General features: G+C 38.4%; 1 protein-coding gene and 1 long non-coding RNA gene across 3 annotated transcripts; one reads left to right on the plus strand and one right to left on the minus strand.

Moving 5' to 3' along the window:
• The first annotated feature begins 29055 nt into the window (after positions 1 to 29055).
• On the plus strand, positions 29056 to 35994 carry LOC148021081 (uncharacterized). Its single transcript, XR_015694665.1, has 4 exons — positions 29056 to 29359; positions 34848 to 34964; positions 35065 to 35124; positions 35550 to 35994. It is a non-coding gene; the product is annotated as an uncharacterized LOC148021081 (long non-coding RNA).
• LOC148021082 (uncharacterized) lies at positions 32915 to 46517 on the minus strand. Of its 2 annotated transcripts, none has more exons than XM_087698934.1 (7): positions 45508 to 46517; positions 40116 to 40175; positions 39594 to 39844; positions 39171 to 39429; positions 34019 to 34198; positions 33780 to 33935; positions 32915 to 33595 (listed from the first exon to the last, which is right to left on the minus strand). In XM_087698934.1, the coding sequence occupies exons 1-7, from the start codon at positions 45562 to 45564 to the stop codon at positions 33422 to 33424; spliced, it is 1137 nt and encodes a 378-aa protein (XP_087555060.1). In that variant the 5' UTR covers positions 45565 to 46517; the 3' UTR covers positions 32915 to 33421. The 2 variants fall into 2 exon arrangements, with proteins under 2 accessions (XP_087555060.1, XP_087555061.1); XM_087698935.1 differs by lacking the exon at positions 45508 to 46517 and adding an exon at positions 45271 to 45408.
• Positions 46518 to 72089: the final 25572 nt, after the last annotated feature.

Consider the following 72089-nt stretch of genomic DNA (forward strand, 5'->3'; position numbering starts at 1 on the left):
CATTTGAGCTGCACCTATAATTCAGGAGGTGCAGTCTAGACCAAGGGGTAACAAAACTTGGTCTTATAATGACCCGAATAGAGGAGCATTCAGACCTCAGATGAAGAGAGTTCAAGGTCAGAATCAAGGACAAAGAAAGAAAGCAAGGACTAATAATGTCAACAACTTTGTTCCTACTCAAAGCAATGGCCAAAACCTCCGTTGTTTCCACTGTAACGAGCCCGGTCATTTCAAGAGGCAATGTCCCAAGCTTGGAGAAGGACATCGCCAAGCACCTTTCCAAGGAACGGGCCGTAGTCAAGGAGCCGCTATCCGAGGCAGAGGAAGAACCGCCTGCATTGCCAATAGGCAAATGTGAGAAGAAGAAGAAGATCCGACCATGGAAGCAGAATTTGAAAGGGCGACAATCCATGACGCTCTACACAAGAAAGGCCCGAATCGCCAGTTCTCGGTGATTCAAGCACCGTCTGACTATCAAGGTAAGAGTTTCAAGACCTTGATTGATTGTGGCAGTACACATTCCTTTATCTCACTAGCTTGTGCAAAAAGGTTAGGAATAGCCACAGTAGAAGCACCTATCTTGCTTGTGGAATTGGCAAATGGTCATGAGGCAAACTGCTAAGGTGGAATTCTTTCTGGGAGGAAAGACGACTTCAATCAAATTCAGAGTCATGAATCTAGGTATCCATGAGTGTCTACTGGGAATGGATTGGCTTAAACCTAATGACGCCCACATTCATTGTGGGAAGGGCCAAATTTCCTTTCGTAACTCTGAAGGGGATTTAGTCACAACTCAAGGTGAGGCTGAAATGCCAAAAATTCAATTGGCCAAAGCATCTCGGATTATAAAAGGAGTCAGAAAAGGACTACCTGTCTACTTGATTAAGATCAACAAGTTAGATCAGAAGCAAGAGTCTAGTGAAGGACCTTCATGGCTAAAGGAATACGCGGATGTATTTCCTGAAGAGTTGACAAAACTCCCACCTCAAAGAGAAGTGGATCATGAGATTAAGCTAGTACCAGGAGCTGTGCCAATTGCAAAGAGACCTTATAGGATATCTATACCGGAAGCAATTGAGCTGAAGGAACAACTCAAGCAACTGCTAGATCAGGGCTACATCTGTCCTAGTAGTTCACCATGGGGAGCTCCAGTACTGTTCCAAAAAAAGAAAGATGGAACACTTCGACTATGTATTGATTTACCGAGGGTTGAATCAATCAACTGTCAAAAACAAGTACCCTATTCCTAGAATAGATGAGCTTCTTGATCGTCTTCAGGGGGCGAAGATCTTCTCCAAGATTGATCTCAGGTTTGGTTACTATCAGATAAGGATCAAGGAAGAATATATCCCAAAGACGGCCTTCAATACAAGATATGGACACTTGTGTATGTTGTGTGTTTGGCACAGCAGCTCAAGCAATTCCCCCCACCATGCAATTCATGATATGGTATCAAAGCGGCGCTATTGAGAGAGGTTAGTTTTGAAGGCGATAGTGAAGGAGAAGAAGCAAAGATTTGAGTAAGCAGGTAACGGGCAAGAAGCTCTTCCATTCTTCCACTCTTTCTCTTGGATAGTGTCTATGGAGGCACTGAAAGCAGGGCAGAGAAAAAATCTTAACTTATTGTAAGATTTGATATGCAAGTAGAGCACGTTATATTTTGTAGATAAGCCCTTTTATACTTGTTTGTTGTTTTTTTTGCCAACTTGAGGCCGTTTTGGGTCCTGTTTTAGACTCATAAGGTTGTGAATAACAATTTCAAGGTATACTATGATTTTGGTTGTGTTGACCAAAAGTAGATGCACACGTTATTGATTTTAAATTTGTAAATTTTGAGGCATTTTGATGGAAGGAAACACAACTTTTATATGCTAATAAGTTGAAAATTACATGTATTGTTGAATAGTTAATAAAAAAGGCTACTTGGTGTGTTGTTGTGCACTTGTTATGAAAGATTACTGAAGACTTACTTACTGTCTTGTATCAATTTTGTGATAATGGCAGGAGAATAGTGGAAAACCCATCATTAAGAAGTTGGACAAGAATAATTATCCATCATGGAAGTTTCGTGTGATTAACTTTCTTATTGGAAAAGGCGTTTATGAGTTTGAGCAAAGTAATTGTACAATAATTAACTTTCTTATTGGAAAAGGCATTTATGAGTTTGAGCAAAGTAATTGTACAATAATAGAAGAATTAAAGGCGTGGAAAGAATGGAATGCAAAAGACAAAAATATGATATATTGTCTATTTACATTCATTTGATAATACTATACTGGGATACATAAAAAATGTAAAAACCTCACATGCAGCTTGGATAATTTTTGAGAATATGTTTTCAGTAAATACCAAGGCATGGAAAATTCAATTCAAGTAAGATTTGAATACTTTGAAGAAAGGGATCTGTCTATAAATGAGTATATTTTGAAAGTGAGAAGCATTGTAGATGTCTTAGTAGCTATTGATGCAATATGTCATAATGATGATTTGATTTCATCTACTTTGTGTGGCCTTAATAGTCAGAAGGTATAAAAATCGTTTGTTACTTTTATATATGTATGGAAGCTATTTCCAAAATTTGATAAGTTGGTCTCTCTCATAAATCAGTGAAAAGTCAATATGTAGGGTAAATCATTTGAAAGAAGTGGTAAACAAGTCTAAGCATTTTACTCAAGTATAGGAAGAGAATATGGTAGATCCTCTTCAAGAGGCCATGACATGGGATACGAACTAGTGATAACCAACAAAACATGTTAAATTAGCAATTTTATGAAATGTAGGTTTCAAGAGACCATGAAAACTTTAGAGGCAAGGGGAGCTCTAGATGAAGAGTTGGATGGTAAAATAGAGTTTATAGTGATTCTATTATTGTTTGTCATTATTGTGGAAAAACAAGTCATATTATAGCACAATGTTATGCTAACAAGGATAATATTTGCAAATGGCAAATTGCAACAAGAAAACAATGCATTGTCTTCATGACAGAATGAAGATAAAAATGAGCATTTATTTGCTATGTAATATATGATAAATGCTATTACAAGAAGGTTCAGAGAGATGGATAATTTACAAAATCTAGGTTATGTATACAAATGGGTGATGATTCACACTACCCTATATAATTTATTTTCATTGCATGATGGTCAAACATAAATTTTATTAGATGTATTACATGTGCTATCCATCACAAAGAATTTAGTATTTGTTGGCCAAATAGTAGAGCAAGTGTTGTAAGTAATATTTAATGTAAAAGATTGTTTTGTGGAAGACTTTAACAATTTTAAGTATAGGTTGGAATGAACTAGAGTTGGCCACATGTTCACTCTAGATGCTAAAATTATTGCTATAAATATTGCTATGTGCCCTAAAGGCAAATAAGTGGCTGTAGACATTGAAATATAACACAAATGTATTGCACATGTAAATGTACAAAGGCTAAAATTAGTGCATTTCAAAGGATTGAAAAGCATGTTAGTTTGGTAAGCATGTAAGTCAACATTTTTTGCATGATAGAGATGTGAGCAAGAATATGCTTAATGTTATGCACATAGATGTTTAGGGGCCTACAAAAAATATATCTCTTGGTGGCAACAAATATTTTATCACATTTATTAATGATTATTCAAGAAAGCTGTGGGTGTATTTTATGGAGGAAAAGAGTAATGTGCTTGAGTACTTCATAACTTTCAAGGCTACTGTTAAAATAGAAATCTGCTTCAAAGTTAAGTGCTTGAGGTCAAATGGAGGGAGAGAGTACCTCTCTAATGAGTTTAGTGACTTCTTGAGATCTCATGGGATAAACAAAAAATTTACTTGGAGCTATACCCCCTACAACAAAATGGGATTTCAGAAAGAAAAAATAGGCATATTGTGAAAGTTATGCAAGCATTGATAAGTGAAAAGAATTTACCAAATTATATATTTTTTGAAGCTATTCATACTGCTATCTATATTATGAACAAAATATCCACAGCTTTAGTTCATAGAATGACCCTCGAATAATTCTTATAAGCAAGAAGCCCAATGTGTCACACTTGAAAGTGTTTGATTATATTGCATATGTTCAAGTGCCAGATGAGTTGTGAAAGAAGTTTGATCCATAAGTTAAAAAATGTATTTTCATTGGATACTCTTTAGAGAGAAAATGGTATCACTATTATAACCCTATCACATGTGAGTTTAGAGTGAGAAAGAATATTATTTTTTATGAAATGAGTAGTTGACATGTAGCTAGTGGTGATGCATTGGATGATGATCATGATCATGATAGTTATGTGTAGACAAAAAAGTAAGAATCATAAAACCTTACTAGACCGAAAATTGCATTTGATACTACATCTATAGTTAGCCCTTAATTTGGGAGACTAAGGAGCAGTCCCACATCTTCAAGTGCATCTACAAGTATTGCAGGTTTTAAAAAAAAGAGAAGAAAAAAATGGTAGATGATAATGATGCATCTAATAGTCCTTTGGGGTTTGACAGATATTCTAAGGGTTCAAAGAATTTGGATGATGAGCTTGGTATTCCTTCAATCATGACACTAGGTGTACAAAGGCCATATGGTGATTTAAAGGCTCCATTAAGTGATCCAATGATATGCATATCTAGTAGGGTCAGATACACTACTAAAAGATTTGGTTTTGAAGGTTATGCAACTCACCATTATATTTATAAGGTAAGGGTGATTGAGGATGTTGAGCCCACTTATTTTGAGGATGTTGTTGTTTATGCTCATTGGGATGTAACAATGGATGAGGAGATGGCTGCATTAGAGGCTAATAAGACTTGTAATCTAGCATCATTGTCTAAGTATAAGAAAGCTATTGACTATAAGAATCTGACATGTGTGTGCAGGTTAAGGAATACACTCTATGGGCTGAAGCAAGCACCTAGAGCATGGTCTGACAAGATAAGAGAGTATTTTGTCAACATTGGCTTTTACATTTCTAATGTTGATCACTTACTTCATGTGAGAAAGGGAGATGCAAGTATGGTCATCATAATCGTCTATGTGGATGACTTGATTATTATAGAAAAAGGGGACAGTGATAGCATTTGTTGAAGTTAAGGAACTTTTGAAGAAGAAGTTTGAGATTAAGGATTTGGGTGAGCTAAGACATTTTCTTGGTATTGAGGTGATTAAATGCATCGTGTGGGAGCTCTCGCTCAACCGCTAAGACCCACGGACCTCTTATTGTTTCAAGCGTTCCAAGCCGAGCACTAATGCCTACCTCTCATATAGCCGACATGCTACCTGTCCATGAGTGTAGTGAGCTTACCTCCATGCTAATCGAGTTACCTCCTCTCCCACGCACTCCGGTAGCTCCATGATCCAAGTGCAAGCTTCAAGAAAGCTCCATTCTCAAGCTCCATGCTCCAAGCTCCATTGCCACGAGCAAGAGAAGAGAAGAAGAGAGGAGAAGATGGAGAGCTTCTCATCCCCGATCCCTCACCCTCACACACTCTCCCTTTATATACAAGAATGAGCCACTCACACACTCACCCTCACACACTCACACTCCTCACACACACAAGAATGAGCTTCTCATTCACTTTTCAACTTTACATACAAAACCCTAAATCCCTTTTGGGCAGTCATCCCCTTATCCCCTTTTTCACATGGCCACGGCCGTGGCCTAGGCCCTTTTTCCCATTGTCCTCCTATCTTTCTAGCTTCCTTTCCACCGCCCATCTACATTTACAAATTGCACGGGTGATAGCCTGACACTCTTAAAATAAATCATGGTACACCTTGTGCTTTTTTACAACAGTATAGACTCACGCTTTTTCTCATGCGCCTTTCTCCTTGATTTAGGACTTTTCTACAATTCTTGTGTTTTTAGATTCTTCTTGGCGCACCTTCATCTTTTGTTTCACCTTTGCCTTCCTTGTCTTCTGCTTTAGATTTTTCGACTTTTTCGCCTTATTCGTTTGAGGGTTAACATTACCCCCTCCTAGACGAGTACCAATCCCATGGCACTCACCGTCGTAGGTAGCAGGCTTTGGCATGCACCAAAGACATCTGTGGAAGGGACATCTGTGGTTTGCCGTGGAGGAGTTTTGGTGGTGGTGTGGATGAAGGTCGTTGGGGGCACGTTGTTGGTGATAGGGTTGGGAGTTGCACTCATGGGTTGGCATGGGTTGACATAGAGAGAGGGGGAAAAGAAAGGAGAGAGAGATGAGCACCTCTGTCTCCTGCCCCAAACAACCTCTGCAATAAAACAACAACAGTAAGAAACGACATCAAACCCTATTGAAAAAATAGCAAACAAGAGAAAATGCAAAGAGAGATGGGCACCTGTGTTTTGCCCAAAATCTGGAGCTACGTGGAGAAGAAAGTGCAGAGGTAAGCAAAACGCTCGAAACCCTAATTACTCTTAACATGGAGCTTTAATGGAGACGAAAATTCACAAATATAGAGAAGAGAGGGAAAGTGGTCTGTTGCTCAACTTTTGGGTCAAACTAATTTCGTGAGAGGGAAAAACACCGAAATTCAAAATTCTCCAAAAAAATGAAAAAAATACGAGGTGAGAAAAATTGACATATAACTTTTGATGCTGAGAAGTGCTTAAAAATAGCCAAAAATTACAAATTTTAGGGGAAAAATAGACTTCATCAAAGGCGACGGTTCAAATCATTACGATTTTAAGCGGTAATGCCCGGAAAGTACTTAAAAGAGCCACTAGACGACGGTCGGGGAATTTTCATAATTTTTTGGCATGACAAATGAGACCCTGGGAGATGCCCGGCAGTGGAGGACTTCAAGATGGATGGCCAAGATTTTTCAAACCACGATTCGGGTACTGGACGTGGAAGAGGGAGTACCCGGAAGACCAAATGCCAAAATGCCAAGTGGGAAAGGACTTTAGGAGAGTCCAAAGGGTGTGACCCTACCAAAAATCAAAAAATGTGAAGGGGGGGGATTATTTTTCACGAAGAGAATAAAGAAAGCGCCATGAATCCATATGGAGGAGAGATGGGTTATGGGGGCAAAGAACAACCCCCCCAACTGATCTTGGGCCTGTTCTTCTTCCTATCTTCGCTCTCCATTGCTCTAATCTACTCCTCCAATGGCTGCTCGGTTGTGGAGATGCAGATCTAGTCTTTCTCTCTCCTCCCTCTCTCTCCCCTTAAGAGGTAGTTCATGCCCATGAAGAAGATTGAAGATCTATTGAAGACCGCTTGTCCGGCATGGTACCGGATCATTCCCGGATTGGTGGAGAGATGGAGTTTGTTGTTCGGAGGTGGGTTGAGCATTGAATTAGGGCTGATTTGCAGTCCCGCATCAAATTTTAAAACCCGCAAAGAGGAAAAAAAACCAGTAATTCCATTTTACAAAGGAAATTTGCTTGTTTTTTGACATTTGATTGAGTTAATGTTGTTCTTATGGAGTGAAAATTAGTAGGCATGTTTATTACTGTTTTTTTAATGCTTTCATGATGGAAAAATCAAAAAACATAAATTCAAATTGCTGGAAATAATTTTTAGAAACCCGTAAAACACGGTTTTTATGAGAAAATTGAGGTTTTTTGGTGTTTTTGGGTGGGATAAACCAATATACATGGGATAAAATGCCAATAAAATCTATATTTTTGTTGTTCTAAGGATCAAGAGCTATAGCTCTAAAAATGTATCAATTTTTAATTGAAAAAATAGAGAAATTTAGAGAAAATAAGGAAAAAATAGGAATATACCTTGAAAAAATATATAAGTGATTGTGGATGTATGGTAGTGGCAAAGCATGAGGTTTGGCCTCATTTTTCCCTATCTTTTTGTCATAGTGCATGACTTATTACTTTTTATATATTAAACTATGACAAAACAACCTCTATACACCTATGCAATGAAGCAAAACTTAAACGGTGAGGGGGAGTAGGATTTTGTGCAACAGTTGGCGGGCTGAAATAATACGAATTCTGATTTTTTTTTCTATGCATAGCATTTAGAAATTTGCCTATTTGGAAATTAGGGATCTAGTAGCACAAGGTTTGCCTTGGTGCTAGATTCTTGTAACAAAGCATAATATGAATTCTGATTGTTTTTTCTATGCATAGCATTTAGAAAATGGCCTATTTGGAAATTAGGGATTTAGTAGCACAAGGTTTGCCTTGGTGCTAGATTCTTGTAACAAAGCATATACGTATTAGTTGGAATTCATGGAAAGACTGTTTGCGTACTAGCACATAGGCTGATTTCAAAACATAACTGTTTGTGCACAATGAGACATCCACTATTGCATTGATCATACACATGGTATCTATTCCTGGCATGCATAGCAATTGCAGTCTAAATTATAGCTGACCTACGCTTGAGAGGGTGAGATTCCCCTTGCCGTACATTAGCCATTTATTTCTTGGGAGAAATAATTGGTGATGAAACATGGTATCTCCTGGATTGCGCTAAAAAGAGTGGAGTTTGTGCATTATGTTTTATATGTTGGAGCGACACATCGAGGGGCCAGTCCTCGAGGTGTACGAGAGTCGTAGTGGAGCCGCGGCAATCAGCCGAGAGGTGCTTCCCTATGTGTGTATTACGAGACATTGTGCCTATATGTTAGCCCAATAACCATTTGGCAAACTCTTCTCATTCATCATAGCTCTTGTTGATTCCATCAGTACCCTATTTTTCCTTTCTGCTATACCATTTTGATGTGGTGTATAGCTATAAGTTAACTGTCTTCTGATCCCATATTTAGCAAGGTACCTGTCAAAGTAATTAGAGGAATATTCTCCACCTCCATCTAATCTAAAACATGAAATTTTACAGCTCAACTCATTTTCAGCATGCTTCTTAATGCATCAAATACATCATCCTTATGTTTTAGTATGTAAAGCCAAGTATACCTACTGAAATCATCAATGAAGGATACATAGTAATGAGCACCACCAAATGAAGCATTATGAGACGGACGGCATACATCTAAATGTACCAACTGCAAGGGTCATGAGCTATTCCATACATGTCTCATAAATGGAAACTATGCTTGCTTTCCAAACTGGCATGCATCACATACATGTCCAAAGTCATGATACTTGAACTTAGGCAGTCCAAGCACAATCTCCTTCTACTGCATAGATTTCAGCTTTTATACATTCACATGGCCAACCCGCTTATGCCATATCTCAACATCCCATATAATACCATCATCATGTGCAAACATGGCTGCTTTCGATTCTGGAATTGACACATCAAAAGCAAACTTTCTGCCATCTCTTCGGCCTCTAGCAAACAATTTGCAACCATTACCATATTCTTCAACAAAGCATCCATCTCTATTAAATCTCACCTGCAAATTTTGTTCTTCCATCTGTCCAACTGACAAAAGATTATTGATTATTGTAGGTACATGTAGTACATCATGCAGACTCTTTTTCTTGCCAGTAGGCATCAACAACAGAACAATTCATGTGTACTGAATGTCATGTTGGGTGTCATCCCCGATACACACATAACCATGTGAACTTGCAACCATCTCATCAAACCATTCTCCATGGGGCGTCATATGATTTGAAGCCCCTAAATCAATGTACCATCTCTCATCTCTGTTCTGCCTAGATGAATTCTTAGACACATGTTGCATGGCAAAAAACTTGTCAACCAGCTCATCATGAGCACTGCTAGAAGATGCATAGTGCCCATGATATTTGTCCTTTGCCTTCATATCTCCCTACTTCTTGTAACAATCCTTTGCAATGTGTCCATATCTGCCACAGTAATGACAGTCCTTATCTCTGTTTGACCGATCATTTGATTGCCATGAACCAGATCCACCACCTCTACCATGGGGTGATGTCCCCTTGCCTCTAAAGCCACCAGATCCATGCTAGCCATGTGTATTTGTGCCATGCCAAGCATTCTGTTGATGCTGTCCAGAAGCATTTCCAGTGTCTCCTCAACCTCAAAAAGAGCCACAGCCTCTGCCACCTTTGCCATGCTAATTAGAGTAAAGAACAATGTCTCTGCTTTGAGACGTAACAAAGCAATTAGTTCATCCCAATCGAGGGATTCAACTCTCACAAAAATAGACGTATCAAATGCTTTATACTCTTTGCCAAGTCCATTCAACGTCACTACAATCATATAATCCTCAGACACTGAAAATCCAATGGTGGCAAGTTGATCCGCTATGTTCTTGATCTCTATAGTGTAGGCCTGAATGCTTTTGTCATTCCTAGACATGTTATTAAACTATTACTTTAGATGAATCTTTCTTGTGTGTGTTACATTTCCATAATTCTTCATGAGTATGTCCCATGCATCCTTTGGAGAACTGTATCCAATAATCTATGTAACCATAGCATCTGATATACATAAGGAAAACCAATGTAACACCTTGCATGCTCTCTCAGTCCATAGCTTATGAGCCCTTTTCTGATCATTTGTCGAATTCCTTTCATGTATTTCAAGCTCAGTCTCATCACCTGTACATAAGTCTCAATAACCTCTGCCAACCAGAAATTTCTTCATACGAAACTTCCATAAAGCAAAATTTATCCAGCTTTTCTCCCACAATTTGAGTGATATTGTCAGTGCCTTGAGCATTTGCCATAGTTGCAGCCTAGTATTCAGTGATGTATACAACTTGTAAGTATCTGACTCCTTTTCCTATAGTTCGGGACCAGTTTTTTGCTATTCATGACAGTTTTCCTGACAACCTGCTTGTTGTAAATTGTATTCCAACAATGGAAAAACACAGTCAACTGAGCATAAACCAAGCTCAAATCAGTTCCAAACATTCTATGGTAGTGGCAAAACATCCCAGCAACAAACTATGTCCATACGAGTATCAATGTTTGTACTGTATGCAAGTAGCAGTACCAAATACAGCCATCCCACTACTATGACTAGAAATATTTTCTCTGTTAAAACAAGAGTATTCAAACCTCAAAATAGCCCCAAAACATCTCATTTAGTTGCCACTCTATGCACGAGTTGATATATGTCCAACCGGTCAGAATATATTGCATGCATGTGAAATGAAGATGATAGGTATCCTTCCTGCAGACAATAACCAGCCAACACCCTGGTATAACCAGCAATGAATCAGTCCAAACTTTGGACTTTCAGCACTCACAATATCCCAAAAAGCATCTACCACTCAAGTGGTATGATCCAAGCATTTGTCAGTAGCAAATAAGCATCACAGATACTTCAACCCTGTATGTATATTGTTTCCAAATTTAGGACAGCAACCAGTTTACTATTTCCAACCTACAAATAAGCTCCAAAAATGAGCATTTAACACTCCAATATCATGCTCAAATGTATGATAATAAGGGCATATACATTGCTAGGATGAAAGCCACCAGTGCCTTGGAATCACTTGATGTTTACTGTAGTAAATAGCCAATCTGCACATGTCTGTGCTGGATATCTCAAAAGCTGTGAGAAATTTTTAAAAATATTCTTCTTCAAAGTTATAGACCACATCGAAATGGTAAAAAATAGCGGGCCAATTCTCCAAAAACCATTTCTGTAGTAAGATATAGCTTCTGCAAAAAACAAGCTACAGTCATAGTCTCCTTTGATGACATTTTCTTCAGATATGATGCCTTGATGTCAAATGACCACTGCCAAGCCTTCAAGCTTCAGGCATTCAAGCTCTGATACCATGTTGGAAGAGAGGGAGAGAGACAGAGTGGAGAGGAAGATGAGTCTTAGCTCATTGTTGTTCTTCTTCCATTATTCTTCCATCATACTAACTGAAAAAGACTTACACACATAGGTATGAGGAACCAAGACTAATTGTCATTAAGTCACTAACTACACCGACTTATTGAATATCACACACATGTACAGCTCTATCCAGCTAATGTCGATCATACACATAAAGATAGACTGACTGAAGAGTAACAGGAGCTTGATATTCTAACAAGATGCTTAATGGACTATTTGTCATGACCAGAGTAGTGTCTTGAGAGTGTATTGAATCTACTTGAAGGGGATGGTATCCTAAGATATGCATAGTTGCCTTAATTTTTATTGACTCTTGAAAAGTTCCCTCGGGGAAGGTTATGCTCATATTAGGCAAGTGTTATTACATCGATAGACCATCTCCATGTTTTCATCACAAAATATAATTAAACCTAATAACACACTGTTTGATACACTAGCTAAAGATCAAGTGGTAAAAGGTTACTACGGGGGCAAGGTTTGTTCCTAGAACAATTTGAGGGCTAGGGAGACTCAAGACACTCTCATGTTGGGCCTAGGATGGAGATAGAAGCCTCCATGGACTAACATCTATGGATATCAAGAGAAATAATTCCACATATAAGTGAATTATAATATGTACGAGGCTATTACCTTGAGGCATAGGACCTTGGAGAAGGTATGGATTTACACTTATGCTTGCAACTATTTTCCAAAGGATTGTGTGATACATTTCTTGTGCCTCTCACTTAAGCTATGTAAATGGACCTACACTAAACAATTAACTAAGGAATATACTTTTAGTTGTCGACATTAATTGTGCTAGGATCCTAACTAGATAACTAAAGAATGCTTCAATGGGTGCATAAGTGTGTCTTAGACCCCATCACAACACCATTTTTAAGGGATCTATGTGAGCTCGAGGGATTCACTATATGTAAACTATCTATATCATGTGTGTTTAAGGCCTATTAAAAACTACCCTTATTTGTAAATACTTTCTACATAAAACACATCCCTTTTCTTTTCCATCTGTGAATAACCCCTTTATATGTTATCTTTCTATGTAAAAAATGTGTAAATATAGTACTTTTTAAATCCCTTATTTTGAATCCACATGATATGATTATGTATTTTTTAGTATCCCCCCCCCCCAGGGTGTGAGACTATGCCTTATGGGCAAAGGGGTTAATTTTTTACTCCCCTCCTTTCTCCCTCTCATTAAAACAAGTGTAGTGCTTGCCCACCGTCTAGAGTTTTGATCATTCACACAAAGTGGCCTTCTTAACTCGATGCTAGATTGTTATTATGAGACTATAAATGAGTCATTAGGTAGCCAAGTCAATCAACTCATGGTTTAAGTTGAGCACTTTGTCTACAAGGTAGACCCAAAAGCAATCTAATCCACTAAGCCCACACATTCCATGGGATCTGAGTGCAATCTCTTAGAACTTGCAATTGGGTGACTACCAAACATCACTCCTTGGTTATTCATGTGGACATGTCTCACTTGGTATCTAAGTGAAAAGTAGTGATTTTCAATGCATATATATTGCCCAATGTTTAGATTTCTAAATATGTGATCAACTAACGAAGAGTTTTTGTTGAGACTCAAACTTAGAGTTACCTCAATTGCCATCTGCCTCCTATGACCACCAATGTTGAGCCATAAGAGATGAAATTTCTACACTAAAACAAGTAAATCCTATCGAGTTCAATAACAAGGGTAAAGGTGGAATTTTGCACTAAAGCATGGATAAAGTCTATCAAAGACTATTTTTTAGTTCTATGGACGAGTATCCCTAATCCAGCAATGATAGCTAAACTCAATTTAATTAGAGAAAATTGCTTATGTTAGATCTAGTTGTATAAAGATAGTGATACCTCCAAAGTTGTTATTATCTAGAATGAGATTAAGAATGTCATACGAAGGAGATATCTATTCCTATATACAAATTCATGAAGATGAATGAGTTTTTTTATTTGAAGCAGCAAAACCTATCTCTTGAAGTGTATCACTCATGTTTCATTTACTCTTAAGGAATATGCGTCGATCACAATACTACAAACGATCTATCAGGACATGAATGCTCCTTTGAATGCTCAACTCATTGCAATGCGACCCATGGGCTTGAAAAATAATCTCATTTGGGCCAAACCTCTAATATCATCTTGTTGAAGACAACTATTCTTGGGAAGGTATTGGGGGGGACTACAATACCTAGAAGGACCAAGGGAGGAGATATCACAAATGCGGTGAATTAGAGTACATCTGAAAGAGATGTCCCAATTGTTGATGCTTCCATGTGATGAGCTAAGGTGTATCTAAGCTAATTTCCCTAGGATTGGTCAAGAAGATGAGGAGTTACTAAGGAAGCAGAGTTGCTTAAGTATAACAAGTGGTATACCTCAAGATCCAAATGAAGAGCTAGACCCCACATCAACTTCCCAAGATGTATAATTTTCCTTAATACTATAAGGCTTATATATGTAATGAGACTTACTCATGTAATAGCTATCGAGCTAGTAACTTGTAATAAACTTCACCTTGTATTACTTGGATTATCTTGGTATTTTGAATACTTGTATATAATCAAAGTGCACATGAAGAGCATAGTGGACCCTAATCCATAGCACCTAAAGGCTCATATATTAATATGTCTTTGAAAATAGATCATGCCCAATTTCTCTCAAGATGAGGGCATCTCAATTCCTCTAGGATGAGAGGACCTAAGCCAAACTTATTTTATCCCATAAACTTGACTCTTATTTTTAATCTATCTTAACCAATTACAATAGCCTATGATTTGGTTTTACTACTTGTATAACTTTGTTACAATCGTCTTCTACCCAAAAATTCATAGTGTTTTTGACTTGCATGACAAAAACACCCATAAAAATAATAAAATATTCCGTTACAAAAGAATATGCATTGTTGGAACCATCTCACATCCTAGTCTTAGCCCATATTCAATCCCTAACTTGCCCCCAAGCTGAAAAATACCACCCTATACTATAGGTTTGTGTAATGTGTCCATTAGGCAATAAACAATGTGAGTTTTGAAACAAATTAATCAATATGTGAAAATTTTTAAATAAGTAATTTTATCAATGCTTAACACATTTGCTAATTTACACATTGTTAAAGCAAGAGGAATTGATAAAGTTTAACCAGTAACGTTTAAAAACGCATAAACTTGCACATTTTAAAATGGTCCATTAAGCATTGAAACAAGAAAAAATTAATGGCATAAATGTACTTTCTCAAAAAAATAGCCACTATAGAATTTTATGATAGCTTAATCTAACACCGAGAATACACTAGGCCTTACTTGCAAGAAGCAGGGAGGAAAAGTGCTTTTAGAACAAAAACACAATGGAAGAAGGAAAAATAATTTAGAGTGGTAATATAAATTTGAATATTATTGTGGCAAAAATAGGAAGGCTAGGAGAAAGCCACGAACAATAAGTCTAATGGAAAAATTAGGTGCTTTTTAAAAAAGCAAGAGAGAAAAGTATAGCATGCTCTCCTTCCCCAAACATCCATTTAAACCTTCCGTATTTGGCAAAAAACCAAGCATTTCAATCAATAGAAGAGGCCTTCAGGCCTTGGAGAATCTTAATCTTCAAAATGTGAGGATTTTAGCCATGCAAGCCATTGTTCGTAAAGTGCCATGTGCTAAAAGAGATCTCCTTTGACATGTCCAAAAAATAGTGTCTATTTGCTACCCCCAAACTTCATCTCTAGTAAACAATAATTATTACATCATTTCTAGAGTCTCTTCACACTGTTAAAATTCATGTGTGTTGTTGTATTCCTACTCTATCTATAGCATGGTAGATATGTGTTTTAGAGGTTGTTTGTGTGCGTTCATGAAGGCCCCACACCAACCAAAAGCTACAGTGATTCCATCAAATGGTAGATGGCCCAGCACTAACAATCAGGTTTGGGTAAATTATGGTTATTAAAAAGATTCAAAAATCCTTCTTTACCTTTCTCACGTTTTTCTATTCAAATTTACACAATGGTCATATGTATGGTCATGAGATTTAAAGAAAAGAATTCGAAATAGAGAAAAGAGACACATAGACTTGTTGATTTGGATTTATAAATTAAATTAGTTATAAATTAATTAAATAATAAATCAATGAATATTAAAATTATTTTTAGAATCATCTTTACTTTTTAATACTGTAACACAAAAATAAGAACGGCATTTTCTATGGAGTGCATGTTTAAAAGTGTCCAAAAAATTTATTTATGGTTATGGTCGCTTTTGTATTCAAGATATGATGGATTATTTTATCTTATAGTTTTGTGCTTGTTACATGAGAATGTTGTAACCTTGACAACTTAGGTGGTACATGAATGACTTTTGGCCGCAAAATAAATCACACATGGGAATCCATTCATGTCCAAATTTCCTACTCTAATATGAGTTTTGGATGATCCATTGGATGAGCGACTTAAACTAGTCAAGTTATACCTTTTGTTTGTGCTAGTTATGATGAACGGTCTTTGGCAATTAACAACAAACTAATACCTAAAATGTTGTAGGCCTATGGCAAGTACTGCAGATAGTGCCATGTGAAAGGGTGACTATAGTATGAAGAATGTCTATGCTTGGAACTAGATGCTAGAGGTTACTCCTAAGAGCTTGTTAAATAAGCTAGTTGCTATACCCAAAAGAAATTACCATCTTACAAGAATGAAAATCCTAATTGATTCTATGAATAGATTATTTATGAACAAGTGTATTGAATGACTATAGCATGACCTTGAGGGGTTGAGATTCCTTGTGGGGACTGAGATGACATGCTAAAGTTGGGATCCTTGTAGGGATTATAAGAAAGAGAACCATTACTTCTTTTGTAAGAACTTGTGAGATGTGCTTGGATATGAATCCTCATGAAGTCTTGTATGTGAGTCCACATGAAGACATGGAAATTCACCTTGGACTATTGAAATCGCTTGAGAAACATAAGTTAGTTAGACTTTAGAAGTTTGATAATCCTTGATAGGACAACATCCAATAAGAACATTTTAGTTAGAAGTGTCCATTGGACGATTTTGATCACACTTAAAATTGATGTGGGGTATTCATAAAAGTATATAAACTGCTTGCAAATGCTTGTGACCCTCCCCCCCACATGAAGTCCCATCCGACTACCTTACTTTTGGAGCATATATCTCTCCCATACCAACTTAGATTGTGACCACGCTTGGTAGGGTTGTTTATCAAGTCCTATAATACCCTTAGGGCATGCTATATGCCATCAATGGTCCCTCATTTAGTACTAGATGTCACCCTATTAAAACTACCTTACTAAGGCCATGGGGTCAATTCTAACTCCTACAATTGTTTGTTTGTTCATAGCCCCCCTTTTTTGCAATTCATGAGGTAAGATATTTATTGCGAGGAAGGGATATATCAAGCTATAAATCTCTTTTTAAACTATCAAAGCGTCTCATAGTTTAGTACTTATCTCGTATAAGTATAAGCTAAGTTATGACATCCTTGACAAGGTACAAGTCCTCAAGTAGTTAGGTGCTTAATTCAAGATCCAAAACAAATACTCTTGTACATCATTCCCATGCTAATGCCAATCATAGCTTATCATTTTTCACAATAGCATGATTCTAGATTTCAAGCATATGCCTCATCTATGCCTTAAATCTTTTTTTGACTTATGATACATGGGCAACAGGGGGGCACAACCTTGATGGGCTCGATTATAGTTATCATGCTCCCTTGTGTCCACTAGTCGTAGACGCTTTGGTAGCTCCACATATGATAACCAATAACTCTACATATTTTTGAACACCTACCAAAACAAATTCTAGGATTATAACACTGAAACGACTCACCAATTGATTCTAATCTCACCTCTAAAACATGGCTGAAATAAAGTAGTTATTTTGGGGGGCAATATATGGGAATATACTAATAGTGGTCGAGCATGGTACTGATACGATAGAGGGGCTATTTTGGGGCTGATTTAGGGGGTATTTTCCACACTAACCTTTGTTGTAAATAGAGCAAAAATGGGTATTGAAATAGCCTAAAAAGGAGGCACCTAGCTTCCTAATAGATGGCTATCAAACCTCTATAATCGGGTGGTGTTTTTGAGCTACAAAGCAAGAAGGGCTAAATATGGGTTCAAGGAGGGTATGTGCTAGTTCTAATAGCACATACTCTTCTCTCAATGCTTATATTCATCCATGGGAGCTTCAAACCTCTTAATTAGAGGTGGCAAGTCCCCCTCTTTAGCCCTCTACATTAGTTCACATTAATTAAGATCACTCCTTTTCAACAATGGAGGGTTGTAATTGGCCCAAAGTCATAGTTTGCTACCGTAATGACTTGTTAATAGCTTGCTTTGGCATTTCACATTGCTCCAAATTAGAGTGAAGTGATCAATAATGCTTTTGATTAGTTGAAGTATACTTGGGAGTACTAGAGACACCCAAACATAGGTTGAAGAGAGAAAAAACTCTAGTAGTAGCAACCATGGGGGAAAAAGTTTGTGCCAGTTTGTGATGACTATATACTCACATCTTTTTTCATCAAATTTAGGCTCTATAAATCTTACAACACTTGTCTAATATTAGTCAATATTTTTGTCTGTATTTTACCTCTTCCTTCTCATATACTAAGGTTTCAAATGTTTTAATTTTCTTTTATAAGGTTTTGAACTTGTGTGGATTGTTTTGAAACACTTGTAGGTGTGAATAATTTATTCTTATTACAAGTATGTTTGTCAAGCAAGTTAAGAACACTAAATTTTTGGGTACTATTGCAACAAAGTTGTATATGAAGTAAAATAAATTCACAACCTATTATAATCGGTAAAGGTGGATTAAAAGTTAGTTAAGTTTAGGGAATAAAATAAGTTTGGGTTCAAGTATGTTACACCAATAGGCATGTCCATATCAAGTGTAGGATAACTTTTTGGCACTCCTTTTAGTCTAAGACTCATGCACATTAGTGTGCAAGTGCACCATCTTTAGAGCATAGCAACCTAGGTCATGCAATTTTGATGTATTCACATATTTTGCCTACAATGTTACTTATCCATAAACAATCAAGGTGTCGCCATTTCAATCTTTGTATAGACAAGAATATCGCACATCCTTGACATTTTTAGACCCCATTCTCAAGGTGGAAGCATCCAAAGAAGCCATGGTTGATGAAATGGACCAATAAATTCAAGCTATTCAACATGACATCAAAGTTGCCCATGATTTGCAAAAATCCTAAGTGGACTTGAAGGATATATGGATATGTAAAGAAGGGGAGATGGGTTTTCCTGAGGGTGAGACCCGAAAAGAGCTCATTATCCTAGTCCAATGTAGTGTGGACCTTATGAAGTCACTAAGATAATAGGAAAACAAGTTTACAAGCTCAAATTGCCACCCCATCTCAAGGTCCATAATACATGCCATGTAAGACTAGTCAAACCCTATGTACCTAATCTCGAATATGTACTTCATTATGAGAATATAGTTGTGCCTACCCAAGGGATTTTGAAAATACAACTTGAGAATATCCTTGAGACAAAGAAAAATCCTCTAAGGATTTGGCACATAAGAGAACACCTTGTACAATGGAAAGATTATCTCAAAGAGGATATATCACTTGGGTTGACAAGGCAACTCTTATACAAAAACACCCCTAGTTTCTCTCAAGATGAGGACATCTCGATTTCTCTTGGGGGGGGGGGGGGGGGGGGGGGGGGATGGTGTGTGTGTGTGTGTGTGTGTAGAAAAGGGGGGAGGGGAGGAAGGGGGGGAAGGGGGGTGATGCACTTGCACTCAATCAGTCACTCGACATGGCACAAAAAGGTAACATGATATGTAAGAGCAAGGTATACTCTTATATTATTCAATGAAAGAAATAGTACAACATTGGCACATCCTAGGACTATACCCTCGTGATGCTGCACATATGAGGGTTTACCACTAAGTATAGGGAATCACACACAGAGGGGAAACCAAGCAGGGTTTAAAGTCACTACTACTCCCTATATAGGTGTTTCTGGTACCAATGCCGTGGTATAGCTACAAAGCCCTCACACTCACCCCCACACAATGGATTGATGTCCTCAATAATCTAAGGGTAGAGCTTATTCACTCATTCTGGGGTCTTAGCACAGCTTCTTCTAATAAGCTAGCGAGTGTCTACCGGTCTAGGACTTGATGCATTAGTGGGGTCTTCATGCAGCCTTTACTATCATGCTAGCCAGTGTCTACTGCACTAGGGCTTGGGGGTCTTAACACAGCTCTTCCTATCAAGTTGGTCAGTGTCTACCCATCTAAACTCCTTTGTTTCTTGTTTTGCTATTGGTTCCATGACAATATTACACCCTCAACTCAATTACATTTCAAGAGTGGAGGCATTACCAAGCCTATGGTAAGTCAAGTGATGACTCAAGGTGCATTGGAAGAATTGTTGGTATTTTCCTTGAGCTAGGTGGTGAAGGCCTCATTGCCACATTCACAGGCCTTCGCTTCCGAAATCCAAGTGGCTTCTTTGAGAGGACGCTCTTTTCACTTGGTGAGGTACTTGGGGTACCCTTTGTGTTCCCGGCATCGAAGAAATGCTTCTACTTCAAAGGGGCCATTGGAGTGAAGTAGTGGAACATGCCACCCCCATTGGTTGTCAGATAGAACCTACGCAGAAGGCGTGCATGGAATGCATTATGGATGCAAATGCTTTCTGGCAGGTCGAGCTTGTATGTCACTTCATTTAGGACCTGAGTGATGCAGTAGGGTCCATAGTAACTTTGATTGAATTTGGGGCTTGTATTCTTTGGGAGGAACATATGCTTGGAGTTGATGAGGACCATGTCTCATTTGGTGAAGAGGCAAAGGATACCACGTTACATTTCTTATTGGCATGTTCGGTCATGGTGATTTTTCTCTTTTCCAAACTCTACTTAGCGGCTTCATTTCGATCTCTCCATTTCTTCAAGAATTCTTCTACATCCTGATCTTCAGCTTTAGTAGCTTCTGAGACTAAGGCTAGGGGTGTGATGATTTCTTTCCCTGTGGCTAACTCAAAGGGTGTGTAACCTATTTATTCATTGGATTGAGCTATTATAGTGAAACTCAAGTACATCAAGGTATAAGGTCCAATCTTTTTGGTCCACCAGGGCATAGCTCCTAACATAGTCTTTGATACCTTGGTTCACTCTCTCTGTCTGCCCATCTATCTTAGGGTGGAAGGATAATGAGAATCTCAACTATGTTTCTAGAGTCTTAAAGAGTTCCTTTCACATGTCACTCATGAATCTCCCATCTCTATCTAAAATGATGGCTAAGATTAAGCCATGCAGCTTGAACATGTGTGAAGAAAAGGTGGGCTACCTCCTTGGCATTCAATGGTGGCTTAGCAGGTATGAAGTGAGCTTCCACCACTACAAATATGATAGTATAACCATGGGATTTTGGGAGTTTCACAATAAAATCCATGCTAATGACATGACATGTCCAGCTAGTTATTGGCATTGATTGATGTAATCCTACTAGCTTGGAGCATGGTGCTTTCAGTAGTTGGCAAGTAGGACAATTCTTGACATTGTCTATGACTTCTTCCTTCATAATCGACCAAATGAACTGTTTCCAAAGTGCTTCAAGTGTCTTGCTTTGTCCCTTATGCCCCCCTAATTTCCCATCATGCACTTCATGTAGTATGACCTTTTTCAGCTCCACAATGTTGGGAATACAAGCATATATTCTCCCACCATGTCCACAGAATTCCCTCCTCTAGGGTATACATGCCATGAGGCATTCTTTCAGCTCTCACTTCTTCTATAATCTTGTGCATTTCTTGGTCGTGTTCCAAAGCCTCTTTCACTAACTCAAGGAAGTTTCTATTAACCACACTGAGATGACTTTCAAATCGACCTTTCGACTTAAAGCATTTTTTATTTTGTTGGTGGAGTTTGATCTCCAAGTCTAACTTGGCTAGGAAGTCAAGTCATCAAGCTTGTTTGGCAGACAACTTGAGCTAGGACTGGAAGTATTTGAGTGGTTTGTTGTCTATGAATACAACTATGTGTTTGTCTTGTACATAATGCTTCCATTTTCTAAGATAGTGAATCACTGTTAGCATTTTCTTCTCATGTGTGCTCCATCTGGTTTCTATATCTGTCAACTTCTTGGATTCATAAGCTATGGGGTGTCCATCTTGCATCAACACTCCCCCAATGCCATAATCCGATGCATCTGTAGAGATTTCAAAGGGTTTGGTAAAGTTTGGCACTTTGAGTACTGGGGTTTGACTCATACATTTTTTCATCAGCTCGAAAGCGGCTTGTTGCTCACTTCCCCATGTGAAATTTCCATCTCCTTTGGTGAGGCGAAATAGTGGAGCAATTACCATACCATAATCCTTGATGAATCTTCTACAAAACACTATGAACCCTAGGAATTCCCAAACTTATTTCATGGTCTTTAGCACAAGCCAATTCTTCACCGCTTCTATTTTCTTGGGGTCTACTTTGATATACTTTGATGCCTTCCTTGCCTACAATGAAACCTAGGAATTCTAACTTCTTCACTACAAACTCATGTTTTTCGGGTTTGGTATATAATTTTTGTTGTCTCAGCTTCTCAAAAACTAGGTGTAAGTGTTTATTGTGTTCCCCTAGGGTTTTACTATACACTAGGAGATTGTCTATGTAGATAATGATAAAGACATCTATTTCAGGCCATAATACTCCATCCATTAGGCCACAAAGGTATGTGGCCCATTGCTCATTCCAAACCCTAGGACGAGCTACTCAAGCCTTCCATATCGAGTACGAAAGGCTATTTTGGGAATGTCTTCTTCTACTATACGGATTTGATGGTATCGTGACCCAAGATCTATATGGCTGAAATATTTGGCTCCATGCAGTCTATCTAATAGGTCTTCAACCAAGGGCATGGGATACTTGTTCTTGATCATGATCTTATTAAAAGGGCCCTATAGTCTACACATATTCGAAGTCCCCCATCCTTCTTCCTAACAAATAACATTGGGGCACCGAATGGGGACTTGCTAGGTCGGATGAATCCTTGCTCTTCAAATTGATATAATTGTTTCTTCAACTCCATGAGTCGGTGTAATTCATATGGTAGGGAAATCTAGCTGGTGGGACTACCCTTGGGATTAGCTTGATCTTGTGGTATACCTCTCTTTTGGGTGGTAGACCTTTGGGTAGTTCAGCATCACATCCTCATATTCCTCAAGTATTACTTCCACTTCTCTATTTCCAACCTATGGTATTACTTCCTCGTATTCCTCATATTCCTCAAGTATTACTTCCACTTCTCTGTTGGGCTTCTCGATGATCTCCTGCTCGATGGGTCGAATCATGCATAAATACACCGTGTCTCCCTTCTTCACTGATTTCTCCACTTGCTTGGCAGCACTGCATGTCATGATGCGAGGCCTAATGGGTAACTTGTTGAGCCGATACTTGGGTTGGTGCTCTTGGTTTATTAGGTATTGGCTTCATAGTTTGGCATGAGACTCTACCCTTGCTCTCCTTCATCTACACTTTGATTGATGTCATGCTTAGGAGTTGCATTTTTTCATAGGGTACTCTGATGCCCTCTCCTTGCATATCTAGCATCATTTCATCAACTCATTTTCCAAACATTGCAATGATATACTTGTCATAGAACTCCAGGCCTAAAATGACTTCAAAATCGTCCATGGGTATGACTAGAAAGTTGAGTTTAGCCTTCCATTTACTTGCTTCTACTTGCACTACAAAGACTTGTTTGACTTCCCTGGCTTCTCCTTGTGCAAAGGTTACAATTAGCCCTTCTAGGGCCTTAGACAATTTGAGTCCATGTTTAGCTGCACAATTTGGTGTGATAAAGTTATGGGTGGCTCTTGTGTCTACCATGATTGCTTGATCCCCTTAACTCACTCTTCCCTTGAGGTATAAGTGTTGTACTATTGCTACTTGAGCCACCATGCATTGGGCATGAGCACTAACTGTCCCCACCCTTGGGTGGTCTAGGATCTCTTCACTTCCGCTGGGGATTTCCTGAATGCATGGGGGTTGTGGCTCCTCTCCTCCATAAGCACTAGTGACTGCTACCCTAGACCCACTTGTTAAGGTTGCATCTTTCATGGGGCATCTATTTTGAAAATGGGGTCCCCCGCACTTGAAACATCTAACCCCTCTAGCTGAGGCTTGGGGCCTCCACCATGACGTATTTGATCCAACAGACCCATAAGATGCACTCGAGGTTGATCCATAGTGGTTGTTTCCCCATCGTCCAACTGCTCCTCTTGGCACCAAGGTTGATTGTGATGTAGTTGGGGTTATTCTTGAGAATTGACCCCGAATCTCTAAGATGGGGTCTCTGGGGGGATTGGGTCTCTGAGTTCAAGAGTTAGTGGTGGCAAGGTTGATGTTGAATCTAGCTTGGCTCCCTGGGGCTGTCCTCCTCCCTTCTAGGTCAACTAGTCTTTCAGCCATCCTCATGACCTCAGCTAAATTGGCCGATTCTTGTCTTTCCACATCTCTTCTGGCCCACTCTTGCATGCCAAACAAAAAGCCATGTAACTTTGTGTCAGTGTCCATGTTGGGTAGCTGCAACATCAATGGCCTATACTTGCTAGCATACTCTTTCATCTTTCCTTGTGTTTGCTTGAGATTTCTCCATTCATCTCTAACTTTGAATTTTTCCATCTTCGTGATAAAGTAGTCTTTGAGTTCCTCTTGGAGTTCTTCCTATGAAAAGATAGTGGGTCATGTTCTCAAGTACCACCTAGTAGCGTCCTCCTCTAAGTAGATGGCTATCACTTCTTCCTTCCTGTCTTCATTGATCCTAGCGTACATCAAGTATCTATCTACCTCCACAATCCGTTTCTTCAAAGTCAGCCCGTCTCTCTCTCATTTGTAGTTGGTGGGTTGGGGCATTTTGAACTTGCCATAGTTGTCTTTTAAACTCTCGCTTTCCTCTTCTTCCTTATTATTTTCCCTTTTATCTTTCTTCTTGTCCTTCTTCTTGCTTTCTACTTCAACTACCTTCTCCTTGTCTTTCCTTGTGCCTTGAGCTCTCCTAGATGTTTCCTCTCTAGCTAACCTATCTACCAATCTATCCATCTCTTCTTGTAGTTTATGCCTCTTCTCTTCTTCCTGTTGTTGTATCACCCACTCTCTATAACCCTACTCCACTTCTAGTTTCCTTCTCTTTTCCTCTTCTCCTTCCTTCATTTGCATATTCCTCCAGATTGAGTCCAACAAGCTTGACATGCCCTCCAAGTGCCTCTCTAGGCCAGCTACTTTCACCTCCTGAGCTTCTCTCCATTCTTGACCTCGGCTCTTCTTCCTCTCTTCAACCACTTGATGGGTGTGTTCTCTCTATCATCCTCCATGTTGTTGTGGAAAGTTGCACCTCGGCTATGGTGTTGTCGACACGGAGAAGCTATGTTTCACCTTTGGATGGTGGTTGTGCTGCAAGGAAGCCGTGTCACGTCTTCAGATGTTGACATGTGTTGAGGTTGTCATGTCAGGGTGGAGGGGGTGTCGGGACATGGATCGATGCAATATGAGGCGTCACGACATGGGTGGTCACAACATGATTTCACGGGACTGGATCTCCTCTCGTGCTTTTGTGTGAGCACTTCTTCACTCCGAGCAAGAGTTGCTTTGATACCAAGTGTGATCCCATATATTGACACATGTCATGAGGTAGTTCTTTCTTGCTTCCTAGTGTGTATGTATATGTATGTGTGTGTGTGCACACATACAGATATGTGCGTGATAGGAGGGCCCATTCGAGCATGTATCATGAATTCACAATATGCATGGCATGAGGACCAATGAGGTAATACTCTCCTATCACTCACTGTGTGTATGTGTGTATTCTTCATACATACATCAATGGCAAGGGAGGTCACTAATTGGCATATGCTATGCATATCATGGACTGTTCTTCCCTTATGCATTAATTGTATATTCAATTTTTCGTGTGTATGTGTGTTGTGTTGTGTTACTTGTAGGATATGTGGATTGGTATGTGTCGTGTGTTTGATATATACATATCATGATACCTTTGTCTCATGATGAGAGTGCGTATAGGGCCAAAAAACACAATATTAGTGAGTTTGGGAACTCCCAATTCCCATTTTTTGAATACTAAAAAGGTGGCACCCGGATAACATGCCCATAAGTTTCTCAAAACCATATGATGTGACCTATCATTGGAAAGCACTTGAAAAATGGAATCTATTGAGCTATAGAGCGCTAGATTTGGAGTTCTAGTGTTCAAGTTATGACAAATCCAAAGATTTGACCATGTGTCCCAAACTTATGGAAAATTCCCATATTCCCCAATATGGTGTTAAAAGGTGCTTGTCAAATAGGCATTCAATCATGAGTTCAACAAGTGAGTATCTTTTGACAAGTATGTTGCAATTGACTTGGCACTATGTCGTGAACTTGACATAGAGGTGCCATTTTGATTGTGACACCCTCCCTTTTCCCTTGGATATGGATGGGCACTTGGTCATAAATTCGGCTAGATAGTGTCTTGATGAGTTACACATGAATAAATAAGTGATGGCCATTGGTTTGTATATTAGGTAATATAATGTCATGATACGCTAATTGTTAGGCATGGGCATTTAGGTTGTGTATTCAACCAAAAAATGTCCTAATTTATGTATTTTTTTAATGTAACAATATTCTTGCATAGTTGTGCTTCCATGGTAATGACTTGTTGAATTTATGTTACATTTCCAACATCTAAATGATATCATATAATTATTTAATCCAATTGAGCATATATATAATATCAATTTAACTCAAACTTGATATCATATAATTATATTTTTTAATCAAAGATCATATATCATAAGTTTATATTCAAGTGATGTAACTTAATTTATAATTAATAAGTTGACCTTTGGGTGTCATGCTTATACACTTGTTTTTCTTTATTATAGAGAGTTGGGGATTTGTGGAGATAGTCGTGAACATTACCAAAGCACTCTGCATTTGCTTGATAGAGGCTATGTCATGTAGCACCAAAGAGAAAATATCACTCATTTCAATAGTAGTGATATATCTTTTGTCAACTTTTGCAATCATGCATGTATAGCTATGGATACTATGTTGCAACAGTAAGGGCATTCGCACATAGTAACTAATGAGCTTGGGATCCCAAGAAAAACTTGCATCTTCGTCACACACTACTAGGGAATGCACCTAAAATGCATGAAGATATTAGGGAGTTAGCACCAATGTCTATATCAAAGGAGAAGCTAGCCCTATGGAACACAAAGTGAAGAGAGGAGGTGGCATGCTCAACATAGGAAAAATACTTGTTTGGTGCAACCTCTTTACCAAAGCAACTAAAGAACATTATAGATGTAGCTCTTAATTCTAGTGCCAAAAGGTAGCAAGATGATCTGTCAGGAGCAGGAACTATGTTGCGCACATTGAGGATTCATCAATGCATGCCAACAATTGGCATTCCCTTCGATGACATCAAGCTAAGCAGTCATTGGTTGAGGTTTCTTCGGATAGTATAGTTATTTTCCTTTAGATTTGAAATATTGTGCCAAAATGTACAGGGGCTCCACTAATATCAAGTTATAGCAATTTCAAGAAGAGCATGCAATGAAAAAGTGACAAGAATTTTGCTCGTGTAAGGTGCAAGTATGATGACACATGACTACATTTGTGTCCTCCAAGGTCTACTCTATATACAATTTTGACATAACATACAAATGAATCTTGCACACAAAGGAATTTTTAAAGGAGGAAGAAAAATCCAAGCCATTGCTTATAGGATTGCATGGACGTTCTCAAAAGGGTATGGTGCATGATCCAAAGCAAACATCTCTCAGCAAGTTCATGGTCTCCACAAGGGTTGAAAATTCAACTAAGGGTGATCCATTGGCCTCGTCTCTAAATGACAGTGAAGATAATGAAAATTCATTGGTAATTTTAAACTTATTATGCTACGGTTTATGAAGTCACATAATTGAGGTGAAAGAAGAGTATCAATGTGAAATCTTTATTAGATGATCAATGTAGTGGCAAACTTTTGTTTTCAGAGCCTTTTACTTAGGCAAATCTAGATTATGGAAATACATGCTTCCAAATATATGGTTGCTTTCATCACATTGATTGTCCACATATTTCAAATAATGGTTGACCATTCATAAACTTCTCTTATGCTCATTGCAAAGATATATCCAAGCTTTCGAACTTTAGGATGAGAGTATATAGGGAAATGCTAGCACAAGATAGGAGAGGGAATAGGAGTATTGAATCTGATAGAAGATTAGACTATCATACTAGACAAAAGCTAAGATAAACAACACTTGTTGCCACAAAGCATGTAAGAGAACTTACTTTCAAATTATGCAAGCATAAGCTTCATCTTGTAACTCTTTTAGTGAAAATAAGGAGCTTGCATGAAGCTAATATGGAATCTCTTATTTGTACGAGATTATATTCTTTCAAAAGCTACAACACACCTTGGTCGACTAACTCTCAATTGATCATCTCAACAGTCCGAACTCTAACCATACATCCTTTTCTCTAACCCTAGAAAGCAAGGATGCGAATCTAGCTTCAAAATGTAGTGAACTCACCAACTAACCTTCTCACATTGTAGTCCAATAGCTTAAAGGCTCAAAGATGCCTGTGAAACATAAATCTCCTCCTCTAGGACACTGTTCAGAAAGGCAAACTTGACATCCATTTGAAAGACAAGCCAACAATGATGGGCTGCAAGAGCCGAGATACAAGAGCCTCTTCACATGTGATCTACCGCGACGACAGGATTAGCTTCAAGATTTAAATTCCAAAGAGGGTTCCTTCACCATTGGTAACAACTCTTCCATACCAATTTGTGGAGAGGGGACTATTTCTCTTTTGTCAGGTAGATGGGCTTCATCCGCCAAAGTTCTTTATGTACCAGATTCAGGTTTTTGCGAAGAAACTACTAGGGTTTGCACTAAGGAAACACAAAGTGTTTGACCATAACAGAAACACGAGACACAGACACTGATGTGCAAAACTCAACCCTCTCTTTGTGCTCATTACTATGATGTTGGTTTAATCGGTATCTTCATGCACTTCTTAGAAAAAGTTCCTTCTAAAGATGAATCCCCTTGTTGATTTTATAGTGCCTTTCTCTAATGCACACCCTACCATGGTCTACTACTCTCTCTCCAAAGGATGTATTGCTTTCCAAGTGTTCGGTTCCAGCTCCCTTTCTAGGATGCATTTGCTCTATGAAGCTGAGATCAGAACTATTGCAAGGGCTTTGGGAAAAGTTGTTTATATTCCCCCGTTTTGGGAAAAGTTATATATATATCCCCACTACTAACAAATCGTAGAGAAGCCAGAATGCCTTTCCTTTTTAATGGAAGAGAAGAGTTAAACCTTCCAAGGTTTTGGAAATTGAGAATGTGAGATTATTTGCGAAGTCAAATGTGCCCCTTTTCCTGGTGACTGTTGTGTCTGCCCTGAATCTGGGCATTTTGCAAAGGATCGCTCGAAGAAAGGAATCAAGTAGGTTGGTGGGGCTGCTCCGATTGAGAGAAGAGGCAATGAAGCGAAGACCAGCAATTCTCGAACTAAAGCTACAGAGGAGGAAGGAGATAAGCAAAGGCCACCCAACCTCTTGCGATGAAGGATCAGAACAAAAATCGTGGTGAGAGCTCTGAGGATAGAGGTACAGTCTTTCTGTTCTGCAGGAACTTGGAAGAAAAGAAACTGTTCCGATGTTGATTCAATATAGCATACGATAGAATCTTCAGATGATCATCCGCATATAGGAGTTGAACAGTGATGAAACTACATGCATGGAAACTCTTTGAGGGCCAGCTGTGAACTATTGATCTAGCATCCTTCGATGAGGGCTACGCTTTATCTAGATTCTGAGATGATACTTGGAGAGCAACTAGAATTGATTTCTTGTATGCACGTATCAACTAGAACTGATTTCTTTTATGCTTCTACTGGTACATTAATGGATTTCCCTCGGATTTCAAGCCGACATTCTTACAAGAATTTTTGCTGCTATCAATTGCCCCTATTAATTAAGGCATCCCGCCCCTTGATACTTCTTTCTTAATCTCGTAATGCATGTAAGTCCTTAATTGTGTTGGTTTGGACCCAGCAACTGCGTATTTGATGATCCTATTTCCAGATGGGATGAAAAGATTGATGCAGTAGTCAAAGTGAGTAACAAATATGCTAGGGACCAAGCGGCCAAAAGAACAATGGATATGGTTCCGCACGCTGCTCAACATCAGGATGCTCTTATTGTAGTTCTAGGCGAATGCTCTTATTGTTCTTCTACATGACTCTCATGATGATGAGATTATGGTTAGAGAACTACAAGAAGTTGAACATTATTTGGAGAAGCATGAAAACTCTTAAGGCCTTGGAGTGCTCTCTAGTATACAATGGCTAAAGGATATGGGGATTCGCCTCCAATTACCAAATTACCTACTTCAAAGCGGTCAAAACGAAGAAAATACAGGAATCTATCACCCAGGTATTGGGTGATGACACCATGCACTATGATATCAGGGAAATCAATGTGACTTCCAACCAATAAATTCTTCACTCGTATTGTTGGTTCTCAATCAGATGTAGACGAGGACTATTTCGAGAAGGCATTTTACTTCTTAGTAAGTGTCTCGACTCCCTTGCTCTATTTCAAGATAGAAGGTTGCCATTTTGGGAAGACTTTTTACTGAAGAACTTAAATATGTCATTTTTGAGATGAGAAAAAAATGGCACAAAAGTAGATTGATTGCCTATTGCATTTCTACAATCGTAAATTGGGAAAACTTATCTTGTGAGAATGCTTAATGAGGTCAGAAAACAGGTAAACTCTCAGCTACGACTAATGTGGAGTAATTAAGCTAGTCACTCTCAACTACAACTAATGTGGAGTAATTAAGCTAGTCACTCTCAACTACAACTAATGTGGAGTAATTAAGCTAGTCCCCAAAACCCTGAGAAGGTTGGTGTGCAAGGATTGGAAACCTATTACTTTGCTCATATTTCCTGACAAAGTCATTGCTAAGGCATTAACTATGAGAATTAAGTTTATCATGCCAGATATTATTCAAAAATTTAATTTGGATCTGTGTATGGGAGAAAATTTTAGAAGGTAATCCTCAATATGGTCTTATGTATTGATTATGCTCTGCTTTTGGACAGAAAGTTTGTGATGATCAAACTCTGATTTCAATAAAGCTTATGATAGTGGTAGATGGGATTTTATCCTCTTGATATCAGCTACATCTGAATTTGGATCTGTTTTCTATGATATGGTGAATGCCTTATTCTCTAATGCTTCTAGTAATAATGGGTATCTTTAGGAGCCTTTTGACCTTAATCTGGTAGGCAGGGTTGTCTTCTTGCTCCTCCAGTTTTTGTGTTGGTGTCGATCACCCTGCTTCAAATTATTGATTTATTACTCTCCAAGCAAGTGATCAAAGGGTTTCCATGTCATGATGGCTATGTATTGAGCTCTCAAACGTTTGCAGATAACAATGCTAACCTCATCCAAGAATATTAACCGATTGGTTCAAGTCTTTAAAGAATTAAGCTATGTTTCTAGATCCAAAGTTACTTTTGGAAACTTACAATAAAAATCTACAATGCTGGATTGGTTTAATCCAAAAGATGTCGTCCCTGGAAAAATCATTAGATATCCAGGTTGTCCTTTAGGTCTTGGAATTATTATGAAACAAAGATTCAGTGGCTGATAAGCTGAAAATTGTTAAACACATACTGCAATCGATGATTGTTTTTGTGGCATCTTCCCCTTTTCTCAGTCAGCATGGGATGAGATTGAGAAAACCTTGTGTAACTTCATTTGGAGTTCAGATGGCAACAAAACTTGGCATGCAATTAGTTAGCACCAATCAAAAACCTCAAAAGTTGCTAGTATTGGGTTACCAGATCTGTATCAAAGAGCTAATGAGTTTAATTGTAAATGGCTAAAGATCATCGAATGTGCATTGGGTAGACAGATTGATTGATATTCAAACTGTACGATTCTAATATAACAAATGCAATGGTTAACACTTGGGAATGTGTCATCTCCGACACCAACTGGCTCAGAGATTCTATTAAAGGTGATGCTGCTTTAAACATGTCCATATGGCCCAATGCTATGGCATACAAAGATCGTGTCTCTATTGTGAAACTCAAGCCAAAAATTCACTTAGAATGCATCATAAAGGACTGGTTAAACGGATTGATATGTGGGAGTTCTAAGATGGATTGGAAGCCTTTGGATGAGATAGCTAATGCATTTGCACTGCATCTAGAGGAAAATTTGGTGTTCCCGTTTCGAAAGCAATTATTAAGCTTCAAGGAGATGATAATAGATAGCTTTCACTTTAGTACCTTTCAAACAGTGGGTAGCAACTCCTAGCCACAAATTTGATTTTGTCCTCTGGAAGGTGGTTCTGAATAGCTCATTTAAGTAAGACTTTAAGCCCTAGCAAATTATCATCAGAGCTTTGGTAATTCTGACTGTTTGGGAGGCCAGACTTTCGAGGCTTCAGATTAGTTCCTTGGATTAGAGTCAATCCTACGGACAATTTTGTTAAATTGGCAGTGTTCTGGACACACTTGGTGGTGTTTGGAGCTTTGATAAAGCTGCTGTGAAGAAACTTCAAAGCTCTTTAGTGAGCTAAGCATTCCCGACATGTCAGGGTTATACAAATTACCACTAATATATTTTGCATTACCCAGGAAAAAAAAGGATAAGCCAATGCCAAAAAACATCGTGCATTTTGACTGATTTACTCAAATGTTCCAGGGTCAGCACTACATAAGCTCTTATGCTTTCGCTCTCTGCTATCCCCACCGTTTTTATCATGATGCATGTACTTATGGCTTAATGTTACATCATCAAATATTCCGTGAATGTCAAACATAGCTCGAACTGAAAGGAAATATTCATTCAATTTTGTGTCAATTTCTAGATTAAAATGGCAACAGATCAGGAACTGTAACCGTGGCTATATGTACAGAATAGTAACTCAGTGACCAACCAAAAGCGCGCAGATCAAGTGGAAAATATTGAAGTCTTGGCCACATTTAGATGAGAAGATTGCTTTTATGAGGCTTCCAATCCAGAATCAACCTAGTTGTATCAAAGCAACTAAAATAAGAAGCTGCTATTTGTAACAAAATGCATCTGACTGAACAGCAGATAATAGTCCTCAAGTCTTTGCAATATATCAACACAACAAAAAAAGCTCTTAAGGTCTACTTAGTATTAAATGATCATGAGAATTGATCGTGTTACATGAGAAGTTGATGATCAACGAAAGACCATGCAGTATTCAGTTGGATCCTTCTCAAGGGAAAATAAGGGTGTTAAAGGGGCTGGGAGATGTACATCCGTGACCATTTGGGTCAACCAATATTTTCCCAAAACTGTGGACCATTAGGCTACACCAGCATTTACAAGCATGGTGACTAAGGGCACCTATCATACATGAGTAAACAGTTTCCATATTCTTCATCAGAAATGAGGCATCTAGCTTGAGACAACTAGCTGTCATGATCAATTGACAAATCCCAAAGGAAGCAGCTTTCATACCCTTCTTCAGAAACTTGCCCAGCTTTCATACCCTTCTGCCCAGGTCACAACTACTGTTTTCAAGCCTTTCTTTTAAGAATCAAATGCTCTCAATTTCATTCCAGATGCATTGCCACCAATCTTCTGATAGAGAGAGCACAAGAATGCTAAGGTGTTTTATCTGTAGTCTTTTTGTGTCAAAAATTCCTCAAAGTCTGTCCCATTAAGTGTTTTGTAAACTAAATCCCAGTTCTCAATTTGATCTGACAAGTCTCTTGTATGAATCTTCACTTGCTGGCTCTCCAGTTTGATTTGAGGAACACCCAAAAATTGCTGCACCTCGTACAATCTCTGGATACAAAAAAAGCTAATAAGTGTGGCAGTTGTTTACACTTAAAGCATGGCAGGGATAAAGAGATTTTCCCAAAGTTCTGCATGTTTTTTTCAAACATGTATTGCAAAGACGCAATAAGTGTGGCAGTAGGTTGATGTTTAAAAGATAGCAGGCATAAAGAGAGGTTGCTGAAGATCTCACCTCCTTATTTTTAACTAGGTCTTCATAATACACAATGGTATGTCGAGTGCTGTTAAACAGAAGCAAAGCATCTTGAGTTACTTCCATAATACGTCGCAAGTTCGTAGGCAGATATCTGTGGTTGATGATCGGTTTGAACGAAGCCAAAGTGTTGGCCTGTAGCAGAAAATGATATGACTAACTAGTTAAACTGCCAAACTGTGTCTGGACATATTAAAATAAGAGGTTGCCAACAATACCTCTTGTTCGGAATGCACATGTGATTTATGAGTTCCATTGAGCTGCTTGGTCTCTCGATCATATGCATTTGCGAGAATTGAAACAAGCCTCCTTAGAATGTTCCGCCTTAACAAAAAGATTACAGACACGCCCTTTTGCTTGAAATATGAAACAATCTCCCTGTTGTATTCCATCACACCCTAAGACCACACCCAACCATTCAACCAAAATTTTGCCTTTTCAAGTCTACTATGTCGGTGAATATGTAGTAAGATTAAATTATGCCCCAGTTTACACTGTTTTTTAATAATATTAGAATTACTTCCTGAAACCCTTAACTTTGATGGAGCAAGCAAGAATATCTGAAAATTTTTGAAGAACAAGAAAGCAGCTGATTCTGGCAATAATAAGACGGCATAGTTAAGTGAAAGCAGGAATAGCAATGCACTCTGTATGAATAGTCCAGAACAGTCTGTGCATGCATGCATACATGGACATCTGCAAACACCTCACTTGATCCATACATGGAAATTTACCTCATGAGGCTCTAAGGGTTTTACTGAGCCACTAGAATTAGACTTTGCACTAATCCTAAATTATTGTGCTTTAATCCCTAATTATACCTCCTTAAACAGCTACAAAAGGCTACTAATGCTGATTACCAAAAATAAATGGCTTTATTTTTTTAATGCACTAAAACTCCTCTATAAATAGAGTCAATAGTGGGCATTTCTTCATCCCATTCTGATCATTCATCATTCTTCCGTTCTCTATGTTTTTGACTTCATTCACTATCAATGCATGTTACAGGGTTTCCTTACGCTTTCTTTACATGGTATGACATATCAGAGCATAGGTGCCCCAAGAGCTAAAGATCCTTCATCTCTACGAGGAACACACATGGGAGTGAAATCCCATAACTCTCAATCACTTTGAGACCACTCTCACTTCAATTCATTCCTCCAAGTGGGCCATCCTACACCTTTCTCTTGGAGTTCAAGTTGACAACTGATTCAAAGAAATTTATCAGTATCTTTGACCTTTTTGAGGCTTTTGCCATTTCTAGGTTTGAAATGCATCCCAAGGAGAATCGAGGTTGCTAATTAGTGCCTGCACCCATCCCAAGGTGACATTTCATCATATTTTCAGGCTGTTAGTTTAATTTCTTCAATTTCTTAAAATTTCTTTGGAGAAATTTGGGGTTTTCGCTTGGCACACATTTGAAGACAGGAAACAGGTGCTGCAATAGCATTATCTTGCTGTTCATGTCAGATTAGGCAGATATATTTGTACAATTTGGAAAATTGCAATAAAATTTAGGAATTTTCAGCATTAAGTTGCTGAACTTAATATTTGGCATGCATTTCAAGGCACATGTAGTGGTACAGCACTAAATTGCTGTAAACTGCATATTGGGCACACTTTTTGAGGAGTTTGACAGTTTTGTACTTGCATTGGTATCCTATGTTGGAATTTTGGTTCTCGAAAGAGTACATTTCACACTTCAAGCTTGGAAGTGTCTGCCTACTGAATTTGTGCACTAATTTGCAGCAAAGTCAAATCAAGACACCAAGGATCACAGCAACACTTCGGGAGTCCTCAATCAAAAGGATAAGTTAGATGGCACCAACTATCCCCTATGGAGTTTTATGGTGCACAATCTACTTCTCGCGAAGGATCTTTGGGACTGTCATGGGTGATTTGCAAAGACTGAGAGAGCTTGCACCTCAAACACCTCAGTGTGGTGCTAGAGGACAGCAGACAACTGCTCTGCAATCATTCAAGAGAGCTATTATATCTCATATTTGGTCATGCAGGACCACTAAAGCAAGTTGGAATATCTTGCAAAGCATGTTTGCGACTGGGAATGAAGCCAAAATCTCTTATTTGCAACGAGAACTAGCTAATGATATGGATGAGGGTGATAACATGACTGATTACCTCATAAACTTCTAGGAATTACATGAGCAGCTGTTGAATATTGATGAGATTATTTTGGGTGCAAAAATGGTGAATATCACTCTCAATTCACTTCCAAAGTCTTATCTTGGATTCCACACCTCGTGGAATTTGTCTTTTTTTTTTTTTTTTGGGGGGGGGGGGGGAACAGCCCCTTACATTTCTGGAGTTGGACGGCCTCTTATTACAGGAGGTACAGACTTAGAAAAATATTGCTATGCATTCAAGTGATGTAGCCATGCTCTCTAAGTATAAAGGAAAGGGTAAAGTACATCAATATGTAAAAAATCAGCCCAAAGCTGATATGGGATAGCCATCTAGCAAGGCTACCAATCCTTTGCATTGCTGGGAAGGTGGCCAATGATTGCCAAGTAGTGTAGGGGTGAATGAGCCCTAATACTACTTGGCAATCATTGGATACAAGTGCAAGAAGGCCAAGAAGAAGAGAAGCATCAATGTTACCTCTTCAAGTTAAAGCCATGGCTGCCATGAGTGAACTACTATAGGTATTCGTCACGAGCTAAGAAGAATGCCGAGGAAGCTCTCAAGTGCAATGGCTCTAATACTAGTTGAAGGGAAAAGCCCTAAGTAGAAGCACGTGAGTGGAAGTAAGAGCTATGGTGGAAGGAGCAAGAGAGCGAAAGCAAGAGACGTAGGATGTGGGAACTCCAATAGTCAGGATGTGTGTTCGGCCTTCCCTTATTCAAATGTCACTAAAAGAATAAAGAATAAAGTGGCACTAATGGGTGCCCGCCACCTGCAGTGTACAGGTGTGCGGGTACTACTAGTCTAATGAATACACTAGCAGTTAGGCACAAGCACCTTTACCCCCAACATTGCCCTTTGGTGATTGATCATCTTTGTACTTCATGACATTGGCACTACAGGGGGGTGTAAGAATTTCGCAATTTTGGGCAATGCCCAATGTATTTTGTGTGGTATAGACACTTATTCAAGAATCAATGACAAATGTAATGTGTGTACCTACTATCTTTAGACATTAAAGTAGTGACACTAGGAACTAGAGTAAGTTCGCCTAACTCTAGTTAGTGGTGAAAGGTTAATTAGGTCAACCTATGACCTAAACTAGTGTTGTACTTTCACTCTATCTTTCAATTCAACAAGTACACTCAACTCACTTGCTGCAACTCGCCATTGTCACAATCTCGTTTCTCTCTCCTCCATTGCTGGTCAAATTTTCTCACAAAATCTAAACATTTCATGGACCCAATAAAGTTTCAACTTGTTGAAGACGCACCAAGCTATCCTCTTGACTACATCTCCTCCAACCAACACTTGGCATGAATGTGCTTTGTGACCTCTCAAGAGAGTGGCTAACTATTTGCCTCCATAGGAACTTGAGCATGATTTGAAATTATGGATTGTCTATTCTTTGATCTATGAATAATGATCTTGAGAATTTGGCATCGGTACCCATGTTGCAGTTGCCTGGCTATGTTCTTCCTTGTACATTGTGGAACATATGTGTTGTTGAACAAGATCCAAACCAATCCCATTTGTTGATGGGGTCTTCAACACCTATTAAATGCTAGCCAACTCTCAAGATGAGCATTGAGAGACAATCTTTGCATGCTACATAACACATGGCATTTTCAACAAAAGGCCTAAATTTGCATGTCAAGCCCTTGATAAACCCATACTAATGGGAATGCACAACAATAGAGTGATGTTCATGAAGGCGATTAGCCAACACCTTCAAGAATATCTTGTACGTAGTACCCATCAAGAAAATCAATCGCCAAGAGCATCGAAGGGGAAGGGACTTGGGGGTCGACTTGACAACCCCTTCTTTCCAAGATGAACGCATGATTCCAATAGCCCAAGCCTCCTAATACATAGCTGTCAAAGGCTTCACCACTTGAGTAGCATAAGTCTCGTAAAATTCATTCATGAGACTGCCCCAACGGGCTTTTATCCCTGGGCAAGTGCAATAAGACATTCACAACCTCATCCTCACGAATCTCAACCTCCAAAATAGTGCAAATGTCAAGAGAAAACTAATCCCTAATCCACGTATAAAATATTGAACAAGCATGGGCAATTTGATCAAAAGGTGTCTTCCTCGAATCAATATGCTCTATTTGATCACTTTCCTCTGCTATTTGACATGCTTAGAGTGTGAGCCCCTTTGCACAATTTTTGGGCAACCTTCCTTACACTATAATTCCTCAATGGTTACATGGGACAACTACTTAGCAAGGTTTTGCTTGACCTTCCATGTGCGGGCAATGCCTCCTTTGAACAGCTGATTCAAAATGTGGAGAGGGTTGCTAGGCAATATGGGATTCGCAATGCTTTGCTTTGTAGATAGTCCATGCATGTTACGGAGGAATTGTTGGCCTTGGTCCATTTCTTGTTTGCTTGAGTCTTCGGATGATGGTTTCCTGGCTCCATTGTTTGGATACTTGGTTGAGCTTGTTAAGCACTTTCAGCTATGCTCTTATGACCAAGTAAAGCTGAATGCCTTGACAAAGAGGCTGCAAGATAACTCTTATCAGTCCCACAAATTCTTTCGTGGTTTGCATGCATCCTTTGCTTGGGAGAATATGGTGACATTGCAGAATGTTGATGGTCAGATGGTTATTGACCCCTAGTCCATTGTCTATACGTATTAAGTGTAGACAATACTTTTTGAATCTTCAATACCCTCATCTCCGGAATCTCTGGTAAGAAAGCATCATCCTGCATAACAGCTCTCTCTCCCCCTTTGTGTCAAAGGCATGTTCACATGTGTTCACACTTTGAGAAAATAACCCTGACAGATGCAAATATATATTACTAACACAGCTTCTAAGATCATAAGAGAGCCACCAAACATATCAATGGTCAGATGTCGAGTAGAAGCTAAGAACACCATCTCTAATAGAGATCCACCAAAGTTAGTACTCTACTCCCCAAGAAGTCTCTAGGCTGCCTCTCTATGGTCTGTGACTCCACCTCAAAAGGCCCTTAGAAAAATCTACGATCTATGAAGTTCCACAAAAAAAAATCTGGTATGTATCCCCCTTCTTGAATTGTCAGATCACTTGATGGACAATGTAGAGTGCATTATTGCTAATTTGTCAGCTCAAAAAGCTCATGTGCTTCTGTAATGTATGCACACAAGACAGTCTTTTTATAACAACCTTAAACAAGCTGTCTACTGAATTACATTGTTCCATTATTTTAACTCGGTCATGAGCATGGACAAACCTGATTCAGCATCCATTTAAAACCTACAGCCGCTGTGCATTCATCCTTAATGGCACTGCTCACATAATCCAAATTGTACACTTTGTTGAGTCTTCTTAGAATGACCGAGAAGTTATCATGTTTTTGTCTCCCGGCAAATACCTCTCCATGTGAGCTAATGTTTGGATGGTTATTGAGAAGTGTTTCAAACCAGCCACTTCCAGATCTTTGCATCGATAGAATAACAAAAAAATGCACAGGTGTACATGTACATTCCTTCCTGTCATTTCAAAAGCACAAAATTAGTGCATGTATGTCTCCTCATTGCTGATGGCAAAATAATGCAAGCACATAGCAATAGGTTTGCAAACTACATCTTTCTTGGTACTGACTACAGAATGTTAGTAAAGTGAGTGCAGATAGTAGAAATAGCAGTTAAACCACCTGTTGTATGTAAGAGGCTGAGGATAATGCTGCTCAAAATTTTCTGTTGATATCCTTAATGTCATGGAGCATTGAAAGCTGGCTACTGCTTTTAGCATGTGATTTCTTGGCTTGATAGGGTGTAAGAATAACAAGCTTCGTTGACCTGCATTTATGAAACACATAGAAATCCCACATAAACATATCATGACTAGCATGAGAAGTTTCCATGTGAAGTTTTCCTTCCTCAGTGATTTCCCCACAAGAAGATCCTGCATGAACAATGCAAGTATATGAGCACTTCACAAACTTGAAATGTGTGAAGCAAGAAGTCTAACTAATATGAAGTGAGATTAATGTAAACCACATATACAAAGGTGTACAAAGGTCTACGTTCTGATTTTTTAAACACCAATGTATGATAGCTCAGTAGCTTTCTGCTATTATTGAGCAGTCCTCTCGTCAAAAAGGAATCAATGTTTCATATACTTATTAATCCGAGCAGTGTAGAGTCACATTTACAGATTCACTACGTGGGCATACCTTACTGGGAGCCAAACACAAGTCCACCACTACCAACTGGTTTGATTTCAACAATGCCATCTGTAGCAAGGATCACCACATGTTAAGAACAGTTTCAGTATTAACACAATCAAATCCAAATTACGAAGAGCATCCTCCACCCTCTATTGCTTAGAATACTTGGCTTTAATGGAAAATTAATTCTGTTCCTTGACATGCTGCTTTGTTTGTTAAATAACAAAATACTCTGCATGCAAGCAAGAACAAGAGAATATTTGTGGGACTGTCTTACAGAACAATGATATTATTTATGTAAAACAATGTGATTAAACTAAGCATTCTAACAATGTGCATATAAAACATCAAGAGAGGTTACACTTTTGCTTATCTTATATCTGGAAAGAGTTGGAGCACTCAGCAACAGCTGTCTTTCTGCTCTCCCATGTACAATGTGGCTTAACCTGTGTTTTTGATGATTGAAGCATCCCAGGTGAACTTCTGGTTTTTCCATCTGCCATCGCATTTAGTAAAGTTCGGGCTACTTAGGTTAATCCATAATTTGATTTTCATCTGCTGTTCACAAGGTTCCTGCCCTACTCATAGAAGCTGCTCTTCCTCACCTTGAGCTAAAAATGCATTACAAACTGATTAGCTCTTTAGAACAACCCCAAAACAATGCACAGTCCTAGAGAGTGTGTATCCCATAAGCAAAACCTTAATTTGGGAGGATCCTTCTACATCTAAAATAGACAGGCTGCCCACCATTCAGCCCATCCTTTTGTGTAGATTTCGCATCCTTGTCTTGCAAGTTTCGGCCAGTAGCCCTCTTCCACTAGTTGTCCAGCCCCCAACGACCAATGCTACATGGTCTATAGCTGTCGCCTAGCCTCCCAATATTGTTGGTGAGTAGGTGCCATCATCTTCAAGTAGTTAAATTGCTGTATATTCCAGCCCCCAACGACCAATGCTACATGGTCTATAGTTGTCCAGCCCCCAACGACCAATGCTACATGGTCTATAGCTGTCGCCTAGCCTCCCAATATTGTTGGTGAGTAGGTGCCATCATCTTCAAGTAGTTAAATTGCTGTATATTCCAGCCCCAGAGACTGCTGCATTCTGGTTTCCAACCTGTTGCCCTTCCATTTCCAGCATTGGCTTGATTTGCATTTGCATTTACAACAAGACGTTTTTGTGTTTTCAACACTTTTCTTCATCAGCCTCTACTCTAACCAATGGTTAATGCATTCAAGATCCATCTCCGTTGGATGACACACATCAACACTTCCCTTATCCTACTCCCACGAGAGCCACCAGCTGTTGGACAGCTCTACTCTAACCAATGGTTAATTCACTCAAGATCCATCTCCGTTGGATAACACACATCAACACCTCCCTTATCCTACTTCCACGGAAGCCACCAGCTGTTGAACAGCTCTGCCCTTGAGTATTCTATGCATTCTCTCATTCATTCATTTCAGAGTTCTCTTTCTTCAGCGTTTGTGTTTGCGTTTTTGCATTTATGTTTCAACTGTGTTCATACATTCTGTGTTTTCTCTATGCAAAACCTAGCATATCTTCACATGGTATCAAAGCCGGTGCTCTTTTAAAGAGTATCTTGTGGCTATCATGGAGAGCTTGGTTTTGTGCAAGATACACAAACGACACATGCCTAATTCCCAACGGCTCAAACAACTCCATCTTCAAATCCTCCAATGCTTTCTCTAGCTACTCCTTCAATGGAGGCCATGAGAAGGCATTATGGTCTTGATTTGGAGGACAACACTCCTACTAACCTTTCTTGTAGGGATCACTCACCGAGGCCCAACTCTTCTTCGCCTCATACTCCACAAGATGCATCTTAGTTGGAGCACTCTGCTAACGAGACTAATCACCTCTCAGTTGAGGAAAGATTATCCATTGAAGGGACAGCCAAAAGTTGAAACTCTTCACAATCAAACCTACTAGCAAGTTCATACAATCCATTTTTATGTGAGTTTGATTTTATCTATACTTCTTCTTTTGTTATATGAGAACCAATTGCAAGTCACCATGGAGACCTAGATTGGCACCTATATGGTTTTAAAGAAAACTCTATATTCAAAGATGTTCCACAAGGTAATTCTTCATCCTCTTTCATTTGAGTAAGAGTTTGGTGCTTCCCACTCACCTTTACTTTTCTCGCCCTTCCCTCCCACATTCACTTCACATTTAGGCTCCTCTTATTTCAATCTAGATCCTTACTTTAGACCTACAATAGATTATCCAATCTTAGTGCACCTTGTCTTTGATGCACATCAGTAACTTTTTCAATCATCACTAGACACTCAAAAGCATACCACTCTACACATTGGTACATCATTAGCGGAAATGCCACCCTTTAAACTATGCCTTACACACACAAGTGCGTTACTCTTTGTTCTCTAGTCTTGTTGTGTGGGGAATCCCCCTCCGTACACCATACCACTCTCCTCGGTTGCTCAAATACATGAATCCCCATTTTGTGCTGATGAGTCACCTCCTTTGAAGGAGACAAGGAGTGGGAAGAAATCACCTTCACATTTAGACCCAATTTCACCTTTCTTGATTGATCCTAAGCATGAACCAGATTCTAATGCCATTGGTCAATCTCTTTCTTTAAAGGAAAAAGGGAACGGTACACTCACACCCTCACAATGACAATTCTGACACTTCTTGTCTAAAAAGAATAGATTTTGTACATTTTGCCTACAACCAGATCAATAGATGACAATTTTCGTTCAAAGGTCAAGGGTCTTAGACCCACATCCAGAATTATCTCTAAGCCAAGAGCATAAAAACCCAATATATTCTTCAAGCCTGTAAGGTCAATGACGAAGATATCTGAAGCATAAGACCAAAGTGCCAAAGCATCCAATGTAGCTCAAAACAAAGCCTCAAATGTCACCATAGACATGTCCAAGCCCATACATCAATGCCAAGTATGCACATAAATATATGTCATACCCGAGAAATATATAAGCCTTCAATGCATAAGGCTTTCAAGTTAAATACTTGTTGCCCACTATGTATGTAAAAAAGAACTCAGCTTCAAACTGATCAAAGAAAGTTCAAACCTATCCAAAAAACATCTCAAGATGTATTTGTGAGAGTGTGCAACAGAAGAAGAAACTCGAACACAGAGGAAGAGAGACAATCTACAAGAGAAAAAGAAAAGAAACCTGCATTGAACAAGGAACAAATGCTAAATACAGAAGGAGGACTGATCAATCTTTGCACGCAACTCACAACATCAATGAGGGCACCAGATCAGACTGATGATGATGGCAACACTGAAGACGAAGGAAGATGACAGAGTCAGAGTGTGCACTTGCCAAGGAAGGAGGAAAGAAGATAATCTAACTGACTGCCAAGTGGAAAATGGCTATAAATAGCCAAAAATCCCAAAAACTGGTCTACCTGAAATTTGGGGCCAAAAATATGTTCGACCAGCATTTAAAGTTGGTAAAAATGCCAAAAATGCTCCAAAAATCCTGAAAAGAGTAGACAATGCCTGACATGTGAGGAGGTTGAAAAATGCAGAAGTTGCCCTAAGAAATGCACATAAAATCCCGTCTGGAGGAGAAAATACACTGAAATGCAATAAACTGAGTAATCTAAAATGAGCTACCTCCTCCGTCAAAACAAGTGATAGACAGGTCAGAGCTCCTAAAGTCCTCGTCTGACTCAGACTGAGGCTCACAAGTACGAGATGACTAGGCATGGCAAACATGACTGCTAACAATACCAAGCATCCCAGCATCAACATAGGTGTATAAGCATCAGTGAAACTCAAACAACAAAGTAATGGCTGTTCCTATGTGTGTTACAACAAACTATTATAAATAGTGAGACAATGGCTGATATCGAAAGCCTCAAATAATGCCCAAACTCATGCCCAAAAGTGTGAGTACAATGCCAAATTAATGCCCAAGGCCAGGATCAAGTACCACAAGCAAGAGAAGATATCCACTCGATAGATGGAGCAACAGCAAAGCAGGTGCAATTTACGTTGTTGTTGCAAATCCTACTATTGTGTTTGCTTATGGAAATGAGTGTGGGAAAGCACTTCAAGGTGCTCAAGGGCTTGGAAGAAACCCACACAAGCTAGAAGAAGCGAAAGATCAAAGCTCAACTCGAATGAAAGAAGCCATGGCTGCCATTGAAAAAGAGTTGAAGCTTTCAAGTCCAAGCTAAAATAAAATGAAGGGAAGAGCTTCTTGATCTTAGCTCTAATACCAATTGAAAGGAGTGAACCCTGAGTAGAAGCTCGCGAGCAAAAGCAAGAGCTATGGTGAAAGAAGCAAGAGAGCGAGAGCAAGAGACACAAGATATAGGAACTCCAACAGTCACAATGTGTGATTGGCCTTCCCTTATTCAAATGTCACTGAAAAAATAAAGAATGAAATGACAGTCATGGACGCTCGCCACCTACAATGTATAGGTGTGCGAATACTGTCACTTTAACTAATACGCAGATTGCAGGCATCATTACCCCAAACAAGTATCCTTAGCACCACATCCCACAAGATTATGTGCTGCCTTTTCTACCTTCTTAAATTGATAAAAGAGTTTCCATTGCCTCCACTAATCTATTCTTCATCATACCCCTTTCAAAGTTCACACTCTTCTGGATCCCAGTCAGAAGAAATCTCCACCCCTTCATTGCACATCTAAACGCAGCAGACATCCCTGCCAACAGCTTTTTGGCAAGCCCACAAGACTACTGATCTGGTCCCCATCTGAGCATGAATTCAGCTTTCACTTCAAAGTGATATGTTGGTCATAAAGAGAATCCAAACTACTGTTCAATTCCGAATGTGTTAAAATACTGTACAGAAAAGATGGTGTACAAACACTGAAGACATCCTTCTAGTATGAGCTCTCAGACTCCAGAGTCATAGAGCCCTCATAGTCCACTGATTTCAGACCAACAACAACAGTATCGTAATTAAAAACAATAAACAAGGCAGCCAGCATTTGATAGGCTATTAATGCAGGTCGGCCAGCAATGATTATGGCTCCTGCTTAGAAAATAAATGCACTCAGAAATGATTCCTGTACAGCCATGATATGCACACATCCCTCGCAGTGTAAGCTCTCAGAGGCATAGAGCCCTCTCAGTCCACTGATTTCAGACTGACATCAAAAGTATCCCCACCTCAATGAGCAAAGCATGAAGATGCCAAAATCCATTGCTATTACAGAGCTCCTAGACTTGGCTCCAAAGGTTCCTTCATACACCCGTTTTCAAGAGCCAAGGTCTCCCTAAAGTGGCTCTATTAGATTGAAATGGCGTAATTATGTTCAATGTATAACTCAAGCAGAAGTGCACAGATGTACAAATTTGATCGTATTACAATTTAAAGTTAAAAATGTAGGGGGACAAGAAGGGTACCTTTGGAAGAGGATTGGCAGGAGCATATTCATCAAGGAACGGAAGGGATGCTGTCATGGCACCAGATGTGAAGTTTCACAAAGAGCACATGTGGGCACGCGATTCTGTGAGTCGACACACAGCTAGAGAGAGGGAGGGAACATTGTGGAGAGAGACACAGAAACAGAGTGCGCTGTTTTGCAATTACCTTCCGCAATTGAGAAAGGGACATAAAACAAGGCCGAACACTCTATAATATGGCTGTATGATGTGACACTACAACAGGGGAGAAGGCAGGGCACTGTATAATGTGGGACTGCAGCAGGGGAGAGAGAAGGGGAAAATCACTGCTGTGATACGGCACTATCGAGAGAGAGAGAGAGGGGAGAAATCACTGTGATGCGGCACTACCAAGAGAGGGCAAAGATCGCTGTGATGCGGCACCACCAAAAGAGAAAGAGGGGAAAGTTTTAGATTTACGCAGCAGCGTCTTGGCTAATAGCAGCTCGAATTGCCACAAAAAAATACGCTGCTCGAATGCTGATAAAACCGTGGCAACGAGGAAAGAGAGGAAATAAAAAAACAGTTGGGGGAGGACAATCTGTCTCGCTTTACCGGCCGTGCAGATGTCCCGCAGATGTGAGAGAGAGAGAGAGAGAGAGAGAGAGAGTGTGTGTGTGTGTGTGTGTGTGTGTGTGCGTGCTGGGGGCGGTGAGATGTGTCCAAATCCCGTGATGTGAGAGAGAGAGAGAGAGGGGGGGGGGTGTTGTTTGTTCACCAAGAAGGGATGAACCGTGGTCCGTGATGGAGGCTCAAAGGCAAGAAGCGGCACGATGATCGACCCCCTGCTTTCTCTCTCTCACCGCAGGGCCCCGGGGTGTGTGGGTGTGTGAGTCTCCCTCTCTCTCTCTCTCTCTCTCTCTCTCTCTCTCTCAGATAGCCAAGAACTCTCGGTTGCAATGGGCGGCAGCTGCCATAGCCCAGAGCCAGCAGACATTTGTAACACGAAATTTTGATAACCTAACGAAGGTTTCACACCCCCTCCGCCCAGCTTTAGACGAGTGAAAATGCAGCCAATGCACGTTTGAGAAAGAAAATAATTGTTTCAGATTCGCCCTGATGAGACCACATTTGATGTAGCTATACGCATTTCCTCTGGGCCCACCACATTTTTGGGCGGCTTGCAGGCCTCGCTCACTTGGGCAGGGGCCAGGGGCCAAAACCTACATTTACCAATGAGGAGCTCTACTTGCAGAGTTAAACTTGCAACATCCGGATACGGTTCGCACGTGATGAACCGAGCTGCCGAAAAGGTTAATAGTGGTTAACCTTTACTAACGTGGGAATGGCATCTTAGAAAACTGTGGGAAGATATAGTGTTGAACCAAGGAAGGGTTGAATAGTGACACGTGGCAATGAATTTTGCCTTTGGTGCTCGAATCGCTCACTTTATCTTGCATTTATTTGGTGAAAAGGTTAACTACCATGTGTAGCGAACTCGATAACAATTCAACCCATTTTCACTCCCAATCTAACCTTTCCAAGCGCAATCCGTCATCTATGAGGGATATGAGTGAAACGTTGCATCTTTACCATCAACCCATCCAAATATACGTGAAGGAGAGGCAAACAATATGAACTTCACAGAGCAAACAGAGGATTACAAAGTTTTTGTGTCCATTGTCCAAGCGCGTAATGGACTTAAGGCCCAATTCACATAGAAATTTTTGTGACCTAAGGTTTTTGACAAGTAAATGTTACAAATAAGTGATCTAATCAAATCCCAAGGGTAAAAGATGTGATGACATATTCAAGCTAGTCTATATAAAGTAATGGTAGTAATTCTAACATGGATATTGAAGAAGCAAAAAATTTCATTCACTCCCCTAGCTTTCTCTTAATGTCAAAAAAATAGTTATATAAACTCTTTAAATAATCTTGTTGATTCTTTTCTATGATAATTAAATAAATATGGCAATGTTTAAAGCACTAGAACAGAAGATGCATTTAGGGGATGCGCTTGAAATTGAGACTAACAGGCCTTTTGATCCAAAAGGAGATGAATGGAAGGTTCAACACCTTTTTGATTGCACTATTGATGAACAAGTTTAGCATAATCCTCCTTTTGCTAAATCAAAATATGTTGACGCAGAGGTCAAATCGAAAGCAAGACCTAAACCTTTTGTTTATGAAGGTATGACACCTAAACCATCTACAATTGGAGAGCAACCAATAATACAAAATACATATATCAAATCCCATATGCTTGTACATATAATTGCAAAAATTTGTAGCAAAGGAGCTACCATAGCGCAACCAACTTCACAATCATGCATTTTTTCACAAAGCATGATTAACAATGAGTGGCCAATACTATGCATTGAAGATGCATTTTTCAAAAATTTTACAATAATTAAGATAAAACCTACATTCAATATCTAAGAATTAATGTTGTATCTTCAAATAGCTCAAAAAGCCTACATCATTATGGATGGAGTGTATCGTTTGTTGTGCGTGAAATGTGTTGTCTGATTGATTTTTGAGAGCAAAGGGGAGCAATCGCACCACTCCCCTTTTCTCACAAAATGCAAAGTGAGCGAGGCGTAGCCTAATGAGCTGCAAAATAACGCCAGCAGTGTGAAGGGCCAATTAGTATGAATAATGAGGAAAGGGATTGATGAGTATGATTGTAAAGATGTTAACATTATGGTTGAAGAAAAAATATGGAAGATGCCTAAGAAACTAATCGATGAGTATGATTGTAAAGATGTTAACATTATGGTTGAATAAAAAATATGGAAGATGCTTAAGAAATCGACACAAGGAATGATTGTAAAGTTGTTACATTATGGTTTAAGAAAAAATATGGAAGATGCCTAAGTAACTGACATGAGGAATTTCAAGCGGCAAACAAAAAGCCCTAATAAATATTTATTGTTACCACATGGTCACATCGCTCTACAAGCATGGTGAACTAGTCTACCAAATAATAACCTTACTCTACTAATCTACTAAACAATATACCTAATGTACTAACTATCCTACTAATCTACTATCCTATTGACTTTCTATCTTTAATATTAAGCCCTTCATACTATTTAATTTTACTCTTCCAATATATACTTTAACAAGAAAATTAATATAACAAATAGACCACATACTTGATACATGCTTGATTAGAAGCTTGAAATCTAACATCTCATGATCCCATTACCCACATGCAATCTTACTCAAATTGTATATACTCTAGGGCATGTGTAATCTTAAAATCAATTGCATTGATGTATCAAGCCTAATTTTGTAAGAAAAAAGAGGTTTATATATATGTATATAATTTTGTCCTAAATATAAGAGAAAAGAAAGAGAGTTTTGTAAATATTCCTTTTTCATAAACAAAAAATTCATTTCCTCCCCCACCCTCCCCTTACATGCAAAAGAGCAGAGCAGCGTCTATACACTCACCTACAACAATGGCAAGTAGAAAATCCGTAGAGAAGAGAAACTTTTGGTTGTAGATGTTTTTTATCACTACTAAGATTTGCTATGGTAATTTTTTTTCCTTCATTTAAATGTGCGTCGAAGAATGCTCGTTAATATGTATGCCAATATATACGAACAAGTATATGAGTGTGCTATTTAATTTATATTCTGATGCATACATTGAGGATAATACCAAAAACTTTCCCAATGGCATTGGAATCTAGCATCGAAATACCCTTCATTTCTTGAAGGGTGATAAAAGAGAATTTGTTATAGTAGCTCTTGGTCATCATATCACTCCTAAATAGGATTTATTACCATATCTTCAATCTTGATAGTGATATGTGTAAATACACTTAGGACAATTGAGTACTTTTTTCCCTCGCTAGGAGGAATTTTTCTCCTGACTCTGTGTGTGTGTGTGCGTGCGTGTGTGCGTGCGTGCGTGCATGCGTGCGTGCACGCGCGTGCGTGTGTGCGTGCGTGCGCACATACACCCATTCACTTTGTCTTCTAAATCTGTTATTTTGATACTTCTCAATACTCTGTGTTATGTGTTCTCAAGCTTCTTCTTCTCCAAGTTGTGTACGTACATCACTACAATCCTAAATCCAACATGACCACCACAAAGTCTTATCTATTTAATAGAGATTAAAATGTTAATGATTGTCCACAATATGTTTTTTAAATGTGTCTCCACAATAGAACCAAAATAGAGCTATGAGCAAGTGAAACATGATTTGTAAGCTTATAGTTGCAATGTGTGCCTATCTTTATGTGGAGAAGCAATGACTTGCAAGCTTAATGGTCACAAGTCTCTAGTGAGCCAGGTTCATTAGCATCATAATGCCTCTCACACACTCAGGGTTCCTCTCAAAGAGGGTCTATGAAGCCTATCATGAGATGGCAAGAAATACTACCATGTTAAACACCACGATCTACTTAGCAGACAATTAATTTCTATCTCTATAGTTGGAAACATTAAAATATACCCATATTCTGGTTCAACAACATTGTAAAAGAGAAGGCAAAAGAAGAAGAGAGAATAACATGTTCACCTACTCGTGCTTCAATACCTTATCTATAACATTAATGAAGACTTGGAGAAGAGGGTGCTTTTGAAAGAGTGCAAACACAATGATGCGCATCATTTTAGAAGTTTAAGAGAGAGGTTACATGTAAGTTGATTGACTTGTGCATGCTACCTTTAATAGTAAATCCTTGTTTGCACATCTAGAATCGTAAGCCTAAAAGAATATGCCACACAAGCTACACTTAGCTTTTAGAGGGTACCCCTTGAACTTGTCAAAGTCCAAAGATGCACTTCCACCACCATGACTTGCGCAACTGATTGATATGTGCATGTCATGGTTCCAGATCTCCAAACCCTAGTCCCATACTTCAATGATCTTACAATTAACCACCCATGCCAATCATGTTTAGCACAGCTTGTACATGCTCTTTATAAAAGCACATGTGTATTTGGAAGGATAATAGCCCCATCTTAATTAAAATAAGAGTGCAATAATCATAAACATTGTTGCAATGTGTCTATTGATTACAAGGATGATTGATACATTAATTAAATAAAATTTGGTACAAGCATGCCAACGTTTGAAAATAAAGATATTACTCCTATAGTGATACACTTAATTAGATTTTAAAGTTGAACTTTATTGTGGTTACACTATTAAACAAGTTTCTTTTGAGTCCAATCAACATGTCATGATTTGTATAAAGCTATTTATTTGACTTATTAGACTTTAAGCCAATATTATAAAGACATCCAACTTTAGTTGAAACTAATACAAATTCATAACTTACTGCTTCCATGCTCAATTGGGGTCATTATGAGATGAAATTTTGAGATTCTTGGATCCTCTTGTAAGTCTTTGAAATTTTTGTTCTTTAAAAATAAATTAAAGAGCTCACTTGTAAATTTACATCATCTTACATCTAATGCTCTCACATGAAGAGATCTTATTCTAGCCTACCTCCTAGTTCATTGAATTCTTATTCTAGCTTACCTCCTAGTATATTGAATTCTCTTAAATTTTCACTATTTTCCTACTTTTATGTACTTCCTTTCATATTTAAAGCCTTAGAGGCGTCACCTCTTGTGCACATGACATCATTATCACACACACACACACACTCTCTCTCTCTCTCTATATATATATATAGCAAGACAAATGATTATTTGATCACATAGCCAATGTGACAAGTGTAACTTCAAAACATCAACTACACCGCATGTTTAGTCCATGTGACAAGTGTAACTTCAAAACGTCAACTTCACCATGTGTTTACTTAGAATATGGTGTAGACACTAGAGTCAAGTACATAAAAATTCTCTTGAAACTAAGAATATCCATAAATTATAAAAGAAGTTGTTAAAAGAGGTTGAAGAAAAAGTGAGGATGAGATACAACAATGGAGCTATAACATCTTATAGTGCTTCCTTTTAGACCAAGCATATTGAAGTGGATCCGCATTCTCGAAGCAAAATGTTGTTCAACCCCAAGTAACATAAGACATGAAAGCTTTATGCGTGTTGAAGCTACCTCTAAGTACTTGTATAGCTTATTGCTCGCAATTAGCATCATAATTCTGGAAAACCATAACATTGGAGCAGCATGTATCTTATTTTTGAGTTGTAATGGGACCTCAACTTTCATAACTTCAACCCTCACCTTATAATTTTTACAAGCCTAACCTTCAAAGCTTGACCTTTTCATTGTAGAATTTTAATGAAGCAATATGGCATAGCTCTAAACTTTTCACAAGAATCTCTGTTTTGAAAAATGGATTCTAAAAGTTATTGAGTTGTCCAAGTTGATCACACTTGCTTCACAACATTCATTTCCCTTAGAGCAAGACATGTCACCATCCCTTTAAGAATAAAAACAATGATAGGGTCCTAATAATGTGCAACTCCTCTTTATCTTATGTTGTCCTTAAGTGCTAGAGCCATCATGCTACCTTCTCATTGACTCCTTTCTCAATCCCATCAAGTTGACTATCATTTCTCTTTATTGTTTATCACTTGTAATGGTAGCCAAATATATATATCTTTTTTACATTATATGTATTCCATATCATTGGGAATTTTTGGATAATCACTTTTTCTACTAAAAAACAAGGGCGCTATGCATGTCCTTTTTGTGTACAAGCTTTACACAAAGATATTGATGGGCTCATTGATTTGAGGGTTTCAAAGACACTAATAAAAATGGTTTTTTTAAATCAATTTAGTGCTATAAATCACCACAAATTAATGCAAAGGCTTGGAAACCTCAACTATGTAAAGTTATATGCTAGTAAAGTAATATTTTCTTATTACCTAGTTAGCATGAGTCGGTAGCTAAAGAGGGCAAATAGAGTTCATGTGTTTAAGAAAGAAGCTTCACATTTCATTGTTACAAGATACTCATGGAAGCCCATCCAAGCATACATTAATTACAAGAAAATATATGCAAAACATCTAAATGGAAGTAAATAGTAACACAAGGATACAATATAATTGTGATGCATTCAAAATGTAGCTAGAAAAGATACCTATATAAGTAAGTGAGCAATACCATGAAACCACAATTCATATATGAGTAAGTAGATGATAATGTACACCATAGTGAGCCCTGCCTACTATAGGTATGGAAAATGCATTCTAACTCGCAACAACATAGCTTAAAATGCATATGTCGGAAATTAAAATATAAATGGTGTGCTATCATAAGATATAATTAGGTCATCTATAATTTGAGATGATAGTCAAAGAGGACAACATGGATGGTGTTATTAAAGTTCACATGTATGCTTCAAACACCAATTCATAATTAAAGATGATTAAGAAATATGAGTAATGTTAACATACCAATGGTGTATCATAACATCACTAAAAGAGATTAAATTTAATAGCGATTACTTGATACAAAAGATTTAACATATGCAACAATGCTTGACTAAAGTTCTCTTATTAAGCTCTTAATTACTTGTATTTTACATTTGAATTGATCCTCATTGTTCTTACAATGCAGAATTCAGAGCAGATTGATCCTCATTGTTTAATACAATTAATGTTGACCAAAATGCTCAATCAAATAATGTTTGAAGCTACTTTTGTATACATAATTAGTTCTTAGGTTCTTAGCACAATGTTCAAACCATTATATCCCATACGGGCTAGAAACTATTTTATAAATATATGGAACTCATGTAAAAGGTTAATCGAAGCTCAATTTTAGCATTCTTGCCACTAATCTCTAAAAAGCACTTTCAAGGCTAAAAGTTATAGGATGCCATTCAAGGATAAGGCTCTAACGATAAGTACAAGCAATCTCTTAGAATAATAGAAGACAACTTATAAGTAATAGATTTAATTGTTGTACATCTAGGCAAAAAAGGCTACTTGAAATTTTGCAAAAACTTTATCAAATTTTTATAGAGGTAAAAGTTAGAGATTTGAAACACCTAAAATGTTCTAGGTTTGTTCTTACATATATATGTAGCTTGGATGATACAAAAAAAGTCAAATAATACTTCATCTATGAATGTATGAATCTAATTTGAGAAGGTTCATTTGAGAATACATAATAATATCCTAGGACACCTTTGTGTTTGATCACCAAGTGGTTGCTAAAATCTCTAAAACTTAGTTTGTGTCAATGATTGCTATAAGATGACTTTGTGGTTGTTGCTAAAATCTATTAAAGTTCATTTGTATCAATGATAGTTATAGAAAGTAAGATGACTTTGTACTTATTTTTGCTTTAGATGATTATGAATAGAGTGCAAAGGTGGCTCACATATTGTGCTACAAATGACGTATAAGTAGCCTCTAAGTATTGGAGAGGGATACAATATGCTTGTATTTTGTCTTGAGAAAAGTTGTACATTCTATTCTTAAGGTATCAAAACCTCAAGAGTAAAACAAATCTTTACAAAGTTTTCTTTAAGTGGCTTAGCCAAGTGTAAGCTCTTTACTTTGCAAGCTCCATCTTTGGGTGTCTTAAATATATACTTAATACATCTCACGTTATAAGAAAAACCTTAATGTATTTAGTACCAACAATGTCTACAAAGCATGGTTCACTCAAAAGACAAGTTAAATCATAGACATTAGATGATAATACATGGCATACAAGTGTTAAAAGTTACTTGTATGACGTAAGATTTCTTGTTAATAATTGAACTACATTGCCCACTTTTGACCCATTTTTGATGAGCATGAAATAATCATGGGTTAGATAATTTTGGGTCTTTCATTCATCCTATCTATGTCATAAATCATGGTTTTTGGATCTTAATTTGAAAAGAAATGGTGTGCTTGGCACATTGTCAACTCATAGAGATGCTGAAGTGGTCTTTGATAATAATGGATGCAAGCCTCCATCTACTTTTGACATGAATGATATTCTTGGCCCATTTCAACTAATAGTTGGTGGTGCTAAAGTGGTGTCTTATTTGTAGTTGCAAGCCTCCATCATCTTTTGGGATGATTTGGTATGCTTCCTTATTTTGTTTACACATTCTATTTACATGTGTTGACAAGAATTTTGATACAAAATGATTGATGTAAGTGGAAGATGCTTTGAGACACACTAGCATACACAATTTCTCTTGTAAAGTAAATGGTAGTCAAGGTCCACTAACCTTGTCATTCAATCAAATAAGCAAGCTTAAGTGTGCTAGGGCACAACTATGCAACAATAGATCCAAATAAAGCCATGGCATCCATTTTGTGAGGGAAATTGCTAGAGTTTACTATGAAAATAAGTGGATTTTGGTTTTTGTCTACTTATTGCATGATTGTGACATTATGCTAGTGCTCCATGTGACACATTGGTCACAAATCATGTGTTAAATAGACAAAATTCACCAAAAAAAAGAAGCTTGTTTTCATAGTAAATTTTGGCAATTTCCATAACAAAATGAGCACTAGTAAGAAATCCTAGACAATGGTTGTTAGGCCTCTTTGATGTGCAATTGGTAGTTTTCTAGCTTTTCATAAGGTACATGACTTCCATTAGTTTCCCTTTCCTTAGCTCACACATACATGTACCATTGTATGCATTAGCTAGGTGCTCCACACATCCTTTGTAAGCATATTATTGCACTACACTATGCAATGTAGTGATTGGAGGAAGGGATCAAATCATTGTGATATGATGATCATTAAGGGCTTCTAGCCTCTTGTATTCTCATATAGAAAAGTGAGCTACTTCCTCTAAGACTTTGGAATGGTAAGTTGAATTGAATTACTTGCAATTGGCATATTATGCCAATTTATTTAAAGGATATAGTATTCACATTGGTGGAGCAATGTGGAATCTTTTGATGTTAAGAAACAACCATAAGGCTAAGTTTATATGCATATATGAGAATAACAAAAGACAAAGTGCATGTGTAAAGCGACTACAAGTCAACACGAGAGATACTATCCACTTTTATATTTCAATTAGTGTATGAGAAGGAGAAGCCAATGAAGAATACAAAAGAAGAAGATTATTAAGCCTCATAACTTGCTCATATATCATTAGTCTCCTAATGACAAGAGATTTGAGGTGGACCAATGGGAGAGGGGGTGGTGTGCAATTTTATCCACTCCCTTTCTGCCCTTGGGCCCACCAAAAAAATGGCTTGTCCTCCTATCTCCACTTTTGCCTCCCCCCCTCCCCCCCCCCCCCCCCCCCCCCCCAAAACTTTTACTTTTGACAATCTTGTCCCCCATCCTAGGTGGGCTCCATAGGGCATCCAAAAGTGGGAGGCAAAAATTGAAAATTTTCCCTTCTCTCCCAGAAGGTTCCTTCTCACAAAAAACTCATTTCATGTTGTGTATAGTCCAAAAAAAGCTTTTTTGGTGTATTTCTATAAGAACTATTGCTTCTTTTGGCATTCTTCTTCTTGATTCCACTAATCCATCTATCAAATATTTCCACTACCTACGTCCTTCCACACCCATAGCCATAGCCACAAGGGCACCATTGTTTATTGGTACTCAAGAGCCACCGTTTCTCCCTTTTTTGCAGTCAGCTCCTTGTCTTCCTCACAAGAACTACAAGTTCCTTCTTGTTGAATCATTTTAATGGCATCCATGGGTCATCAATGATGCCCTCAAGATTCCATCAAGGTTGACTATGTTCATAATACAAAGGATGATCATGAACAATCAATAGGAGCAACATTCAAGAAAGACTCATGGGTGTACATGCAACCAAGAGCAACAGGCCCTCAATGAGTACGACATCATGATTTACTAAAGAATCACTAGAAAGTAGATTGCTTGGGTTTAAGGAGGTTCAAGAGGGAGGTTTAGTTGCAATGGTGCAACAAGTTTACACTGCAAAGGATTTGAAACTTGGCTCCCCTAGTTCATGTCATATCTTCCCATCTAATTGTAAGTCTCCACATTAATACCCTTTTTCTTGGTTTAGTTACTTTGTAGTCATGAATTTCATCTACTTGCATGTATATTCTCTCCTTGTAGATATTTTTCCATCAAATTTAATAGAGGAACAACCTTTGAGGAGCCTAATTGGAACCTATGAAGCTTTGCATGTTGATGTAGGAAAAATCTTGATGGTTGGGAAGTCTTTGCAGAGCCTCTTCTTCTCAAAAATTTTCTTTTAGAATTATAAATATTTGGTGCTTACATCTCCAAATCCATATGGTGCTCTTGAACTTCTTCATTGCCTGCAATTCAACTCAATTGAATGGTCAATTCCTGATCAATGGTCCATGCAACTTCAGGCAAACAAAAATGCTAAATGATATTCATAGCTCCATGAAGTTCTCTAAAGCATCAAGATCCATGTGGCTCTCTTGCTTTCTTCCAATTCATATTTTCGTATATATTTTCAAGGCTACTAATCTACATCGTTGTCTTTCTATGTGCATTTGTAAAGGTATAGATGAAACATTCCTTGCATCTATGTTTAGAGAAGGTTGGGATTAGGTGGATGGTGTACATAGAGGTAATATATACTTATGTTGGGTCCCTAGCAATAGCATTACATTTTGGTAACTAGATCCCTCTACAGTCCAACGAAGATAGTGGACCAATCTTTGACATTGAAATTCATATGCCAAATGGGTTTGTGGAGAAAGCCTCAATGAACAAGCATTGGAGCTTATTTAATATATGTGAACATTTAGCTCTAAGTGGGAGTGTGAATACTGATTGTTTTACCTTTCAAGTTGGATATAGGAAGGCATATTTGTTTGAGTTTATCTATGATCTTCTATGTTTTGATGCGTGTATAATAGTTTTAAATTTTTTGTAGGTGGAAAAGAGAATAAAAAAATCTTTCATGTTATTTATAGCTTTGAATGGAGTTGAGATCCATGTACAATTTGATGATGGAAATGAAAACAAAGAATGATATATTGTGCTTATTCGTTACATTGGTTTTACTTTGGTTGTAAATCTTGCTCTTCTCTAGATTTTAGTTTTTAAATGCTCATGTTTAAAAATTTTATTTTATTTTTCTAATTTTGAATTGTCTTATCTATGACCCTATATATATATGAGTTCATTGGGCTCTCATTCTTACTTGTCACAACGTGCTTCTTGCCTCTCTCTCACCCAAGTATTCCTATCATGAATCCCTTCCCATCCACTGTGTGCAAGCATGAACCCCCAACTAGGTAACTTCATGGACTTCTTGGAGAAGACAAAATTTAGAGGCCATGAAGATCTCTTTCAAATTGTCAACCCTCCCATCTCTTACTATGATACAATGCTATGGCATGGGTCTAGTCTCAAAGGGCTTGCAAAATACATAAATGCCCACTTTCACAAGTTTGTGGTATAATTGGAGGGATCCCAAGAGGATTGGGTTCATGTTAATCTTTTGAAGTACATCAATGCAAATGATGCCTTCAAAAATTGCCTTGCTAGGTTTGTGAAGAACCTGATTCCTGCCTTTTACAGAAAGATTACTAGCCAAGATGCCAAGGCACTTAGGATTATGCCATTTTGGTCGACAATTCCTCTATTAGATTGCCACATTTGTTCTATTGCTAAATGAGCAAGATGATCCCCCTGCTATGTTAACCAACTTGGCTAAAATCAGTGGGTTGTTAAAAGATGCCAAGGACACTAAGCCCAAGCCACTCATCACAGAGCATAGGAAGAACAAGTAGTGGCCACAGATCTTGCCATTGTGGTTGCTTCCCTCTAGGACTAATGTGCAAAGGCCACTGGTAGCGGTAGTGATGGAGAGGGAACCTCTAGCGAATCCACCCCTGTAAGAGTGCCCCAAGTCTGCTCCAATGTCCAAGAGGAGGTGGACGAGAGAGAGGATGTGAATGCAAAACTGTTCCACAAGGTTGAGGTTTTTGTTGGCCTCATAGAGTTTTTTTTCCTCCACGATGTGGAGAAGATGTTTGGTTTGCAAGAGGATGAGGCACTCTCCATGCTTGTGATAGCATGTGACTTCCCTCTTGACACCATGCCACACTTGTCGGCTCCTATCTTGTCCCCCAAGCTTGAAAATATCGAGGGTGCAATTGATGCCCTTTTGGTTGCAATTGACACCGTTGAGCACACTACTATTAGCACTAAAGAATTAGAGGCCACTTGTGCTAGGGTGGATCGTGCACAGATCGGATGTTGTATGTGTGTGTAGCGAGCGCCGTAAGGTCCCTAGGAACAAAAGAACTCTACTTTTGCACAAAAAACAAGACTTGCACGACATGAAGCAAAAGACTACATGGGTACAATCTGCCCCCATGCCTTGTGTGAGCACTCCGCAAAGCATGTATTTGATATATTATTCATCTCCAAGCTCAAAAAAATCCCAATTTACAATTAGCACGCTTTAGCTTTTTTGTTTGCTTTTGTCCCACTAAAGAATTAAAGCGATTGGGCACCCAAAGAGTTGGATTGTGCCCAAATACAATGTCCAATAACAAATATTTAAATCGTGTGCCCATGTGCATGCAAAATAATAAATAAATGACAGGCGCTTCAATAAATAAGTGCGTCAAAATAAATATTGGCACCATGCCTAAGATGTGCGCCCATCAAAAATGATAATTTTTTCTAAATAACTTGAATACACGCTATCGCCCAGTGCTTCCCAACGCGACCGCTGCCTGCTCTACACATGATTCATCGTACGACTGAATGTGGTTGGTGCATTAGTTAAACGAAAAGGCAAAACAAGGAATTCATAGTGTCCAAATTGCGTTGTAAATGCAGTTTTGAATATATCAGATGTGTTAGATCTATCTTGTTAAATATTGCAGATCCTTGTCGTTTGTCCATAAGATCGTCTACCCTGGAAATCGGATATCTATTCTTAACAATGATCTTATTTAGGGCACGATAATCAATGCACATCCTATAGGTATTGTTTTTCTTCTTTACTAATAGGACAAGTGCACCAAATGGAGAACTACTAGGTCTAATGAGTCCTCGGGTTAACCATTCTTCAACTTGGACTTGAATTTCTTTATGTTCAATTCGGTTATGTCTATATGGTGCTTTACATGGTGGTTGTGATCTAGGAATTAGATCTATTTTGTGATCTTCGGGATGTATGGGTGGTAAGCCAGGTGGTCTATCAAGATTGCAATCAGATGCTTCCATTTTGAAAATGCCTTTAGAAGCTCCAACTGATGGCCCTCACCTTGGCCTTTGGCATCATTGAAAAACTTCATTTAAAGAAGGTGCAAATTATTAAGGAATATAGTTATTTCTAAACTAAATTTTAGTCAATAGGAGATCACTAACCTTAATGCTTGCACATGTCTTTTTTGTGCTTCATTGTTAATGAATGGTGATAACATTGGTGCTAGTCGACATTTTCTTTCCTTGTAACCCATGGGAGTTTGGTTACACCTTTGCAACTTTGCTTTTGCAATGTTATTATCCTTCTCCAATTGCTCCAAATGTGATTTCAATGAAGTATTCTCCTCATCCAAGGTCAAAGTTCATGTCCTTTTCTATCTCTTGTTTCTTGTCTTTGTATTGCTTCAATTATTCTTTAAGTTTTTTTGGGGCTTTGTTGCTTGATTTGAAAGGGATTTGGAAGCCATTAAAGTTTGAAACTAGTGGCATTGCTACATGGTTTTAGTTTTTTTTTGGATTGGAATTGGTATGTTGTGTCCTAGAAGCACAAGGGGGTAGCTTAAGCTCAGGGCTTGCTTAATTAGGGGGCTTGCTTATAAAGAGGAAGCATAGGGTATGTTTGTGTCCTAGAAGCACAAGGGGGTAGCTTAAGCTTAGGGCTGCTTAAATAGGGGGCTTGCTTACAAAGAGGAAGCATAGGGTCAACTTGTAAAGTATAGGGCCTACTTGCTTAAAGTAGCAAGGTATTTATTTGTCAAAGATAAAGAAGAAAAAAAGCAAGAGAAGAGTTACTTTTAGTAGCATAGAAGAGATTTGAAGCTTGAGATTTAATCTCATACTATTACAGGATGCACTTGTTTGTATTGTTGTCATAAAAAACATGCTCTTATCCTCTGCCTAATGAAAGTGACTAGTTCAACTGTGGCATGTTAATGATTCATTTTCTTTTTAAAAAAAATTGATAAAGCTTCTTAAGCCTTATCATTAAGGTCCTTTCACACTAGTTTTCAAGTAAATTAGTTCTACTTTATACCTTATCCACATTTGAGCTCCTTGAATTAGAAGTTGATTTCACATTTGCAATTTCTCAACTAGTTACAATAGGTTTGTTCACACTGCATTGGCAATGAAACTGGTTGTTTTGAGGCAAAAGGAGTTGTTAATTATGTAGAAATACAATTATTATATTTAAGGTTTTGCATCCATAAATGCATATGGGTTTGGTCATGCTGGCACCATATGGACAATGTATAGATATGTTTTGTGGACAACAAATCATTTGACCTCATATTTGGCATTCAAAGCTTTAAATTCCATTTTTATGTATATTTACTAGCTATTTTGATGCATTTGGGCTCTTGTACTTTTGAGGCATCTACTTCTAGATTAGGTTATGCTCTTGGACATTCATTGGACACATTCTATGCTTTTGGATTACCAATTTTGTGGTTGTCGTAGTGTTGAAAACAGTATAGAGTATGCAAATTATGGGCAAAAATTAACAAAATTTAATAATAGTGTTTAGTCTTATAGAATGGAGAAATTTCTGATGGGAACAGGTATATGGGACCTCATCATGAGTGAGGATGCATGTCTCGAGCTTCCAAATGAGGCGACTGAAGAGTAAAAGAAAGCTTAACAATGAATGAATGGGAAAAAATAGAAAGACCTTGCATTGGATATCTATATCTATTTTAGAGATATTGATTCTACATATTAAGAAGAAAAACACATGCAAAGATGCTTGAGAGACTATTGAAAAGATTACATATTGGATATTTATATCTATTTCAGAGATATTGATTCTACATATTAAGAAGGAAAACACATGCAAAGATGCTTGAGAGACTATTGAAAAGATTACATGGTTCATGGCATGGCAATCATAGTATTAATGATCATGAAAATATTTACAAGGTTTTCTTGTGTTGGCACATAGGCCGAGTTGATCTTTTTGTGAGAGCCTCTTCTTAACATAATGATAGGGCATCTCAATGTGCTTAGTATGTGCATGGAACATTGGACTTCGTGCAACTACCAATGTGCTTTGATAGTAAGTGAAGATGGCGGTAGCAAATGACTCTCTAATACCAAATAAATCAAGATGCATCTAATCCAAATACACTCAACTATAGCTATGAAAGTTGCCATGTACTTAGCTTCACAACTTGAAGTAGCCATAGTGGACTGCTTCTTGCAACCATGATATGCACGAGCTACCAAATGTGAAGCAAAAGCCACTCACGAATACATGAATATTGTAACACGTAGCCTAGTATGAATTTACAAAAGCATGTAAATTTGCTGGTAATGACTCCCTTGGGAAAAAATAGCCCAAGGTGTCAAGTACCACTCAACCAACGAAAGATTCACTTCACATACCGATGCTTAGTGCGTGGGCTATGCATAAAATTTCTCATCCAATAGATCGCAAACTAATTGCTAGGCCTTATGATGCATACATAAATCAAGTATCTAATAGCTTGTTGATAGAGGAAGATATCAAAACTATCCCTAGCATCATCAAGCTCAACTTCAAACCTATCTCCATAGGAGTACCAATAGGCTTGTGGTCTTCAAGACCAAATCTTTGCAATAGTGTCTCAATATGCTTTGTTTGCTTCATCAATGAAACTCACGAAGTATAGGTAATTGCCAAAAGATGTTCTTTACATTGGATTATAAACATCACTATGTGCAAGTTGCAATTTGCGAACAACTCTCATTGAACCATCTTTTGAAAATGAAGTGCGTTGCATTTTACCCAATACATAGCATTTACAAATGTGTTTTCCGGGTGCCTCAAGAGTAGTAATGAAAACACCATATCAAATTTTTGCAAATGTAGAAAAGTAGCAAAATTTAGATGACCAAATATGCATGCCAAAGTTTTGTATATGAAATTGTGTGTAAATTTGCAATAGCACATGCCATGCCTTTTATACATTTCCCATAGTTATTGAGCTTATAAAACCCATGACATAATGAACTAGGAGCAATAATTATGTCACCACAAGGGAGATCATGAATTTTATATATTTTATCAACAAACCTCACAATCAAGTTAATCTTAGCAAGTGTAGAAATTAACAATAAATTCTTTTTGGTCTTTGGTATATACAAACCATCTATAAGCGTGAAAGTACTACCATTAACAATAGTTAGCATAATTTCTCCAACCCTTTTGATAGGATAAGAGGACTTATTGGCACATCCCTTTGGGATAGGCTCAAGGGAATTGAGCAGACTGCATAGAGAAGTAATATGCTTCATGGAACCATTGTCAAAAGTACCATATACTTGAACTCGCGATTGACATGCAAAAATCATGTAAAGAGGGCTCATAATTGCATTGCATACTAAATGTCCATTGTGTATCCTATAGAATATTTGCAAATTGTGACTTAAAAGGAGAGGCATCTATAACAACCATACCAACCTCTTTCTTCTTAGCCTCTTTTGCACCCAATTTAGGATATTCCTTTATGACATGACCTTTTGCCTTACAATACCTACAAATTATCCAACTCTGTTTTTTCTTCTAATCCTTGTTAGCCTTCTTTATTTGAGCAACATTTGCAGATTTTTGCTTACTAGAAGAAAAGAAAGTTATTACTTTACCTTTCTTACTAGCCATAAAAACTTGGTATGCAACATGCATAATGGCATGTTTTGTCTAGATTTTTTTTATTGTAACAAAAAAAAAACCAACTTATCAAATAGCAAAGCATTTGAATTTCCTTTCATCATGTAAACGAAGCATAGATACAAAAATTTGATAAGAATCAAGAAGACCATTGAGAACAATCTATACAAGTGAACTGTGTGAGATCTCATTTGCATCAATTAACTGCTCTTTAGACGATCTTTAATCTTTGTCAAAAAACTATCCATGGAGTCACTTTCATCCATATGCTCACTTTCTAAGTGCTTAGACAAGTAAGCAATATGAGTCTCATTTTTTCCTTGATACAAATGTGTCAGAGCATCCCAAGCATCCTTACTTGTCTTACATTATTGAATATGTGGAATCATGATAAATTTAATAGAAAATGAAATCAAAGCTTGATAGATTTACTTATCTTACATGAGTCTAGTCACGAGTAGATAATGGTGTCACTCTAGCATTAGTTGACCTAAATGCATAGCATCCTCAACATCACCAAGATGTCTTTCAATTTTATGTATAATGTTCCAAAATCCCTTCGTAACCAATACATGATATATCATATAAGCCCACAGTGGATAGTTGGTTTCATCCAACTTGTCCTCAATGGCTAACATATATAATATATCATTATTTCATGATGCATCATATACGCCCATAGTGGATATTTGGTTTCATCCAATTTGTCCTCAATATAGCCAACATATGGAATATATCACTGTTTCTAGTTATGACCATTGATTGTATTTGATGAAAAAGTTATATACAGGAAAATATGCACAAAACTAACATGTGATATGTAGCAAACTATAAAGGGGACTATAAGGGCTCTTACTTGTAGAAAAGATTGATACAAAAAATTCTACACAAAAGGATAAAATAGACTACACAATATTGGTGGTAGTAGTGCAAAAAAAGCCCAAAATAAACTTGAAATTTTTTTTTTGATGATGTGAGGCCCTTATGGGTTGTCCCATAGTATTTGTCAACCTATACATGCTTGTCACATCTCATCCTAGTTTGAGAAAATCAAGCGGAGGTTGTTGATGACTTTATCCCAGAGGTTGAAGCCCACTCTGATATCAATTGTTGGACTTAGGGTTGCAAAAATGTAAGTACATAGCTTGGAGAAGAAGAAGCTTGAGAAAGCACACATCAAAGTGTATTGAGAGATATTAATAGAGAAGAGTTTCAAGACTTAAGGATGCCCTAAAATTGAATAGGCATATATACAAGGTTGGGAAAAAAAACTACCTAAAGAGAGAAAAAAGTACCTCGACAATTGTAAGTTTGTTCACACACATCACTACCAAAATATTATAACAAAGACCTAGCAAATTGATTGCTAGGGTAAGCAAAAAGGAAGATTCATTGTGTTGGATGCATGTACACCCTTCATATAGACATGAATACTAGACATGGACAAAAAAAAGACGTGAAATTATGTTATAGATGGATTGGTCTTGTGAACTTGTAAAGACATAAGCAAATGCACTCTCCTATACCTTTCAAGACCAAACTCATTACCCAAACCAACTAATGAATATTTGGGCCACAATAAGGAGGACACTATCATGGCCAAAATTAGGAAGATTCTATATTGGCTACCAAGCTAGAACAACTCACATCCAAACACTTTTTGCACATGGATTTGATGCAACATTGACACTTTTCATGCTACATTTTTATTAAAAAGAGTCCATTTACAATCTTTGGCTCATAATTAGGACACCATCCTTGCCAAAATCAAGAAGAGAATATCATAGCTTGTCAAGTCAAAACTCACATCCAAATACCAATCGTATATAAATGAAACACAAAACAAAATAGTGTAGGTTTTTCTCTCAAAGTCAATCAATAAGACCAATAAAACCAAAATGTGGAGTAATCATCATAGCTATCAAACCCAAAATCCGTTATTACCAAACACAAACCATCACCTAAACACTACTCATAGGGTATGCATTATGACACCCTTACAATGCTTGGGTGATCTCCAATTGTAACAAAGATGCTTGATGCTTCTTTGATTTTGGTGTGCCAATCCAAAAAATGTGGGAACCATTATGGGTGATTGTAGTCTCACAAATACCTGCTTATCAATTCTCCTAAGTGAAGTAACTTGAGGGACAAAATTAGAACACTTGCCAAGCTTAGGAATAGAAACAATATTCAACTTGATAACATATGTATAATGCACATGAGCACTCGCAGTGGTCCAACCATAAGCATAGTGAATGTAAACAAAATGCATGTACTACCATTATAGTGGGCTTCCAAGTCTCATCTGATTAATGTGGACCACCACTTCTAGGACTCATAATAGAAAATTTGAACATATGTGGCTCCTGTACAAGGGAGTTGTGTACTCCTTGCAAAGTCCATTAGAGATAGAATGGTTATCATTCCCTTGGTGTATTGCATACCTAGTGGTATTGGTTTTATTTGCCAAATGGCCATAGTATATGCAACACTCATAAGTGCTAAGCACTTTGGGGTAGTGGAATAGTTACAACACACCAAAGTTTAGTTTCCTAAGAATATCCACATAGGGTAGCTAAGTTCCTAACAAGTTCCATATGAAACTCGCTAAAGACACAAAACTAAAAATATCGCAAGTATAAGTCCATAGAAGCACCAACACTCAGAGTTGGAAATGTGATGTTGATTAAGGTGTGGGAAGAGCTTCTTATATTTTGGAGATGTTCATCAGGGTATATAGTTTGCTTATTTTGCACAAGGGACTAATTGGAGTATCATCTTCATTATAATTAGGGGCATATCCAAGTGCTAGCACTTCACATTTTTGGAGTGTGTTCAAGTTTATAATATTGTCCAAGTGTGTTTTTGTTCATAAGTGCGAGTTTGCAATATACTCGAAATTGAGATGGCATTTTTGTTTGTTCATCCTTTGACTCTCTCCATCTTCATCATCTTTGCCTATGTGCAAAAAGAAATTTTTATTTGTGCCAGTGTATTAACACGCTTTTTGCATCATGGTATCCAAGCACCAACACATCACATTTCTAAGGTTAGCATGCTCAGATTTGCAAAATTCTCTAAGCTCTTTTTTTTCCCCCATGGGTCCTTTAGCTCTCTTTAAGTTTGTAGTATGCTCTAAATCGAGATGATATTTTTGTTCATAGCTCCTTTGGTTCTATCCATATTTCCCTTTGTATTTGGCTTCATCTTCCTTGTTGCATAGATTTGGAGGCAAGAGATCATTTTAAATATTTATACTTGACTCAAATTTAGGGTTTGCCTATGTGCAAGAAAAAAGTTTTGTTTATGCACCTATGTTCAAGCACTTTTTGCTCATGGTATCCAAGCACTTTGTCATGTGCATTCAAGGATTCAATGATACCCAAGCACTAACACTTGGCATTTCCCATTGGTGCTAATCACATCTCTATGCTGATAATGTAAATGGAATTTCTAGGTAGAACTTGAAACACCATCAGTGCTACTCCACTCAATTCCCAACAAATCAAATCAGCAAAGGAGAGGAAGATTCAACATCAAAGCTCAACAAGCATAGTGTCTTTTGACACTCATTTAGTGCTTCTTCACACTAGTACTTCTTATGTCTTTTAACACACTCAAGTACAACTCATTCGTTGGTTTTATCTTAGTTGTTTGAAGCTGACTCTTAGTCATGGGAATGACCAATGTCAAGATTTTCATATGGATGCTTTCCATGAAGAGTGACACAACTCCTCTTGCTCATTTGTACCACATAGAAGTTTTTTGTGCTCTACTTGTAGGAAGAGATGGAGTTGCCTACATTTAAGTGCAATAAAAGATTTATTTGAAGACTTTGAAGGACAAGGAAAAGAAGATATGTTATGATGAAATAAAATCGCAAAAAGCTTTCAATGTCGTATTTGAGGATGAAGACCAAAAGGGCTTATCGGTCCTTGTCTCCAAATTTTACTAGACCTTTTTTAAGCCTTGTATGTACTTGCATTAATGTCCAATCATAAGCCTTGTACTCCTCATGTAACATATGCACCACAGGAACATGCCTTAAGCCTATGATTAATCACATCCTTCAAGAACAGGCCTTAAGCCTATGATTAATCACATCCTTGTCCATGGAAGCACCAAAACTTTGGTGGAGAAGAAGCTACAACATTGAGTTTTATTCTCTTGAAATGTGATCATATAAGATGGTCAAAGAACACTTCATTTTCCCAAAATGGATGCAAATAAAGAAGTACATGTTGGGAGTCATAGAGGGGTAAGTAGTTTGACTTGAAAAGACAAGCATGATGATGGTGATTAAGCACTTAGCTACCTTGGTTACACAGTCACCTCAATTTACATTTGTGAAAGCCAATTATACTAGTAGGAGACTAGAGTAGCTAAAAGACATGACACAATTATGAAAAGGGGTCAGTAAAAAGTTGCAATGTGTTTCCAATGCACTGGTTGGATGGATGATATCTAACCAACTTGGAAATGCTATGTGCAAGTTGTTGGGGCTGATAGCCCAAAGATCATATACAAAGAGCAATCAAAGAATGGAAGTGGTAAAGCAAGGAGTGTAGAATGGCATCCAAGAGGAGTTCATAGGATTGGAAGAGTGAAATTGCAACTATACCAACCATTCTACCCACATCTCCAGCCTTCTAGGTTCCTTCTAGTGCATCCAAATATATTATTTTGAAAAAAATGGTGATATATAAATAAGACATGTAGAAGGAAGGCGCTTGATATATTCATAGTAGAGGGATTGTGTAGATTTTTAAAGCAGAGAAACCTTCTTGCAAGGGCAATAAGCTAGACTCATATGACTAAAGGTAGTTATTCAAACTATCAATCATACAAATATTTGCAAGATTATGAATTTGATCTACTATGCTCCTATTGGGCTATGAATAAGAGATGTAACTCCAATGAGAAGTTAATTGCACCTTAATAAACTACTATGCCTAAACATGCACTTACTAGAAGTCGATAGCTTAAGAGAGTTGATGACCAATGAGTATTCCTTAACTGCAAGTGCCATCATATTGCTACCATAGATTGCAAGTTTCCCAAAGTAATGTATTTTTCCAAGGATGAATCTACAAGGGACCTAGTGATCCCTATATTAAATTAGGTGTAAATATAGATAACTCCATATTGGGGAATTCGAAATTTCCAAATAATATGGATTTCCAAACCAAATTGGATTTCATGAAATTGGGAAATTTCATAAATTTGAAACTTGATGTATTGAAATGTGTTATAGCTTATGATGATTCACAAGAGCTTGAAAAAAACTCATAAAGGTGGTGTTCATAAACACTTTAATTTTAGTAGCCTTGATACTTCAAGGAAAATCTTCAATTAGAGGATTCTTTTAGATTGTATTTGGCCTTCAATATGGCCTTTGGGGGAATCTTAAAATATTTGGGAGTTTCTTGTTGCACATCCAATATTTATCCCAATAATTAAGGTATATTGGATTTGAAGGTTGAACAAGCATAAAGTCATATTTCTTGACATCTAGCATTGGATCAAATGCATGTATCAGTAGTTTGCTGAGAAGACCACAATATTGATCATGAAACTCTTCCAATCTAACAAAGTCATCCACATGATTGACATCTATGTTGGTTGTATTGCTTTGTGCTTTTGGCCAAGGTTTTATAAAAAATATATCCTCATGGACATTTGGAGTTTGAAAAGCATTGATCTATATTTCCAATAATAAATTAGTAGTGCTATAAACTTTGTGAGCTTTGCTAGTGAAGGTCATGCTTATGCTTAGCTTCTTTAAAAATTTGCTAAACATTGCATTAATGTCTTCATGTGTACGATGAAACATGAGAAACCCAAGTTGGATCATCTTGAATGTTTCTCATGCAACAAGTGATGATAGATATGCAAAAAGATAGTAGTTTTTATTTTCTAACCCATAATTATCTAGTTGAAGTAATAAGCTCTATGGTAATTATTTGAAACCATACTAGCCATCATATGGTGCTATATCTTCTATGCATGTAGCTACACCTTGATGGTGGTCCAGTGCTTCCTTGAATTGAGGGCTTTTAGCAACACAAAGTTATTCTTAGCATTCCATCTACTTGTAGATCACCATTTGCATGCCTCTCTAGTCACTCCAAGTTCTTGAAGCACAAGAAAAATGAGGCAATTGTGAAGTTAGGATCATGAAGCCATAGATCAAGTGCAAAATGTCCATACTTGCCTTCTCCATGCCCATGTGTGATCATGCTTGTTAAAGAAATTGGTAATCGGGTAGACCTTTCTGTCTCTTTTGATCAAAGTCTATCTAGGGATATTTGTCTTTTGTTGGTCCATTTTATCATGTATGATACACAAGTTTTTCTTTGGATCTAAAACTAATGCCAAGCACAAACCATAGTATATATTTCAATAGCTTTGTTGTTGTAGTGTGTGCCATTGGCACTTTCTTAGAAGCACATTATGCTCTTGAAGATACTTTGTTGCTGCAAATTGTTCTTTGATCTCCGAGCAAATGCTACATTTGGATAAATCACTTGTCTTTTCTAGGGTTACATGCTTAAACTCTGTGTTCTAGTGTTACTGTGTTTCCGCAGCATAGAGGAGTGGAAAATGGAAAAAAGGGAAATAGCAAAAAAGGCACAGGATAAAAGCAGAAAAAGGCGCCTTGATCGGTAACCAGTCCCTGAAAAATTCGAATGTTCGGGCACGACCCTCAGAAAGTTTCGGTGTCGGCCCGAGGCAACAAAAGAGAAAAAGGGCGCACCATTAAAATGCGGAAGCACCCCCGAATATTTGTAAAAGAGTGCCAGGCTCGCTCCTGTGCAAAGTGTACGCATTAGTTGGGAATATGATAAATTAGAATGGGGGGAAATGGGAAAAAGGGCCCAGGCTACGGCCGGCCATGTAAAAGAGGGAAAAGGGGATGACCGCCCAAAAAGGATTTAGGGCTTTGTATATAAAGTTGAAAAGTGAATGAGAAGCTCATTCTTTGGTGTGTGGCAAAAAGAGTGAGTCTTCTTCCTCTCCTCTTCTCTCCTTCTTGCTTGTGTGTGCTCTTGAGAGAGGGAGTGTGAGAGTGTGAGGGAGTGAGTGTGTGTGAGAGTGAGAGATCAAGAGGGTGAAGCTCTTCACCATCTCCTCCTCTCTTCTTCTCTCTTCTTCTCTTCTCTTCTCTTGCGCACGCGGCTATGGAGGATGGAGCTTGGAGATGGAGGAGGCTTGAGGATGCTTGAGCTAGCATCAAGAATCGTGGAGTTACCGGAGTGCAAGAGAGAGGAGGGTACTCGATCGGGCATCAAGGTAAGCTCACTACACTTGTAGGATCGACTGCGCGTCGGCTAGGTGAGAGATAACCATTAGAGCTCGCTTGAAATGCTTGAAAGAATAAGCGGTCCGAGGGTCTTGGCGGTTGAGCGAAAGCTCCCACATTTTGGTTCTGTTGTCGGGACCAATGGATTCAAGCTTGAGCACTTGCGTGCCTCATATCAAGCATCGAAGTAGGATATTCATCCCCGAAACGGAGCTTGAGATAGGTAGGAAGTTGGGTGTTTTAAATCTTCAAAACAAGTAAGTATTTTGGGATATTTTGGTTGTTTGATGATTGGAAAGCATGGAGGATCTATTTCAGTTTTTTGCCTTCGATCTTCGTTGCATTTAGCGTAGGTTAGAGTTAGGAAATCGAACCGGAAAAGGGTAGGATTTACTATTTCAAAACATGGAAAAACAGGGAAAAAATCGTGCAAAATGTGCAAAATGCTCGCTAATGAGGCCTAAGATCGACAAGAGAGTGATTGGGGGCATCGACGCCACATTTGGGAAGGCATATAAGAGCCAGGAGGCCAAAAGAGAGCTCATTTGTGCCATTTCAGAGAGAGAGAGAGAGAGAGAGAGAGAGAGAGAGAGAGAGAGAGAGAGAGAGAGAGAGAGAGAGAGAGAGAGAGAGAGAGAGAGAGAGAGAGAGAGAGAGAGAGAGAGAGAGAGAGAGAGAGAGAGAGAGCCCCAGACTGTGTGATTCGATCGCATCACCGACACACTTACCGACCCATTCAGGTATATAAACCTCTCCCCCTACTCCCCTAGATAGGATCTGGAAGTGCATGACCATGGCGCTGGCCTACATTGGGTGAAACGATCGAAATCGCATTCGCGTGGGTTACGTGCGTCGTGTTCGGCCCATTCGAGTGGCCTCTCCTGGGCTGAGTCCCAGAATCGGCCCTCGGCCCTTGCCACTCGGCCCACTAGGCCTAGTCGGCCCTCGGACCATCCGAGGGCCAAACCCTAGTCGTCCCTCGGACCGTCTGAGGCAACTGTCCGAGTCAACCCACTCGGCCATCCGAGTCAAAGCTCTTTGCCACGTGGCATATCTGCCATTCGGCCCGTCCGAGCGACCCGTCAAAGCCAAGATTTGGCCCATCCGAGTCTCAAATTCGGCACTTGGCCACACCCGAGATTCGGCCCTCGGCCAAGCGCCTTTTGGCCCATCCGAATTACCCTGTCCGAACGTGCCATTCGGCCCGTCCGAATAAAAATCGTCCGAGTCAATCCGAAAATTCGGCCCTCGACTCCGTGCCTCGGCCTGTCCGAGTGACCTACTCAGACCTTGCAATTCGAACCAGTTGGTCCAAGTGCAATTTTTTTTCAAATTTGTTAGAAATTTGACCCGACCCGGCAAATACACATTAGTGCAACTTGTCGAAACTCTTCGGGCGCTCAGAACTTGATTCTGGCACGCGTGACAAGAGAAATTGTAGTACACGGCCGCTTAGCGGTTAACAGTAGACAGTGAAGGACCCAAGGACTTGGACGCGAGCCACTGAACCGTAACACTTGATCGGCCGGAAGCAAGTAAGGCAACATACAAGGAAACCCTAAACCCTGACTAAACGGCCGGAGAATGGACCCACA

This window comes from Lygodium microphyllum, chromosome 18 (genome assembly GCF_053477565.2).
Source record: "Lygodium microphyllum isolate KBCC chromosome 18, Lygodium_microphyllum_v1.1.10, whole genome shotgun sequence".
In the NCBI taxonomy this organism is placed as follows: Eukaryota; Viridiplantae; Streptophyta; class Polypodiopsida; order Schizaeales; family Lygodiaceae; genus Lygodium; species Lygodium microphyllum.

Excerpts from the sequence above, each read along its gene's own strand:
- LOC148021082 (XM_087698934.1), bottom strand. The coding sequence starts at position 45,564 with ATGACAGCATCCCTTCCGTTCCTTGATGAATATGCTCCTGCCAATCCT. Across the intron at positions 40,176-45,507 it reads CTGCCAATCCTCTTCCAAAG|ATGGCATTGTTGAAATCAAA; the intron begins GTACCCTTCTTG and ends TCCTTGCTACAG. Across the intron at positions 33,596-33,779 it reads ACCTAGTTAAAAATAAGGAG|AGATTGTACGAGGTGCAGCA; the intron begins GTGAGATCTTCA and ends TTTTGTATCCAG.